A 72,089-nucleotide genomic window follows, 5' to 3' on the forward strand; every position below is an offset into this window, starting at 1 on the left:
AAGTGAATGGATAAAGAAAATGTGCATACATACAATGGAATATGATTCAGCCTTAAGGAACAAAATTCTGACATGCACACGCTGCAGCGTGGATGGACTTTGAAGACATCATGCTCAGTGAAATAAGATAGTTATAAAGGACAAAGTACGATTCCATTTACATGAGGTCCCTGGAGTAGTCAGATTCACAGAGACAGAAAGCAGAAGGCTGGTTGTCAGGGAACGGGGAAAGGGTGATGACAAGATAGTACTTAATGGATATAGCGTTTCAGCTTTAGGAAGATGAAAAAGCTCTGGAAATGGGTGGTAGTGATGGTTGCACAGCAATGTGAATGCACTTAATGCCACTGACCTGTGCGCTTTAAAAAAAGGTAAAATAGTGAGAAAAGGAGCTGCAAGGAAGAGGAGTGGGAGAGGATGAGGACAGGAGGGGAGGGTCCCTCACAGGGCAAACTGAACGGAAACACGGCACCCAGCAGCCTGGGCGTACGGTGTGAACTTCGCCCCTCCTGCAGGGGTAGAAGGGAAGGGCTGGTCCTCAGGACGCGCTGGCGACTGGGCTTCCCAGAAGAAAAGTAAGAACCAGGAAGTGCTTTCCCCGCACCGAGGGCGAAGGCCTCAGCCGCCCTTCCCAGACCGGCGGCGTCGCGATCCACAGGGCGGGGAAAGGGGGCAACTGCCGGCGCCCTGGCAAACCCAAGGGCGCAACCTCACTGCCACTCCCCCCAAGAGCCCTTTCCGGCGCCCCCTAAACCATGCGTCCTCCACCGAGGCCCCAGCGGTGTACCTGGTATTCAGTCACGACGCTGGGGGGCTCGAGGAGAACGTGCACGGGAAGGGCGGCAACATCGGCCGGGAAGCAGCCCCGAGGGGTGGGCCTGAGGGCTGCGGCCCCGCCCCCCGAGCCCACGCGGCACTCCGGTCTCCGCCCCCGGGGCCCCCCCGGTCTCGGGCGGGCAGGAGAGCCTGCGCGACCCCGCCCCTCCCCGGGTCCGCCCCACGCGCCCCCGGCTGCGGCGGCCGGTGTCCCGGCCCCCGGTCACGGTGACGCCAGCGGCCGCCCGGAGAGCCCCACCCCCTGCGCGGACGTGGCAGGCGCGCCTCGGCTCGACGCCCCCGCGGGCCGCCCGGGCGGGCAGAGGTCGAGGGGGCCCGTGGCTCCGCCCCATCGTCCGCCCCCCGCCCCCGCGCGCCGCCCTGCGCTCGGCCGCAGCGCTCCCGCACCGCCGGGGTCCGGCCGCGGCGACGCTGAGGGCAACGGGAGCGGCCGCAGTCGTAAAAATCTGTACATAACGCAGCAAAATCTGTATAGCTGGGTCTCTGTGGCGCAATCGGTTAGCGCGTTCGGCTGTTAACCGAAAGGTTGGTGGTTCGAGCCCACCCAGGGACGACTGTGCTTGTTTTCCCGAGGAAGCGCCTACACGAGTTCATTTTAAACAACAACCGAATTGCAGAATTTTAAGCGAATAGGAGTACGACGCTGCCGTGTTTCTGGGACAGAGGAAGACAATGTCGTTGTGGTATCTGGCGCCTAATGTGGGAAGATGAGAGAGTGGTGCCTCTGGGAGTTGAATTCAATTCAATTTCGTTTGGTATGTTCAGGAGAAATTTGAACATATGCAAGACCTGCTCAAGATTGTTCACCAAAAAAGTCATTGTAATGGCAAAAAAGAAAGGAAGAAAACAATGTCTACTGACAAGTGAATGAGCAAATACCACTGTTTCTCAGAAAATGTGAGACCACCGAGAAGTAAATTCAGTTATCCAGTATTGCCTTAAGCATTTACTACCAAAAGGACTTAAGGAGCCTGCCTTGCCAATGGGTTCCAGCGCTGGGCAAGTTCGCTATGGATTCAATGTGACCAAAGAAAATGACAGCAGAACGTTCTGGGGGTGAAAGGGTTACACCCAACTTTATTTCCATGGTGGCAGGTCAGTCACTAGAATCCCGTTCACTCAGAGCGAGTCTGCATGCAGCAAGCCAGTCTCTGCGTCTGGGCCTCTCTGTCCACACATCCGTCCTCTGGGCCTCTGTCCTCAGCGTTGCCACCACTCCAGCCTCTGCTCTGCTCTCCAGTAGCCTTGCAGCTGTGCCACCGTGTCGCCCAGAGCACTGGGCAGAGCTCTTTATATAGTCAAAGCAATGTATTGCCCACACGTGTACAGTGAGCTAGTCAACCAGGGCCAGGTGAGAATCCTGGCCACAGGAACTCTCATTTTATCCACAGAGCCATACAGGTGAAAATATGTAAGAGGAGTTATCTTAAAGTGTGTGGAAGCATAATCATCCTGAGACTCTTTGCTCAAGTAAGCTCTATTACACGTTTTAGATAGTCAACTTGAATCCACACAAAGGTGCTAATGCTTACTTTAGATTGCTGACAGAATTTTCCCTGGGATTAAAACTTAGGCAGAAATTGTTTGTGTGGGTTTCTTGTTGAAAGTTGCCAGTGACATATTTTCACCTCTGGTCTCACAGAAGACACAAATATTTTTAAGCAGATGATTCACATAAGACTCTATAGAGAACCACATGGTAATATGATAACATGATGATATAATTAACTTTTGCCAAGACTGCTGGCCTGTGCTTTGTCTCTGGGATGTACTTATCATGGATAGAATTTAGAGACCTAGAAGAAATAGTTAACTATCTCATGAGACTGTCTCAGGGAATGCCTTGGCAAATGCTGGCTGATGATTATTTATCAAATAACTGCTGATAATGAAATATGCTGTATTGTCTAGTTAGGAGTCTGGAAGGAGGAGATACAACCTTGCATTAATGGTGGAATTGCAGGCAGAGTTAACAGGTAGCCCACCAAAACGTTCCTTAATAGAGGGGCCTTTCTGATGCTCCTCAAAATTCCAAACTCTCCACCTACACTAAGAATAAGTTACAGTGGAAACAAGAAAATGAGGGGAATCAAGTCCTAAGATCATTTATAGTATTCATATCTAGTCTAACATTTCAAGACAAAAAAGCATAATAGTTGCTATTACAGAAGTTATTTGTGCTTACAAAGCATGTCCCTCTACTTTGAAGCTGAGCGTACTCATTACGGGTTGTAAGCTCCTTCAAGAGACCATTTTCTGTCTTAATGATCATTTTAGGTTCTAAAGAATTTCCTTCAGGATACAATTCAAATTCTTGCTCTTAGCACACAAGGGTTTTCATGATCCACAGCCTTGTCTCCTACGAGGTTCCTGTTTGCGAACTTCTAGTGGTTACATCCCCTAGACGCCTTACCCTGTGCCCCAACGTGCCCTTCCTCACCTCTGCTCTCCTTACCTGGGTAACATCTGTGGAGCAGTGACCTTCACAGGCAAGCTGCCCCTGATGCTGCCTCCCTCTGACTTAATACCTCTCCTCTATGCATTCATCACACCACTCCGAAAACAGGGATACCTGTCACCTACACTGGAAGATGAACTCCTTGAGAGTAGGCACCATGTCTTCATTCACATTGCTTGCTCATCTAGCACAGGCCTGTCATATGGCACATGCTCAGGACAGAAGCGACCCCTGCTTTCTCGGGGTATGTGGTTAACAGGGATGGACAGTCCCATAAAAATGCGTATGATGAAGTGCCAGCATAAGGGCCACAGAAAGATGTTCCCACATAACGAAGGAGGAAGTCAACCTAGAGAGGCTGGACGGTCCTCTTGGAGGATTTGAAACCACACTGAACCGTCTGGACAGGCCAGAGGCAGGGGAGCATCATTTAAGGCTGGGGAAATTTCAGGACAAGATGGGGAGGGTACAAGACGAGCATAACCGGGATGTAAGACAAGTGTCAATTAGGTTTCAATGAAAATGCTCTTAGGTTGTGGAAGGACCCAGAGGCCAAGGGATGAGGCCAGACTCTACCCTGTAAAATAAGGTGGTAAATACTAAAGGTTTCTGTTTCAGGACATAAAACAATCTATCTTAGGTTGTTGGTCTGGCAACAATGTAGAAATAAGAGATCAGAGAACAGTTAAGAGGAAATTATATTTCAAAGGAGAAGCAGTGAGGGTCCTCCAGGCTAAGGTGGATACAGAAAAAAAGGATGTAACTCAGGGGAAGATTGGACAGGACTTAGGGACTCACACAAGAGGCAGGTGTTGAGGGGCATGCCTACTTTACAGCCTGGGAGACTCAGAAAATGGTGATACTACTGCTTTACATTGTGAATTTAGAGGGGGCTTAAAGAAAGCTTGAAATTAGAAAAATTATAAATTGTCCATACCCTTAGTTTACCTTACTTGTGGCTAATTCTCCACCATGGAGTTCATCTAGAACCCAGTCCCAGAAAGAATCTTCATTTTTGTTTAACTTCATTTAAAGTTATATTTCCTTTATTTAAGATAAACTTCCCAAGATATTACTTAGGAGTCCACAGAGCCCTGTGAAAATTTGAATGTGAAGCTAAGGACCCTCTCTCCAGAGTGTACATATTCACAGATAAAATTGTTTTTACGTGCTACCATGAGTCGCTCCAGAGCAGGGTTTTGGCTCCTAGATTTTGAAGGCCAGGCTTTGTACTTAATTTGATTTGTATTCTAATTAGTGATAAAGGTCATAAAGCATGTCAAATCCAAAAGTGTTTATGTATGGAAAAATCAGTAGAATGAAGATTTTAAGGTAACACAAAGAACTAGAATAGTTTAATACTACTGACAAGTCATGAAGAGAAACTGATTTTTTATTTTATTTTCTGCTGAGCAATTAAATAGACATATAAAATAAGTGATAGAGGACTTGAAACCCGAAAAGCAGCCTTGAGGTTTTTTTTTTTAATTTTCTTTTTTTGATATCATTAATGTACAATTACTTGAACAACATTATGGTTACTAGACTCCCCCCATTATCAAGTTTCCCCCCCACATACCCCATTACAGTCACTGTCCATCAGCATAGTAAGATGCCACAGAATCATTACTTGTTTTCTCTGTATACACTGCCTTTCCCGTGTCCCCACCCCCTACATTATGTGTGCTAATCGTAATGCCCCATTTTCCCCCTTATCCCTCCCTTTCCACCCACCCTCCCCAGTCCCTTTCCCCTTGGTAACTGTTAGTCCATTCTTGGGTTCTGTGAGTCTGCTGCTGTTTTGTTCCTTCAGTTTTTTCTTTGCTCTTATACTCCACATATGAGTGAAATCATTTCATACTTGTCTTTCTCTGCCTGGCTTATTTCACTGAGCATAATACCCTCTAGCTCCATCCATATTGTTGCAAATGGTGATTTGTTTTCTTCTTATGGCTGAATAATATTCCATTGTGTATATGTACCACATCTTCCTTATCCATTCATCTACTGATGGACACTTAGGTTGCTTCCATTTCTTGGCTATTGTAAATAGTGCTGCGATAAACATAGGAGTGCATCTGTCTTTTTCAAACTGGGCTGCTGCATTCTTAGGGTAAATTCCTAGGAGTGGAATTCCCGGGTCAAATGTTATTTCTATTTTTAGTTTTTTGAGGAACTTCCATACTGCTTTCCACAATGGTTGAACTAGTTTACATTCCCACCAGCAGTGTAGGAGGGTTCCCCTTTCTCCGCAGCCTCACCAACATTTGTTATTGTTTGTCTTTTGGATGGTGGCCATCCTAACTGGTGTGAGGTGATATCTAATTGTGGTTTCAATTTGCATTTCTCTGATGATTAGCAATGTGGAGCACCTTTTCATGTGCCTGTTGGCCATCTGAATTTCTTCTTTGGAGAAGTGTCTGTTCAGCTCCTCTGCCCATTTTTTAATTGGCTTATTTGCTTTTTGTTTGTTGAGGTGTGTGAGCTCTTTATATAAATTGGATGTCAACAGCCTTGAGGTTTTAACACAATACTTTATTGCTACAATCTGGAATGACTGGATATGAAGGGTTTTAATACATTGATCCTTTCAGCATGCTGCATTTATAGCAATTTACACCATCAGCAGATATCAATTTGTATTTCTTTCCTGTGAGTTACTTTAATGACATCTAGCAAACTGTCATATTTTAGTTACCCCCTCATAGGAATTGAGCCATTTTTCACTAAAAACAAAACAACAAAACTTACCATCTGTCAAAGATGCCTTAAACTAGTTATTCCCAGACAAGTAAATCAAATACATGCTTTAAAATAAGGAGATCCTCAATTACCTTAGTAATAAACTGAGAAATAGATTAGCATAGATTATTTGTATGTGTAAACATAATGAGAGTTCACTTGTACTTAATTAGAAAATGCATTCACTTATGGGCTGGTCTGATAATTGGAATTCACTGTAATAAATAAGATATAGATGATAAGTAGTGGATGGATAAGACTCAATATAGAACTGATGTTTTAAATATCACATTTCTCTCTTACTTACTAAGCACAGGGATTCTTTACAGCTGCAAAAGTGCTGCCACCCTGCTGGGTGGGCTTGGTTTACCCTGCCTTAGGGCTTAGGAGGAGCATGGAAAGCAGGTGAGCTGTAGACCCTGGGACCTCTTGGGCATATTTAGATCATCTCTGCCTCCAAGCCCAGTGGGAAGGCTATACTAAAGAGCAAGCTAGCAAGAAGGGTGCTTTACCAAGCTATTAAGTGCCTCAAGAACTACACCAGAAAATGCATTTTCATTTTGAGATTTGATGTACTTCACAGGAGTTCCTTTTCACCTGATGACTCTTGCTTCTGAGGTTCTATTCAATCTCCTGATTATTGTAAACTTCTCCAGTACCAGATTGATCATCACTTTAGCACTTTTGCTATCTTGCAGAAGTTAGTAAGTACCTTTTCATGGACCTGCTTTATTTGGAAGCATTCTGGTGTGCCTTTTAGCCCCCATCCCCCTTGCCTTTTCTGCAGCCCCCTGAGAGACCCTGGTTGGGGAAGGGTGTGGAGTTCCTGGTGGCAAAAAGCAAGAGGGCCAGACAGTCACAGACAAACTCACTGAACGGGCCTGTTTCAGAGCCAGCCGACAGCGGGTGGCTCTTTACCTGCGGCAGGGTGCCCACGGGAAGAGGTGCTCTGGAAACTGCTCAGAATGAACTAATGCGTTCCCACTTCAGTGGATGCTTTCTCTAATCCACCAGACTGACTCCGCCATCCCTCCCCTTCCTCCCCTGCCACAACACGTACTGATCCATGTATCTTTTGGCCCCCAGACTCTTGAATTTGGATTAATCCTTCACTTGTGGTACCCAGAAAACCTCTAAGTTAACTAAACTTATTGTGGTAATCATTTCACAATATGTGTAAGTCAAACCATTATGCCATATACCTTAAATTTATAGTGATGTGTGTCAACTATCTCAATAAAATTGGAAGAAAACAACAACAAAAAACAACCTGAACTCTAACTTATTGTATCTCCCACTTTCACACACTTTGTCTTACTTGGGGAGTGTATTATTGCAATGTTAACTGTAAGAAAAATGAGCTAAAATTTAATAGACTTTCCTTCTGGCTTTATTTTCCTTCTGGGAAATTGGTATTTACCCTGCTTAACTGGCATCCTATAACTGATCACTAAATTTTTGCCACATAACCTCAACATTCTAAAGGAGTTGAACATTCATTAATAAATTTAATATGAAAGCTATGCAGATAGTGTATCTGGAATGGTTAAGAAACAGTGAGGTGATTCAATAAATGGTATTGGAGTAAATGTATTATTGGAAGAAGAAAAGAAACCTCATTGGTGCACATCAAAATACATGCCAAAACAAAGACTCATGAGTGAAAAAAAGAAGAGGAAAAAAAGAAGGAAAAGAAACCCAGTTTTATTAGGAGGTATATGTAAATTACTGATATATAATTTTGGGGTGGAAAGGACCTTTCTAAAACATAATACCAAAAGGAAAAGACAAACAAATAATATAAAACTGTCAAACCATTAAAAATGATGGTCAACTGGAAACCAAAATTGCCACAGGATGGAAAAAGTTGAATGCTTTTATACTTAAAGAGCAGATATAAACCAATTAGATTCCAGTTCACCCAGTGAGGGATCCCTCTTCATAAAGTTCCGTCTCGCCTCACCTTTCACTGCCCCAGCGGCCAGTCCCGGGAGGGATGCTCTGAGAATTCATGATCCCCCCCAACCTCTTCTCCCTGAGATCCCATCGTACACCACACTCTTGTATGTCACCCTTTGAACTCTCAGCCTCCCCAGACATCATCCCCTAGATCTAATCTTTCCCAATCTCCTGCTCCCATTCAACCCCTGATCCTCCCACAGTGCCCTCTGGAATGCATGGGGTCACTGAGAGGACCTCCCACAACCCAGCCTCCTTAAACAGTCTCTTCTCTGCCCGTGTGCTAAGTTAAATCTGAACATTCCCTGAAGAAACAGCTTTCCCTACAGGCCTATCCAGTGGGGGCTGTTTTATCTTCCTGGAACCTGTTGCTTTTGACGTGTTCCCCCATCTTCCAGTTAACCCACCAGCTATATTTGAAGCACCAAACCTTGAGGCTGAACTACATGTACTGCTCTTTTGGCCACCGCCTGCCGTTTCAGGGCTCTGCCTGACCTTCAGCATTTCAGCTCCCGGCTTACTGTGTGTTTCTTTCCAAATGGCAGGGCTCCGCGGCCACTTCGATGACTTTGCCTTCCCCAAAGTATATCCATACATCACCCTGTTCCTTTATTTCCTCACTTTTTATGTACTCACCCAAGCTTGTCCAGGCATTCTCCCTTTTCTTACCTTGTCAGCACCCGTAACCGTGCTGCCTCTGAGAGCAATTTCAAGCACACCGTGTACCCAGCTTACTTCCTCCACTAGGTCCTCTCCAGCATTCTTTGACCCCCATCTCCAATCCATGGGGATCAGCCACCACATTTTAAATGACCATTTCCTGCCCTGTGTCCTACTTCCCTTCTTATCCATCACTATCATTTTCCTTGCATAAAGACTTAATTCCCTTTATACTCTGACCCATTTGTCTGGCAATACTTATTTGGCTGAATATAACTTTCCACCGACTCTGTCTTGAACCTGAACAGCAAACATGATTGGAGAAAAATAACCATCTGAACTGGTTTCAGCTAAACTTATGACCATAAACCTCCTGTGGGCTCTCAGAACTGCCCAGCAACCCTGCTTACTGCACAGCCTTACTCAAACCAGTTCTCAGGCTAACTCCAAACACTCTTTCTCAATCGCCAGCTCCTCTTCTCACCACACTCAGCGGTTGATTTTACTGTATTTCTGAGTAAACAATCATGAGATCTTTCTCATTCTCTAATCGCCATATCTAACAAACTTACTTTGCCTTCCCTAGTATTAAAATGGATAAACTTTTCTAGCTTTTTTAGGTCACATCTTCCTCTTATAGACTGGATCCCATTCCTGGAGAAATTAACTCCAGCAACTCTCCCTTCTGTTATCTGAAATATCCATTTGTCTCTCCATGGAAGGCTCAGGTCCACATGTAAATCTATTAAGACATCTCCATTGTAGAAATATTAACAGAGACCTTGACCTCACCGTTCCTCACTGGCACCAGGTAAACGCTTCAGAAGAATGAGACGCTTGTCTGCACTTTCTCACCATCCCACTCACACTTGTTTTCACAGCTCTGCTTAACTGTCCTTGCCAAGTTACCAAGGACTTCCCTGACACCCAAGCCTGCGGTCAGTTCTGCCCTTAAATTGCTCTTCTTCTCAGCAGCATCTGACACATCAGCATCAGATTGGACAGATCACACCCTCCCTAAAAATCATTCTTCCCTTGACTGTCAGGACACCACACTCATCTGGTCGTCCGACTGCCCCTTTGGTCCCCTCGAGCTGTGTATCTCCCTAAATGACCCTATCCGATACCACAGCATTAGATGATCCACGCATCAGTAATTACTGAGTATCTCCAGCGTCTGCCTCTCATCTGAGCCCCAGGGCTGTAGATCCATCTTCCTATTGAATTACCTCCTCTTGGAAGTCCGATAGGAATCTTATACTTAACAGTGTCCAACACTGAATAAATTCTTTCCTTTAAATGTTTCCTTTCCAAGTCTGTCCTTTGCTCAGGCAACAAAACCAGAGATTCATCTCTGACCCACTTCTACCCCACATCCAACGCACCAACACATTTTGTTGACTTACCTTGAAATGCAACCGCAGTAGGACACATCACCTCCACAGCCACCTCGTCTTGGTCCTCAGGAGCCTCTAACAGACTAGAAGCTGGGCTCTGACCAACCACAGTCACTCTCCTCACTGTGACCCTTTTGAAACACACAGGATCCTTACTCCCTTGGCTGAAACCTTCCAGTGGCTTCCCATTGTTCTCAAGCATGGACAAGGTCCTTACTACAGCCAAAGCCACCCCACATCTGGCTTCTGCCAACCTTTGTAACCCACGTCCTAACTCTGCTGCCCTTGCTCACTCTGCTCAGCCACACTGGCCTGTCCTCAGTCACACCAAGCACCTCAGGACTTTTCTTCCCGGAATGCCCTTCCCTCAAGGGTCACCTGCCAACCCCTACCTTCATTAAAGTCCCTGCTCGAATGTCACCCACCTCCAAGAAACCTTCCATGCCCACTCAACCTCAAGTCCTCCCATTCACTCATCCACTTTTTCCCATAGCATTTGGTGCCCTCTGATGTTATACAAACCTCATTACTCAGATTGTGTTTGTGAATTCACCTATTTGCTAACATTTATTTGCAAATTATAAAAACCAATATAGTATTCATGGTTCTTTATGGGCAAACACAGAGCAGTGAAAAATTTGAGTCACTTGCCATATACATTCCCCTCTGACATTGTTGGCCTTGTGCTAAATGTTTATTCATCAACAATATATATTACATAAGGCATCTTTAAACAGAAACAAACAAAAGCAAGGTTATTTGTTAATCTGTGGGTCAAGAAAACATGGTGATCAGAGGCTCACACAAAACTAACTCTATTTCCCCTAGGAGAAAAGGTTCAGAATTTGCTAATTCAGGGTTCATGGAAACTTTATAGCAAAGCTGCCACAAATAGCAACAATCAACTGTATCTCCTATTACCACCTAACACTATATATTCTTCCTTGTTAAAATGCAAAATCCTGAAGAGCAAGAATTTCCTTTTTCATTTTTTTAACTGCCTTACCGCTGAGATTTATAACAGTGCTTGGCTCTTGGCCTTGATAGCAAGGTTATTATTTTCTCTCAAAATAGAACTGTTGGATGGTGTCCCACCCTGGTCACAAATAAATTTCTCAGGGAGAAAGATATTTGTTATATACCATTTGCACATCAACACAAAAACAGACTTTTTCTATTATAGATCATTTACTCATCATGTAACATTAAAGTTGTACTAACAAGGTTTCCTGCCATCCTTTGTACGGGGAGAAAAAGGAGAAGAGTTGTATGGGGGAAGTTTACATTCCACGGCACTCCATCTGTATAAGAAGCAGTAGTAACACCGTCACACATTCATATACCATATAGTCATTTACATTCATAAAGATTAGTGTTTTTCTGGAACAGACCCCAAATTTAAAAAGTAGGTATTTAATATACCCAACTGTTCAAAATGCCAGAAAATTGACACAACTTTTTAAAATCATTTTGAAATCCTCATTCTCCAAAAGTACTAATGAAGCCAACACGGAAAACAAATTCCTCAACATTTTAAATTGTGAAACAGATTGCATGCTTTAAGGGCAGAACCAAAGGTAGAACCTTCAGTAGCTCACATTTTGTTCATGACAAGGCCAGTGTATCAACACCACCTAAAATCATGGCAAGTTTTTCCAAGAGCAGTACTAAATATTAAAAAGAGTTTTCAACAACTCTCAAACAGATATTCATCAAAATGAGGTAAGTCTGTGTCATCTGCTAAAGAGTTTAATGCTGAAGTGGAAAAAAATTCATCAAAAATATCAGTCTTCACAGAACTTTCCCAGTTCAATGTTCTACTGCAGGCATTACTTGTGAGAGAGTTTGGTTGAACTTGGCATTGATTTTTCTTGGAGGGGCTGCAGTAATTGTGGTCCTGTCTCAGATGTATGTTGGGGGGAGTACTGTCTAAATCATTAGGGACTGGTGCTGGGATGGGATTGTCTCCCATTTCTAAGTATCTAAAGTCAGCCTCCCCATTTTCTGAGAGTTCTGTTGAAACACCAGTTGAAGGAGACAGTAATTCTGCTAAAATTTCTTCATGAGTTTGACCACTGTAAGAGGAAACACTAGAAACTGTGGTGCATCCGGATTTATTATCGGCAATATCAATTTGATATTGTAGTTCTTTTAACAAGACTTCTATTGAGTCACAGTCATTAGGAGACCCACACTGGGACACAGGTTCTACATTTTCACTTGCAGGCGTTCCATTTTGGGGCGAAGACATAAGAGCAGCCAGTTTCTTCTTTTTTGCCTTAAGTTTTTTAAGAAGTTTTAGACGAAGCTTATGAATCTGACCCTCAACTGAGTCTCCATGGTTTACTGAAGAAACACCATTTTCATTGCCACAGGAATTGTGGCTGAGGTGAGCTCCTTGTGAGGTGTTTTCACTGTTCTTCAAAACTTCTGAAGCAGCACTGACGTTGGCCTGTAGATGAGAAGCCACGTCCCCTGGCAGAGGGTCACTTGGCGGAGGGTCCCCAACTGAGGGAGGCTTACGTGCACACCTGTGAGCTTTCCTGGATGCCTGGCTGGCCTTTTGGTTTCTACCTTTGGTTTTAAAGCCACCAAAATTACTGGCCCCTTTAACTGAAGGCTGCAGATCAGTTACGGTGTTTCTACTATGAGCTAAAACACAGGGTGGCATAAAAGATGCACCCTTGCTTAGTAAGCCTTTAACCCAACTTCCCACAAATGGTTTCTTCTGAGTCTCTTTCAGAGATGGATTCTGTAATGACTTAGCTGCTACGGTTTGAGAACATGCTGCAGTTTCTTTCTTCTTCAAATTAGATACCTGAGGTGTAACATGATGTTCTGGTTTTAATTTCTCTGTTTTTGGTGAAATAAATTCTTTTAGTGGAGTGTCCTTCTCTGAGGAAACTGTACCTTCAATTTCTATTGCTTTTACTTCCTGTATAGGATCAAGAGCACGGACATTATTCACGGGTTCAGTCATTTCAGTATCTTCTGTGTTCAGCTGTACAGACTGCATGTCTGCATTCACAATTTGAGATGGAAAACTTAATTCCACACACGGGTCTTGGGTAAGCTTTTCCTTACACGAAGCTGATACTAGAGAAGCCATTAGTGGTTCTTGGGATTGTGAAGTATTTGTTCTGACAACTCCTCCATTTTCTGCCACAGGTTTATTTACTAATGGGAAACCTTCAGATTTAACCTGCGTTTCTTCAAATGTCAAAGGTAAAATACTGTCAACCAAACCTTTTGGGCTTGGAAGTAAATGATGTTCAAGAGCTACAACTCCATCCCATGAAAGAGTGGGAGCAACGGACGTATTTGGGGGCTGAGTTCCTGAGGACGCTTCAGCTGAGGCAGCGTCAGCCACAGGAAACGCCGCCGGGGACACTTGCTCCTCATCTCCGGAAGCGGGCTGGGCATCAGTCTTTTTAAGTGGAAGGCAGGCAGCTGCTTTATCTGCCATTTGGGACACTTTTCTTTCCCAAATAACAATATGTATCTCTGAAGCAGGCACTTTAAATTGCTCACGTCTTTCAGCACACGGGCCTTTTAAGTCATCACACTCCAGCCAGCTTCCTGGGGGAAGGGGAAAGAAAATGAGAGAGGGTAAGACATTCAAACCACCATCCAAGGCTAACTTTCTTCTGGCCTTTTTCACTGCTATATCATATGGAACGGCCACCACAGGAGAACTCTCAAAATTATGGCCTCCTTATGTCTACATTTTCTATGCCAAATGCCAACTTCCTGATTTGGATAACAAAAGTTCTGGACAAACTCCAGAAATCTGAAACACAGAGGAAGTTTTCACCGTTTCCTAAATACCCACAAAAACCAAGAGAGAAGTTTATTTAACTTTTGGGGCCACCAGAAATTAAGTTTTCTATATAATTTTTGAATTTTCAAGTACCAACATCTGTTTAAATTATTTCTCTTTTTGGTTTTAAAAAAAGCTTCACTATTTACGTGTCTGCTCTCATTTTATTTCTGAACCTCTGTTATTTGTTGAGCAGAAATGAGATGATGGAATGACAAGGGAAGAGGTAAACCCTCATCAACACACACAAAAAAACCTCCCAACAAAACCATTCACTAAGTTTCTATGGGTACACCCTTATAAACTACCTTAACTCACCACTTTTTATTCTATTAAAACTTTGGTAATCCTTTATTTGCCTGTATGTCAGCGGTTCTCCACCACACATGCACCTTAGAATCACCTGATTAATATTTGGGCCCATTCCCCACAGACAATGATTCACTGGTCTAGGGGAGAGCCAGGATATTTTTCATAACCTAACAATATGATTTTTATATGCTATCAGGGTTGGAAACTATCTACTCTTTTACCTGAAATGGACTTTTTCATTCCTGGTAATGCAATAAAAAGTAAAACATGTTGGCTTTTTAGATTTCGTTCATGTTGTTGAGAACTACTTCCCCCACAAATTCTGAAGTATGGTAACACTCTAAGGTAATAATTATACTTATTATGTGAATTTCAGTTTACAAGGTGCTTTGAAAAGCAATACATTATTGTGTCATCCATCCAAACCATCCCCCAGGAGGAAAATATCTAGTATGAAAAAGTGTCCAAACAATATAAAATAGAAAAATAGAAAAAGATCAAAGTGACCCCTTCCCAAAAGCCTGATATAAGACTTTAAGGGGACTGAGTTATCTGTGTAAGACAAAGCGAACGTTGTGAGAGAAAAAAAAAACTCTATAGTAAATCACATTGGATAAAGGGAGGTGAAAAATTAGCAAACTTCATGAGTTGTACCATTTAACCATATTTCCTTGAAAAGCTTAATTATTTAAATAATGGTTTTACCTTGACAGTAGCTGCTAGCAAACTATGCATTTCAGATATTCTACTTCACAGTGTGAGAAGACTCACAGTCTGTAATGGCGAATTGTCTTAGAAATAGATGTTTAATTTCTATTACTGACAACTGCAAACAAAGCAAAATTTGTTTCATTTTTGTTCTTTCTCAATTAAAAGTCTTCAATCTGATGCATTTTCTTTTAAAAGTACAAGGTTATGTATCTAAAAAAATCAAAATTTCCAGCATTCATTTTTCTATACTGAGCATGTTACTCATGTAATAAAAATAAAAAACAAAAGCAAAGCAATTAAGTGGATAAAGCAAACTGTAAACCAACAGTAGTATATGATCTCATTCTTTGTCTAAAAGAAGAAACAAGCACATGCATGTGTATGTCCATTAATATGCTGATATAAGCAAAAAAAAAAGTTAGGAGTGACTGGGAACCATCTAGTGACAGGGTAGAGGACACAGGCAGAAGGATGAAAGGCAACAAACAGCAAGAAGAGGGAAAAAGAGCCAAGGCAAAATTTGTCTTTAAAAACAAAAACTAGAGTTTGGTCCCCACACCTATTATCATGAAAAAAAAAAAAAGTTTAAACACTTACCATCAGCATCTAAAATCCACGTTATAAAATGATTATTTGCTTGGTACTGAATTACAGAAGTTATGTGATAAAGACAGCCTCCAAAATGAAATGAATATTGCTCCAAGTCCTTATGCGGCAAGCCTTCTACAAAGTGCAACATGAATATGGCAGATACTCTGTGGGAGAGAAAGCAAAAGAAGTTGGACAAATTTAATGCCATGTGCCTGGCTATACAAAAGATGATCTGAACAGAGTAAGTCACACAACACTTTCAAGGCTAACTGCACTAATTTTTCTAGAGAACCTCCAGATGTATGCCTTAATTAGAAATGGAGAACTCCCTCTAAAAAGTATGTAACGGTAAACTCTTCCCAGAATGGCAGCACTGACAGTTGGAAGCCATCATGCAATAAGGCTCTCACACACACCATTAAACAAAAATTGCTCTGTAAGTCACAATGCTGCTTTGGCTTAAAGGGGATCTCTTGGTAACTACTTTGTAGAGTCAAAGGAAAAAGTCCAGACCTTTGAGAATTGTCTTTGGCATTAAGTGGGCAAATTAACTATTTTTGTTAGATGGGATAGGTAATTAGTGAAACAAAGTAACAAGCCTAAGATAGTCGAATAAACACTAAAAAAAAAAAACCCAACACACTAATAATTTGGCCTATTTCTCTGTTATCTCAGGAAGTAGAGAGGTCCGTCAAATTAGAATTTTTAGTAGGGAAAGCTTCATTTGTAACTAGAGAAAAAAACACAACATATACTGGTTGATTTACTAGGAACTTCAAGACATGCAGGATTTCAAAAATAATTTTATCATTACAGTAACATGAAAACAGAACCCAAAGATGGGCTCAAATAACTAAATTTAACAAAGCTTTCAAGATTTAAGAAAAATGTTGAATAACTCTTTTCCCAATATTTAAACAGCTATCAAAACTTACCAAAATTTATTCAGCTGAAATGAACTTGAATTAATCAAAATGCCGATTATCTGGACTGACAAGGGATAATTTGTAAATTATCTCTTGTCAATCATTCTGTTAGAGAATAATCAAGTCTTCAAGATTTAAGTAGTTATAAATAAAAAGTCCTGCAAACTGTCAATTAAACTCCCATTTTTATCATACCTATTTCATTGATCTAAAATACACCACTCTGAAAAAATACTAAAAAGCTATACCACGCCATCAGTTTTTAGACATATTCCATTTCAAATATGCTAAAATGTGAAATGTCTGTCTTTGAGTCAATGATCAACAGTAAAACTAGAGACACATTCTCACAGCTGGATATGCAGGCTTTAGGCACCTGCCGACTCTTAAATACTAGTATTTAGTTCTCCTGGCCTCATATACTTTTCAAAATATCTTCTGAGGCTAGTTTCTGAACCATTCCCGCAATCTTACTAAGGTTCTTGCCTTTTTTATGTGAATTTATACATGGAAAATGTTAAGCAGGCAGCATTTCTTTCATAACAGAATATTTAAAAAATGGTACAACTTATAAATGACGGCATCTTGGAGTCAATAAAATAAAGCACATGCCTCCTCATTTTCTAGTTTATTTTCCTCTGCAGGTTCCCTAGAGATCACAGTGTTCTCCTGCCCAATATCCAGGCTTGTCTTACTTCCAACCTCTCAGAAGAGGGCAGAACTTGAGCCCTAGCTTGGCAACAGATGCCATGATCAGCCTGCTTCTTCCACAGCGCCCAGAGCGGCAGAGACGACGGTCGGTCAGAGTGGAGGACAGCAAGTTAGCTGCTGACTTAACCAGACCAAAACTGGCTGGGATGGCCTAAAGACCTGGAACTAACAGTCACAAGAGACATCAAGCAAAGAGCCATTTGCCATGCACTTCCCTAATAGGAGACCGAATTCCTCCTATTTTAAGAACCTACCCTCAAGAAAAGAAGAGACAAAGCAAAGGAAAGGGACTGTGCTGAGTGCCCTGCTACCCAAAGACACCAGAACACTGAGTCTCTGTTCCTCAAAGAGCCGCAGCAGTCTTTGTGCTAATGGCCCAGAATACGAGTTTTTGATTTTCATCCCAACTAATTTAATGTAATATAATTCATATTGTGGAAAATGCAACTTTAATAATGCATATAATGTACTTCTGAACAGTAATAATAAGCGTAATAGGATTTAGACAGAAAAAAACCTGCAAATATAATTTTTAAATCTCATTATATTTCTGATCTATTATACTGTTGAATCATTTCAGATTCTATGACAAAAGATGAAAAACATGAGTAAAGTCAGGTGTAATTCATTTTTTAAGAACTGGTTCATATTAACGGTAAAAAACAGAACTTTAAAATATTCAACTGTTCAACAGAGGTTTACAAACTATGTTCATGTTCTTTGGAGGACTCTGTTCTTTCAAGGACTTCATAAATAATAAAGTACCTTCTGCTAAATGATGAAGATTTAAATTAAGAAACGTAATTTTAACTATTTATCAGTAATTCCATCCAAAATTTTGCAGGTCATGTAGTTTATACTGCTTTAAAAAAGTCTCAAAATCATAGTATTACACACTTTAATAAGCTCTGTAAGCACAAAACAGAAATGTCTTCTTTTCCTACCACTCCTTTATTCTTTAAAAATACTTGTTAAAAAAAAAAATCACTGTTAAAACTGAAGTTTAAAGAAATAAGCTTTTCAAATGACAATCCAGGACAGTGTATGACCAGACGCCTAAAGGAGATCCTAGCAGTAATGAGAGATTTGTTTCAAGAGTTGATAAAGTAAAACTAACTCAGATTCTAAGTGGGCACTCCACTTCATCAATGAGCTCTTTTGCTTATGAGAACACATGAGAGATGTGGATGAACTGAGATAACCTGTTCGGGTAACTTAAAACACTGTTAATTTTTAGAATGTTGTTAGATTGAATCATATCATAATAGACCTAATCACTTTCAAGTTATCCCTCAAAACTATATTAAATTTGTTTCTAAATTCCATTAGAAACCAACAAATGAAGTAGTACAAATTTCAAAGTAAAAACCATGAAGGACTTTATAAAGACCATGTCATTTAAAATTTAAGTGAATTTTACACAGAGTTCAATTTACTTTACAATATAGTAAATGTCCAAATTATAAATTCTGCTTAGAAGCAGAATTTGGCCATAAGAACCCTAAACACATTTCCCACTGAAACACTGTTACTCCCAATGTATGTATTTCCAGATCAGAGCATGAATCTTTAATGTAAATAAGACAACATATTTGTGTAATTAAGTTATATGTGTGTAATTAAGTTATATGTTGCAATGTGACCAGTTAACAGATTAGACAAAAAAGTAGTATGAGTTTATCTTCAATACTAGGGCTTGAGAAACAGCAGGCATAAACTGTTAGACGAAATTATACACAACAAGAAGCCTCAAGCAATCAAGGTCCAGTGCAGGACGGCGTACACCCACACCCTACTGCCCTTCCACCTCATCAAGGAAAGGGTTTAAAAAAAACAAAGACCCCCTCAACACTTAAGACCTCAAAGCTTGGCCCCAGTCAAGCTCCAGCAAGACTACGCACTTCTGGCTAAAGATCGCCTCTTCTTTCCCACTCTGACCTCCCACTCAAAATGATAGTGAAGGGCAAAAAAAGGTAACAGACCAAAAGAACAAAGAAAGAGAAAGGAGACACAAGAGAACAAAACAATGACTATTTAGAAGACAAAGAGAAAATAGGTAAGTGGTAACTTAAGAGTAGATGAAATAATGGCATGAGTGCTAGAGTGGCCATACTGATGAGAAGGGCTCATATGCCCCACAGAACCCCCAAAAGACTCAGTATTTACAGGCAACAGATGTTGAAGAATGTGGGGGAAAGGCCCTGAGCTAAAAACTGGAATAGTGACAGGAAGTACATATAAAAAGCACTCCCCTGCACCAGGCCCAGGGATGTCAGTATATACTGAACACTGGAGCAGAAGGGTTTAAGGCAGCAGAAAAGAGGTTTCCAGAAAAAAAAAGATAGAAGGATTAAAATATTGTGAAGCATTTTAGCATTTAGAAAACTTATTAATAGGTGTCTGAAGAATTTGGAAAAAATGAAAACTAAGCAATTAACAATTCCTGGAAAAAATAAAGAGTTACAAAAAAATGAAATACAACCATGTACACTGCTTGGCTGAAAGGGGAATATATGCATATTCACATGCAATGAGCACTGATTTTACCAAAAATGTAGTCATGTTGGAATGACAGGGAGAAGTTAAACAGAGATGAGGCCCAGGTTGTGGTGTAAGAGCCCTCCCTAGTCCTCAACTACTATGAAAAGAAGAAGACTATATTAAAGGTGGAATATGCACCTTGCTTTGAAATGTCAAAGTAAATACTACCTTAGAGGTTTAAAATAAATGCCTGCAGATGGAGTAGGAGGGGCACTGTTCTATTTTCCTTTTACGTCTGGGCACTATTAGATTAATAGTATTGAGGATTCATTACTTGGATGAAAACAGACCTTCAGGGAATATTCTGAGGTGTTTCTTGCCACACTAAGGGCATCAGAAAAGGTTAATCTCACTGGTTCTTTCTTATACCAAATTATACCTCAAAACATTTCCCTAATATATAGAGTTTTGAGATAAGGGTGACTGAAAATGGTTAAAAAGGATGCATATGTGTGTCAGCGTATTGACAAGAGAGAGACCAACTGCCTAAAATGGAACTGAACCTGTGAGTTTATTAAGATATGGGGCTTCTGGTAACAATAGCTCTGACTTCTGTTTGAACTATTCCTCCCACTGAGGACAAATAGAAAAGCTGGCAAAATATAACAAAGCACATTTGCTCAAGGGCAGCAGAAAGCTTACAAGAGGATGAAGAATTAGCAGGCCGAGGACTGGGAGAAGAGGGAAATTTAGACAGATAAGGTTGTGGCTCATCTTTGAGTCATCTTAGTGCCTGAAATTAGATGAAGAAAATCCCAGCATTCTCGTGACTCCACGCACTTGGCCAAGGAGAGAAAAACTGAAGTTTAATATCCTTTGAGAGAAAAGGTAAAAGAAGGAAAGACACTTGGAGCTCAGGTCAGACAATCACCCTAAGTCAGCCCTTCAGGGGTATTTCAAATTGGGACAGCTCACTTAATGGCCATTTCCTGAGACAGGCATTTTGGCAATTCATAAATACGTTAACTCAGACTTCTGAAGAGTAGGTTGTAGTCATCACTTTCAATTCCACACATTAAAAAAAATGTAAATCCATCTTCATTTTGTTCTGAAAATAGTAAGGAAATTTTAACTTACTCTTCCAATACCATTTTTCTTATCTGTGACTTATTGTGGCAATTGTTACATGGACCAAAATGGGCAGCATTAAGTGGGTGCCACTCAGGGGTGACATTTGTGAAGGTGACTAGATTCTTCATACATCTATAAAAAAGAAGACATAAATTCATTTAAGTAAAATTCATTTATGTTAATTTAAATCAATGTCTAAAATAACAGGTACTTTCCTTCATTTGTTTATTCACACTGTCCTATCCCATCAAACCATATGATAAATTAATATATCAATGTTCCATCCTAACGCTAATAAAGTGTTTTGTGAGTACTGCACATAAATTACCTACAGTTTTTCAGCTAGGAGATGAAGAAAATGTTGAAGACAGGGTTTCTCAAGAGCAATAACCATTGACTTTTTGCACCGGGTAGTTCTCTTTGGCGGCACTGTCCTGAGCACTGTCCAATGTTCAGCATCATCCCTGGCCTCTACACAATAGACGCTGGGAACAGCCCCCAGTGGTAGTAGCTACCAGTACCCGAAGACATGTCCCATGGGACGCAACGTCGCCCCAATTAAGAGCCACTGTTCGAAGGTTTTCAAAATCAGACCTCACCCTTCATTCAAAATATTCACAACTTAGCTATTCATTACTAAAACCAAAAGTATGAAAAGGGGTGTTTCCAAATAGATAATCAGGAATACATACAACATAATTTTCTTCATCCTTAAAAAATCAAAATGTGAGTTGTGAAAGATTTTTCACAGGCTATACAAGTTCTAAATTTGCACTTTACTTGGAATACCTGACAGCAATAGGTATCTATAAAGATGATCTCCACAGATATACACTGGATCTCATCTGCATTTGTTTTAATAGAAATATGTTCAGAAGCATAATTATTTATTACCTGTGAGATACTACCTTCTTTTCTAAACAGCAACAAATATTGATAAATCAGAAGTGAGATAAGCAGAGGCTGTTTCTTTAAAAATGGAGTTCTCAGGGAAGTTAACATTATTAAAAGCAATGCAACATACAGCTATCAAACGCATTGACAGTATTTCTGCTAAATTCTTGGTTCTCAAGGATAGTTATTAAATAAAGGCTCCTATTTTGTAGTTCATAAAGGGGAGTTTGAGTAACTAAGTGTTAACGTTCCATATGACACCTAACATTTTTAAGCACTTATGATGCACAAGGAAGGGTGCACTAAGCACTTGTTTTCCAAACTAAATCAAGTAAAAGCTCTTAAACTGGCACTAAAATTAACAGCACAAAACCAAACAAGTTTGCCAAATATTCTCCCACCAGATTAAGTGGAAGTAAGTTTTAAGCTATCATATATTAAAATGTATTAAATGAAATTCCACTAGCCTTTAGCCCTTCTTCTAAAACTACTTTTATTTTTAGAACAAAGGAATTTAAAAAACAACAGCAAAACCAAATAGCTGGGGCTTCTTCCCCTTGAGCTCTCAAGTTTTTTATATGTACTGGCCAAATGCACTTGTCCTGCTTCCAAAGCAACTTAAAGCAGCCAACAGATCAAAAATAATTACTAAGTCACTGGCTGTCTATTTCATGTTTATAGGTTATCTCCCTAATTTGTCCAGGATAAAGATTACTTCAGTTGAGTTCCTGGCACACAGAATATATTCAATGAAAAGCTGTGAAACAACTGAGATGTGAATTTTGGAAAAGCCATAATAAAGCGGATTTTAATCTTCATCCTTGTTTATATCATTTAAAATCCAGGTGGTGATACGAAAGTCTTACAGGCCAAAACAGAAGCCTGAACTTTGCCAGTTACTAGTGGGTCACCTTGGGCATCTATCCTCTTTCAAGCTTCAATTTCCATATTTGTCAAGTGAGGGGAAAGCCAGATAAGCTCTATAAATCAGTGGTAGAAAACCTGCAAACCGGTATTTGTTCTTATACTCACTTATACAAAATAATTTAAGTCCTAGGTGTAAATAAAATGCTAAGTCTGACTCTGTGCTGGTACCTGTAAGCTAACTGGCAAAAAAAACAAATGTCTTCTGGCATCGTCGCCTGACGTCCCTAGAGCGTGCTCTCAGACTCGACTCTCCTTGACTAATCCCTAAATACCTAAAAATAATCTCAGTTTAGATAACGCATATCTAAATATTTTTCCTCTCACATTTTTATTTAATGATTTTGAGAGACTCCAAATTTTTCTAATTTACTGGTGAGTGAGTTTAAGAAAAGAGGAAAGGATTTATCTTTATCAAAATAATTTAAATAAATGACTAACAGAAACTGGTCTGGCAATCTTTTTAAATGCCTGCCAGCAACTTTCTCATACATGGACAGAACAAGGGTATCACATCTGATGAAAATTTTTTCTCCCTGATTCCTCTTCTAAAATTGAATTTCTCTCTTTATTACAGGGTACATGTATAGAAGCAAAAAAAAACAAAATGTTCCTCCCAAGGCCCAGCCTCAGGGCCATGCACATCCGTCGCGACCCCTCCACTCCTCACTTGGAGGTCTCAGGGAAGCATGGCTGAGACAGCCCACGTGTAGAGGACTCCAGTGGTGGCGAGGCTTTCATGGGACTGAGGGAAGGCACAGAAAAGCCGAGGTTCTCTCTGAAACCTGCTTGTCAGACTCTGGGAGCCTTAAGTCAGTTTCCATGATGTTAAAAACACAAACAACCCCTAATCTCCAATACAGAAGTAAGCAAATCCACATATAATTTAAAGGAATTCTGACGTTTTCTTACTGAGCAGGGACTCCAGAGAGGCAGTGGAGGGGAATGTGCTCCTTGTCCCATTTGTCCCCACTTCCCACTGAAGAACTTAAGAAAACTACTAGTAATCTATAAAACTCTGAGTATTACTTTTCCAGTTTAAAGAAGCATGCAAATTGCAGTTTCTGGGCTCAAATTTTTTTCTTTTAACCTTATTGGTGGAGAGCCTTCAAGACATGGTGGGAAATTTTATCCAGGATAGAAGGAACAGAGAGAACAGTGCTACAAGTGAAAGCATGTTTTACTCAAATTTTATTACTCAGAACCATTTTCAGTAGAATGGTTTTAAAAAATAAAAAAACTAACCTGTTTTGATACTTGTGTCCACACTGTGAACATTCAAAGTTCCAAGAAAAAGAATACATGAAGAGCTTTTCAATGTGGGGTTCCATTTTTAAGAGCAGGGGAAATGCAAACACAGGGCTTTCTGTATCGCCTTTAAAAAGAAAAGGAAAAATCATTGCTCATAAATAACTGCGAAAAGTAAACCCAAAGCACAAACTGTTGTCTTTTCTTACAATGTTCACAGAATGAATTTATGTGAATAAATATATGACAGAGTAAGCTATACACACGTCGGCATGGGGAAGTTTCTAAAGCATTTTTCTAAAAATGTTCATCATAAAGATTAATTATCACCTTAGTCTCTGGTAGATACTTAAGAAACTTAAGACAAAGGAAACTAAAGACCCATACTTATCTTCTGAGATCATTTTAGCTTTTCTCAGGAAAAACAAATCCTCAGAACTACCACAGCCATAGAATATTATAAAAACAAAATGAAGCTATGCAAATGGTTTGCTAAAGATAGTAAAAATAACATAACTGGTGAAAAACTGCAAAATAATCTCAGAGTTGGATAAAACTATTAAAAAAACATTTCTATTCCAACTCTTTTGGTCTACATGTGGAGAAGCAGACATAACACATGAAGTTAAAGAACCGACCTCAAATGTGCTGACTCCTCCTTATCTACTACTCTTCATAATCTTTTGGTCTCATCTTTTAACAAAATTAAACTTCAATAACTTTTAAGACTAGAGATCTGAATTTTGTTGTCATTAAAAAACAAAACAACTGTGAATGTCATCTTCCAGTTTTGAGATCAGCAAGCAAGTTAATTGAATAAGAAGATTTATATTCTCCTATTGGTTTCTCTCTTTCCTATCCTCAGGGAGCTTAGGTGCTGCCTTAATTGATTTGGCCCTAGAAAGAATGAGTCCTTCCACCCCCTTCTCCCCTGGGACAGTCTCACTTCAGTGGTCCGGTTCTCCTCCTGGCCTGAAGTTGTCCGGAACACCACCAGGAGGAGTCACCTTGGCGGGACCAGAAGGCAGAACAGTAGATGTTACTGCCTAAGCATACACTGTAAGGATGTGTAGTCACAAAGGCTATTGTAACAGTCATCTTTGTGGTAGGTCTCACTGCCATTTATAAAATCAAACCAAAATATTTTTATAAATGGAAATACAGATCACCTAAAAATGAACATATGGAACACCATACACATAAAACTGTAGTATAGCACGAGTGTGTAATCAGTTATCAGTCTTCAGAAGCTTACTCTATTGTAACTAAGCATTAATAAAAACTAAATAATTTACAATTCATAACAACATGGAATCTTCGGGTCTGAAAGTTCTCAATGAATCAAAATACCATGAAAGAGCTCAAAACACACTGTTATATATAGCTCCTAAATTGATCTAAATTTTTTCCTTTGATTACAAATTTAAAGCACCCACTAGAGAACATACAATACCATGCCTAATTCCAATTTTTATGACCTCCTGCCTAAATTAGTTACGTGGTTTCTTTGCCTCTAGTATCTTAACTCCAACCCTCCACCCCAATTCCTACCCAACTACCTAGTTTGCATATGTCATTAACGTACCTTAATTTGCTATTTACAAACCTTTCAGTGACTCTTTGCTGTGTAGAGATTCAAGTCTTCTTTTCTGTTAGTTGTTCATTGTCTTCTGGCCATTTTTCTATCAGGTTGTCTTTTTAAAAAATTTGTGTAAAAGAGTTCTTTACAAGACATCCTGGATATTATTTCTCTGACCAGAGGCCTTAAACTTTAATCACATTTACCAATTTTTTCTCTTACGCATCTTATTTAAGAAATTCTTCCCCACTGAGTGACAAAGTATTCACCTATATTTTCTTCCAAAGTTTAACAGCTCTGCTTTTCACATGTAGGTCTCCTAATATACTGATGTTTCTTTCTGATTACGGTGTTAAGGAGGGATCCAAGAACCAACTGTCCCAGGACCATTTGCTGGACAGCCTTTTCTTCCCCACTTATCTGCATCACCATCTCTCATATGGTATCAAGTAAGCAAAGGGCAGGGGTGGGGGATCGGGGGTACCTGATCTGGGCTCTTTTCTGTTCGGCTGGTCTATCCTTACACTGGTATACAACACTCAAAGACCAAATCACTCTTTGGATTTACATAAATAAGTAGAAACCATAACAGTAGCTTTTTCTTTAAAAAGAATTAATATAGACATTAGAGGGAAAGAAAACACCAAACTGGAGATAGTAGTTACCTTTGTGAGGAGGTAAGGAAGAACTGGGAAAGAGAACAAAGGGAGCTTCAGTTGTATTTATAGTATTTCTTAGATGCAGGGAGGGAGAGCAGAGAGAAGGACAGTTAACAATGTGTTTTTTAAAATAATCAAAATGATAAAGTGGCTGATCTTAAAAATTTAACCAACAATTAGGGTTGGTAGAGATTTACTTCTCTCTCTTTAGTAGTTTATAATACAAATTAATACTCAGAATGAGGTCACATACGTTGTAAAGTTCTCAAGTGATCTCTGAAGCAAAGACCAGGTTTCTTTAGTAAGATATTAAGCTCTAATACAGCACATCAGTGAGTGAATAGTACAAATACGAACAAGAGAGGGATTCTGTTGTACTTCAAGAGCTGCAAGCTTGCCCAATTGCTGATTGCACAAAATAATCATTTAAAAATCCCTTCTCTGTTACACAGAAAATTAGGCCCAAGGCAGCAGTGGAACAAGATGAAACCTTGTTCAAAATATAATTATCAGGAAAAAGAAGGGGGATGATTCAGACTGGGGAAGAAACCACTCTTTGATTCAACCGGGAACTGGAGTAGGGGCCCTGAACAAAACATCTCTGGTTGCTCTAGGAGGGAAATGATACCTGCAAATGCAGTGTGGGAGCCCCTGGGTCCACGTGCTCTTACAGAAGAGGCTCCTCTCCTCTGAAATGCATATTCACCCAACAAATCAGTGGCTGGGGTAAGGAAAGAGGCTGACGACAGAGGAGGCTGAGGGAAATTTTTGCAATGATAGAACTGTTCTGTATATTAACTGTGATAATAGTTACACAACTGTATATATTTTTTAAGTGTGTTGTTTTATTACCTGTAAATTATACTATGATATAAAGTATGAGATCACACCTGGTGATAAATTAGAATAGGCCCTTTAGACCTAGCGGCAATACCAAAAATATGACATATGGAGAATCAGTTCATTATTACAAGAACAAAGGAAACTTATATAGGTAAGAGTTCATGAAAACAAAAAATAGTTGAACTAGAGGACTGTGCACCAAAGAAACAGGAGGTAACACCAGCAAAAAATACACTGCTTCCAGATACAATAGATATCTGGGTTTCATGAAATAAATGCTACTCACTGAGAGAAAAGCTGATGGCACTGATATTTTACATCATTTAATATAAGTAGTATACCAATAGGGATATCACGTTATGCTACTATAACACAATTAAGCCCCAAGCTAATACAAGGAGAAAGAGAAATGAAACAAAAAGACATCCCCCTCCAAAAAAAAAAAATCACCACTGGCTCCTTTTAGCAGTACTAAAAAAATTAAGAAAGACTGGGAGACTCCAGGGCCCTGCTCTGCTCTGCTCCCTGAGGGCAACAGAGGACAAAGCAGGTTTCATTCTTGTGTCCATTTTAAAGATAGGAAAACTTTATCCAAAGGTCATCAGTGTATTTCTCCCTGTATTCCATTGGTGAAAATTGTACCATATGTTCATTCTTAAACCAACTACTGGCAGAGGAAGTAGAATTACTATGGTTGATTTAGATCACAGATTCTCAACATTGTCCACTCTAAGAATCACTTGGGGGCTTTTAAAAATCACTGATATCTCAACTCCATCCCTTAGATTTTTATTCAGTGGGACAGGCCCCTAGCACTAGTATTTACTTTTAAATTCCCTAGGTGCCTTTTTAACAAAGTTAAGGTTGAAAATGCTGGATTAATCTACTTGGGGAAAGTACTAGAAAAGCAACCAATGGTGCATCCCCTGGGTATTCACCTAGTTCCAAGAACTGCATCCACTCTCAAGGGGTGGAACACCAGCCAGCATACTTATATGGAACAGCTTGGCCTACCAATAATTTAACCAGTGCTGGATTCCTAAATGGAACTACCCAGATTCTCTAGCCCAAGAATCTGACAATCCAAAGTACATTCCTTATGATGTATTTATGGTAGATGAGTAATGGACTTAAATTACACAAATTACTTACCTAATGTGCATCTAAGCTGAGGCTGAAGCTTAGTAAAAATTTCGTCTCTTACTTCATTCAGACAGGTCTCTATCTTTGCAAATATTTCTGGAGTAAATTTTATACCATTTCCATCTAAAAACAAAATATCGAACATTATCAACTTGTCAATCTCCATCTTGCCGCAGAAAATTAAGACATTACCAAGAATGAAAGTTTATCAGTCAATAAATTCTGAAGAGACAAAATGGGAAACAAGAAATTTCCTTAATTTCTATGGCATACCGTATATTCTGCAACCAATATCTATGGTATACCATATGTTCCCTGACTGGTCAACAATGGGGAAACAACGTACAGGTTAACATGAAAGTTTGCACAACCAAAGGCATGTTGAATAAAGGTAAGGATTCTTACCCACCAGAGAGCAAGACCTAAGAAGCCCTAATAATTAAAAGTGTAATGCTGGTGCAGGGATAGAGGGATGAAAAGAACAAAATTGAGAGTTAATGAATAGCTGCACGTGTTACATGACATAGGCAGCATGGCAAACCAATTTTGAGAAATAAAGTGGAGGTGAAAAACTGGCTATGCAATGGGCTTACCTCACACTGTACACAAAAATTAACTCTAGCTGAATTAAGAATTTCAATGCCAAAAGCAAAACTTTATGACTTTTCAGTGAAAATATAGGTGAATGACTTTCTGATCTTAGGGAAAGATGTCTTTTAAAAGCCACAAACATTACTAGCTAAAAAAGGGATGACTTAACAATTTCTGTACATTAAAAGCTATCTTTAAAAAAGCAAAAGCACAAGATGCAAACTGGATGGTTTAGCAACAAATATCCCACATAAAGATAGCAACAGACTATATAAAAACTCATACAAATCAATCAGAACTTGATCACAGAAGAGATATAAGACACAAACAGGCATTTCTCAGGAGGAGGAACATACAGTCAATCTACATATGAAGAGCTGTTCAACATCTTTAAAATCCGGTAAAGGGCAGTCAAGATCATGGACCATTTACATTACTCAAAGAGCAAAAATCTCCAAATGTGAATATTACCCAGGGAAAAGATCTGTATCAGGAAGAGCTCTTGCACATCACTAATGGGAGTATTGATCAGTACAACCACTTTGGAAAAGAGTTCGCCATTGTCTTATGAATCGGAACTCACAGCCTATAATTTGGCACTTCCATTCCTATAGTATAGCCAAGGGAAACTTTACTGGTACCCCAGGAAGACTTACCCAAGAACAGTCACAAGAAGGGTATTTACAATGGCAAAAAACCCAATGACACATGAACGAATAAATCTATTAATATATTTACAAAATGGAAATAATATATAGCAATGAAAATCAATGAACCACAAATACAAGTAGTTTCACAAATAAATCTTTATAAAAAGGAAAAGAGGTCTCAGAAGACATACTGTACAATATCCTTTTTATAAAATTCAAAACGAACTAGACTAGGCAGTATCTTGTTTAGCCATACATATGTAGTAAAAATCATAAAAAAAGAGGGAATGATGAAGCACTACAGGAAAATGATTACCTCTGTGGGGAGGTGGAAGATGGGATGGGAAGGAACACACATAGGTAAATGTAAATTACTGGGAACATTTTAATTCTTCTTGGGTTGGGAGGTGGGTTCATGGGTAACCTACTTTATAGACAATGAAAAATATATTCCTCATTGTGAAGAGAGATTTGGGGGGAGTTGTGGGATTATGGGTGATTTATAGTTACTTCTTTATTCCAGCAATTAAAAAACTTGAAATTCTACTTTAATGGGCTCAATGAGGATGCCCATCACTGACAGCTAGCGATACAACCAGAGCTTCTTTATTCTTAGTTTTTTTAAAAAGACTGCCTTCTGGGCAGTTCTGCAACTGGCGTTATCTCAAGCTTCACAGCACTGTCCCAGAGCTCCATGCTCCCACCTCTCTACACGGAACAGGGGCTACTAATGGAATCTCTTCTACATGCTATGAGACCAAACTCATCATTAACCTCTTTAAAAATTTAAGAGAAATAAAATATTACCCACCTTTAACTCCATCCAACTGATTGGTATGCAGAAGCTTATTGGCTTGATTATAATTCGTAAACAAGCACCAGAACACAGATTCCTCCTTAGAGCACAGGTTAGTCATGGGGTATTTTAACCCTTCCAAGTGCACCAATGCTGACAGGATACAGTCTAACCAACAGAGAGCGTGAGAGTTTTTCCACTGGACACATAAAGATTGACGCAATGATGTACATTTGCTCTCCAATGGCAATTCCAGTTCAGATGTGCATCCTTCATTTTGAGGAGAAATCCTTCCACTTCCAGAAACATCAACTGTAGTAGGATCTTCTTTAGCAGCCACGCCAGCAGTATCGGCTTCCAAAATCCCATTCTGCTCCAAGGAGTCAGCCATCCTAACTGGATCCTGCTCACTACTGTGTGGTCTACCAGGTAAGTCTGATGAGATTTCATCATTGGCTTCATTATGTCTGCTGTTCGAACCTTGTTCACCATCAGTAACAAACTGATTTTTAGTCTTTTTACAATTTGCTAAAAAAGGTGAATCTTTATCACTGGTTTCCAAGATCTTTCTTTTTTTAGGCTTATTTGGAGTGTGACAATCTTCCAACTCAGGAGAAATCAAGTTATTAAGTGATTTAAAGCCCAAAGGATAGATGCACTAGAAAGAAAAAAATGGAATAATAAAAACTACAAAAATTCAAATAAGCTGAAGTTTTACTGTACAGTTTTTATGTCATGAAAAATGTGCACAAAATTTTAGCAATACAATATTATCACTAAATTTGAAGGAACTAGGAATAACAGCTATTTAATAAAAAATTTGGCCTCCAAAAGAATAATTTTTCCTAGTTAATTTGAACATGAAGGATTTAATCTTAGCTACACTAAGCTAAGCTAACAAGGTAACATACAAATTAAATGGATTATAAAAAAGCTCTTAGCCTGACTTCAAAAAAAAAAAGAAAAATCATAAAATGATACAGAGAACTAATTTTTAAATCTAGCCCAACCATCTAAGAGCATTTAAAAATCAAATACTGAAAAAAACCTAATGCTGTGTCTTTCACTGATTTTCAGAGCATCTTTAAATATATTCTGGGTTTTACTTCTATGAAAAAGGAGTAAAGGAAACATACCACTTTTACCTTGTATTTGAATAATTCCCTGTAGGGTATGACCAAAGACAAATTATAAAAATGATTTTATTTATACTCATTTTACAAATGAAGAAAACCAAGAAAGTAAGTTTTCTTTGATAATACAAATGATTTAAAAGCCTTTTTATTATAAATTTCTTCTTTAAAAAAAGACTAAATAATTAAATGTTCCAATAAAGACTAAATAATGGAATATCCAAAGAGAGAAAAAAGTTAAAACTCCCTACTGTTTGAAAATACTTAAGAGTTTCAATTTGTTAATTTTGAGCCAGTTTAATTCGTGTTTTTCAAAATCAAGAAACATATTTTAATATAACTATCTGATTAAAAAGGGTTTCCTATGTGCTTCTTTACAATTTAGCACCTAAAAGTAGAATATTCAGGGACTCCAAATTTCAAAATAGAATTTTAGAGAAATTAATAATTTGATTCACAAATCTTATAGACCAGGGATTAGCAAACTTTACCTGGGAAAAGCCAGATATTTTAGGCTTTGTAAGCCAGTGTCTCTGTCATAACTACCCAATTCTGCCATTGTAGTATAAAAGTGGCCATAAACAATACATATATGATCAAGCATGGCTATGCTTCAACAAAATTTTATTTATGGACCCTGAAATTTGAAACCCGTAATTTTCCCAGTACATAAAAATGTAAAAATCACTCTTAGTCTGTGGGTCACATCAAGTTTGCTGACTCCCAGTGTAAACCAATTTACTTCATAAAATACACTGGGCTCTTCAAGATATGGAAGCAACCTAAGTGTCCATCAATAGATGAATGGATAAAGAAGATGTGGTACATATACACAATGGAATATTATTCAGCCATAAGAAGAAAAGAAATCCTCCTATTTGCAACAACGTGGATGGACCTAGCAAAACAGAAGGAACAAAATGGCAGTAGACTCATAGACACTGAGAAGTAACTAGTGGTTACCAAGGACTGGGGTGGATGAAGGGCACAATGATTCCCAATTACAATATAAGTTGGACACAGGGATGGTAGTACAGCATGGAGAATATAGTCAATGATTCTATAACATCTTTCTACGTTGATAGATAATAACCGCACTAGAGGGGGTGAGGGTATAATGACATGGGTAACTGTTGAACCACTGTGCTGTATATCTGAAACCAACATAAGACTGTGTATCAATGAACACTTCAATAAAAAGAAAATATACACTGGGTTCTTATTGACTAGAATATTTTCTAAAATTTACATCAATGACTAATTACTCTGAAGTTCTATTTTTACATTTGCAAAGTATATACTTAAAATTCTTGGTTACACATTTTTTTACCACTTAAGGAGGAATGCTTCAAACACTAAAAATGTAAATAGTACATCTAACCTTAATAGCCATGACCTATGTCCTGAGGACACTGACTTTTCTATTATGGTAGTCCTTAAAGAATTCTACTGAAATATTACATATTTTTCAGAAGAGGAAAAACTAATTTTTTTTCTAGAATCTGTAAGATTTTCGCTTTCCAGTGTTCACAATCCTACAACTTTAATCTGAGCTAGTTAATTAGTGAACTGTATAGTCCGCTGTACAGATGAGCTGTCAAATCTCCTAAAATCAACCCTCCCCTTGGGCAATGAAGCCCACTGTCTGCACCAGGGAATATCCGTCCAGAATTCTGTGATGCTTTCTCCTATTTTTCTCTCTCCAATGGATACCACCAGCATACCAACACACTGTTATTTTTCCCAACTTGAAAACAAACAAGAAAAACTACGCTCTCTGCATGCCACCTCACATCTGTATTTCTCAGTTCTTCTCCCACTTACTCCAATCAGGCATTCATCACTACTACTTAACCAAATTCTCTCAAGGGCTTCAATGACCCCTGACACTCTAGTCAATTCTTAAGTTGAGTCCTCACCCTCCTTGAGTCCTCAATGGCAATGACAGTAAATCATTCCCTTCTTTCATTAAATACTTTTTTCACCTGAGTTCCAGGACAATATACTCTCCTTCCTGGATTTACTCATACCTCCCTGTCCACTTCTCTCTTTTGCTGGTTCCATTCCTCACCTGGATTTCTTAATACTGGAGAATTCTGGGCTCAGTTCTTGAACCTCCCCATCCAAACTCAGGTAAACTCACCCAGTCTCATGGTTCAATTACCTACATGTGATGACTCCCAAATGCGTATCTCCAATCTCAATTCTCCACCCAATACAAAGATCCAATTGTTTACTCCAAATATCCATAGATACAAATGTCTCAAGCTTGACTGGTTCTGGCCTCCTGATCTTTCCCCCATATCTTCCTCATTTCAGTAACTGGCAACTCCATTCTTCCAACTATTCAAGCCAAAAATCTGGGAATCACCTGGATTCCTCCATTTCCTAACATGTACTCCAATCTTTCAGCAAATCCTTCTGGCTGTAGTTTCAAAATACACATAGAACCCAACCATGCCCCATCACCTTGGCCACTACTTGCTCCTCTAGTAGCCCTCCAATTAGCGTGCCTGCTTCAGGTCTTGCCCATCACATGTATTTTCAACACAGCAGCCACAGTGACTCTTTTAACATGCAAGTCAGATTATGTCACTCCTCTGCCACTATCCCTACTATGGTTCTTAATTTCAGTCAGAGCAGAGCCAGACACCTTACAATGGCCTACTTGGTCATTATCCAGGTAGGGTAAGACCCTCCTTGGTCCAGTCCCCTCCCCACTATTTTCTGACCCATAGTCTGTTACCCTGCTTCACTTCCTCAGGGTCAGCTCTGCTAGTTTCCCTGCAGTAGCACAAACATGGACAGGAAGCCGCCACTCTCAGGGCCTTGTATCTGCTACCCTCCCTGTCTGGATGGCTCATGCTTCCAATATTCACACGGTTTGTTCCCCTTCATCTCTTCCGGTCTGTGCTCAAATGTCACTTTCTCAATAAAGAGTTCCTTTCACCACTCCATTTAAAATTGCAAGTTACCCATTCCCTGTGGACTTTTTTTCCTCCACAGCACTTTGCATCACCTCACACAAAAACATATACTTTATTTTCTTTCCCACTTTAGAACATAAAGTCCTTGAGAGCAATAAATATTTGCTTCATTCACTGTAACCTGGCCTGGAATGGGGGCCAAGACAGTGATGCTCAAAAGAAAATTTTTTATAATAAATGCCAAAATAAATTTATTTCCATTTGTAAGAATGCCTGGTATTGCCATCCAGTTGTACACAGCAACAGTGTGTGATTTCGTCCAGTATTTTACAAACTTGGCTGATCATTAGACTCATCCTCAAAGAGTACAAAACTACAAAATTCTGGGTCAACTCATACTAACTCAGCATCTGGGGATAAGACCCAGAAATTCTTAGAAAGCCCCTCAAATAATTCTGATGAACTGCTAGTTTTACCTGGAATAAGACATGGACTGTATGCCAATCACTGCTCTGCCACTCTATGACGACCTTGTGTTCCGAAACCCTCTGCCCGTTTTCGTATTCATAAAACGGGAATACCTATCTTGCAAAGTTTTGAGAATTATGTGTATAAAACACTTTCACAAAGTGTCAAGTACAATAAAATATAGTGTTATAGTGTTTAACGAGCTCCTATATAAAAATTGTACCCGTCAGTACAAATTATTATAATTAATTCTAAGATATTTAGAGCCTCAAGTACATAACAAGAGATAAATAACTTTTCCAGTAAGTCCCAAAGTTAATAAACCAAAGACATGAGAGAGTAACTGCTATACACAGCTAATTGGGACCCCCATAAGGTTAAACAAACAAAAAAAAATCAATCTGGCAATGTATTTTCTCCTTTCACAAATCTAATGACAAGAAAAGCAAACATCTTCATGCAGTATAACTCAGGAAGCTAGGTGAAAAAATAACAAGGTATTTAAAACTGTATACCAGACAGATCTAAAAATGCTAATGTATTAAATGTACACTCTAAAAAATACAAAATGAGTACAAATTTAAACACCGGAGTAAAAAGTAGAAGGCTAAAATCTCAATACCATCTAAGATTAATACTTTACCTGCAGATCCTCACACAAAAAGATAGATTCTTGAAAACTAATTCGGTAAGTCTTTAAGGCTTTTAACTTTCCCTTCTCTCTACAAGCAGGACAATACCCATCGGATGGAACTTTGGCAGAATCATAACTCTAAAAGAGAAATAAAATAAATTAAAATACAGACATTCCTAGATTGTATAAAATTACAAAAAGTAACAAGAAAAAAATTACAATTTTCACCTGGAAGTATCCTGGCAAGATATTTTAAACGTGGCAAATAAAAGAAATGCATATAGCCTTTAAATACAGCTATTAATCCCAAAAGAATATATTGTAATTTTAAATATCAAACTTTAAATGTTAAGAATAGCATCAGTCTTATTACAAGAGAAAAAGTAATGCGAACTTCCAAGCAAAATGTATGGTCCATATTTTCAGAGTATAGTAGTAACCGGTAAGGTCTACGTTTTATTTCTACTTTCACATATCAATAAAACACAGAGAGGTAAATATATTAAAATAATCTTTCGCCATTGCTGTAAGATTTCCGTGGAAGATACAATTTTTTATAAGTTAACTGGTCAAATTAAACCAAGTTTAAGTCTCAAAAATAGGAGGAAAAAAAAAAAAAACTAACTTTGCACTGAGGCAAAATATAAGTTCACTAACTTTTCCCAAATACCCCACCATGTGGAGTGAAGATATCCCTATATCAGTCCCTGGTCCAATCACTGGCAAACCATTTCCAATCTTCGGGGAATCCATCATTCCGAGTCATTGGCTAATTTATTGTCACTTGAAACATGTCAATATCACTAAGGATTTGTCAATGAACCCTGAAAAAAAAAAAGTCAATAGACAATTAAATAAAAATCCTACTTACTTGAAAATGAGCTCTTTTACAAGATGTACACATGTTAAGTATATTTGGAGAATTATACGTCCTAAGATAAACAAATTCTAAAATTGCAGTCTTGAAGTGAAAACAAAATACCTAAATATACTTATAAATCTAGCAAAGTTGTGGGGAGAGGGTAGACTCGCAATAGGACCAGTTTTTACAGTGGACTCATTTGTAAACAAATTCATCAAAATGTGTAATAGAGGTAGCTTTTATTTAAAGCAAACTGTATTGACCAGAAGTTGAAAACATAAATTTTTTGAAGTCTATGCACAATTTGAAACAAATATGTCAGCATTACACTAAGAAAGTACTTTAAAAACCCTAAATGCATTGTGCTGTTACTTGACAGGGACAAAAGAACCTCATATCATCCTACTGCTTTCAGTCACCAACTGAGAATAATGCTATTTTTTAAAAGCTACCAACAAATACTGTTTTACTTTACAGGGAATTATCTATACCACCACAAAAATACACCATCGCAGTACAAATTACACATGTAACAGGCTTGTTTTGAGTGCAGTCCCATTAAGTAGAATCACATTCAGTAAAAGTCAAAATTGTAAGACTGGAGCTCAGGGTAAGGAAGAAAGGATTGTTAAGAGTAGTTTAGATATGGATTTAAAATACAAGGAATCAGACACAGGAGACCTTTAAGAGTGAATCACCACTTAGCAGGCCTGCTGTAAAATCATTTCAAGCAAGTCTTGCCCAAGTCTAAGAATCCACTGTTCAATGACAACAAACTCCTGGGAAACTGCTAATCACAGACTCACTTTAAAAACTACTTATGCTATCCTGTTCCAGCTATATAAACGTTACACACCTTTCAAGTCCCAGAATAATTTCAAAAATAAAAATGCTTTTTAGAAAAATCAGCACCAGTGTATCTCAATTTTCTATTTCTGAGGAAATATACATTAAGTCAGGGTTTTCAACTACAGCACTATAGACATTTTGGGCCATTGAACTCTTTGTTGTGAGGGTTGTATTGTGTGTCGCAGGATGTTTACCAGCATCACTGACCTCTATCCACTAGATTCCACTGGCACTCACGCCTCAGTCTGACAAGCAAAAATGTCTCCAGACATTGCCAAATGTCCCCTGAGAGGCAAAATCACCCACTGAGAACCACTCAAGAAGTAAAAACAAGTTTGGTGCTTTTTCTTTTTAAGCTCCTCACAGACACCATCAATTTATTTTTGGTTGGTTCTATTCATAATCTACTTACAAAAGGGACTATATAGGAAAGAGTCAAGTGCTACGGCTCTCGAGTGGCTAAAAGCATGCATGGGCCTTACACATGCAGCTCTTGATTCAGAAATCTGTAGAACTGGTTTGTTCTAAGAGTTATTATAATCGATGATAAGTGTGAAATGCTTAGCACCTGACATAGTAAACTGTAGCTACTACTTATTTGGTGCTAATTTCATACTTCCCCCCATGTAGAAAATATGCAGTACATTTAGTACCAATCTGCAGTAGTCTCAAAAGAAAAACTGGTAGGCTATGTATCTTGAATAAACTGTTTTTGATGAAAATTTCCATCTGCCTGCAGGAAACCTAGAAAACGTTCCAGCTGGTTCTCTCTCTCAATTATGAAACATGAGGTGCCTTCAAATCTGTTCTCCTGTTCCCGCCACCCAACACTTCAATGGGAAAAACAGGTTGGGTAAAAAAAATGGTAGGTTGGTGGTTGGATTCTGAATATGCAGAACCCCCTGAAAAGAAAATTCACTTAAAAAATACCAGAGGTGGGCTATTCAGGTCTTCTAAATACAATTTACTTTGTCCTATATACAAAACCTTGCAGTGAGTCTTATAATTTGTCCCTAGATGACCACCTTCATCGTTCCTCCTTTAAATATAACCATCTCCTCTTTCCTATATTTTCCAAAATCTAGGTAGGTACCTGACCTAGAGGTACTTCAAATTTGAGTGATTCTGTACTCTTCCACTTCTCTCTTTTTCACGTGGTGAAAATCACCAAATTCTGTGAATGGCTCTTAAATCCCCACACCTCCTTCCATCCAACCCCCACAGCCATATCACTGCCAAAGTGAGGCTTTTCTAGAACAAGTTTGAGTCTGTAACTGTTCAGTTTTAAATCACCTATTAACTCCAGCCTTCTTATAGGAGAGTCCAGACAACACAGTATACCTAAAGGTAAGCATTATAACCTAAAGCTCACTGCACTGTGAGACCAACCTGGCTTTCCGGTCTTACCCTCCTCTACTCCACGTCGCCCCCAGTCTCTTTTTTTCTGCCGCCCCCTTTTTCATTACTTTTATGAGCCCTTGATGCTCTTGAAGCCGGAATGCGTATTACTAGTACAGTTTGGACCCAGTTACAGTGCAATGAATGTGTAAAGGTGGCTCTGGGAATAGCAAAAGATACGTAATCAAGCTTCACTCATAGTCCTATGTGCAAAACGGGAAAACCCAGGCACCAGTTGGTCAAGGAGGAGCCTTCGGCTTAAGCTTGCCGCTCCAAGAACAAGTGAGCTCCGCACGTTAACTGTCAAAGGTGAGGAGCCACAACAGAGTTGAAGCAGAGAAACCGGGTGGGATTTCGGCGCCCAGACCTGTCTGGTACAAAACCCAGCCATCCTGAATCTGAGACGGATAGGACCGAGGGGTCAGTTTCAAAACCCAACCTTGGAAACCCGAGTAGGCGGCGCAGGGCTCCGTTATCCCTCCCCATCTCCACACTCCTCGAGAGACGAAGGAAAAAAAAAATCTCTGGTTTCTCTTCAGCATTTACCTCTCTGAGCCAAAACCAATATGTAACTATCTTTGTACCTTCAACCCCTTCCCACCTGAACCTAGTCCCAAGCCCCTCCCCTCTCCCAGCCTAGCCCACCCTTTCAGCGTGCAGACTACCCCCCAAGGTAAGTCGCCTTTCCCCACCCCTGTCCCGCTCCCCTATCTCGGGAGCTGTAAGAAACGACTTCTCCCTTACCTGCCATGGGCACTCCGCTTCTTTGCACCAGGTCGATCTGAACTCCTGTTCCAGCTTGAGCTCCACACTACCCAGCAGAACGTTCAACCCACGTTCCGTTGTGCCTGCTCCTCCCCCACCGGCCTCTGCTCTAGGAAAGCCGCTTCCGGTTTGAGTCCGCGGCAAAAGAGGTCCCCTTCCTGCTCCGCACGAGGCCTGAAACGTCGTAAGCGCTGCGGGGAAGGCGAAAAAGGACCACTTCCGGCCAGCCTCCGCAGAGGCGTGGCTTTCCGCTTGGCCGCCGCAGTCACAGTTTCAGCTGCGGTAACGACTAGGGGCGGGGCCGGAGACTGCCAAGCCCGCCGTTTGTGAGTGGCTGGGTTTGGGGACGCGACGTTTCTGGAAGCTGCTGGAAAAGCGCTCGAGCGGCGGAGGTGACGTCGACGGCCAGTGGGGTGGAGCGTGATCAAAACTAGTGCGCGGTGGGCAGCGGAGGGATTACGCTGAGGAAAGAGATGGCCGCGCGTCTGGTGGCACCCCGGCCGCGAGAGTCGGGTCGGAAGTCGACGTGCACCCGGGTGGGAGGGTGCAATGAAGGCTCTCGGCCGGTGCGTCCCTGCAGCGCCTCGGAAGCACAGCTGGGAGCCGCGCGAGGCCCCCATAGTCCGCCCTCCCAAAGCCTCGGTGAGAGCCGAGCGGCCCCAGAGCGCGTGTTCACAAAGAGTCACCACACACGGAGCTGCCCCTCCCTGTCTCCCTAAACCCAATCTTCGAGGCCAGGGGCTTTCTACCAGGATTCTGGGGTTTCTCCTCTTTTCCTCCCTCCCAGATCTTCTAACGGTAAGGGGAGTAGCCGAAGCACAGAGATTTTGTTACCCATGACCCATCCTTGCTAGTCAGCAGATCCGTACCTGCTGCGCTGATTCCCACCGCCCTGCCTCGTTTTAACTCCAGAGAAAGGGGGAGTTCTCGTTCAGTTACAAGTTTAAGGATCTGCTTTCGCAGGGAAGTCAGGTGGTTTAAGGAACATCGTGACCGCGCGTGCTATTTCTGAGTCTGCATTCGAATCTTGAGGACAGCGTATTCCAGAAATCCTTTCGGTTGATTGGTTCTATGTCCTAGAATAACAATATTGTACTGTGACCATTTCTTTACAGAGTAGCCACCTTTGGCATTTTGGACTGTGGGGTTTTGTAGTGGTCTGTAACTGATTTATCTTGGAATCATGCTGATAATTTTGATGGGGTGGTATGGAGAACACACAAGCCCTGTGTACCAAGGAATTCTTAAGTAAGAAGGAGTTTTTAGTTTTCGGTATCTCGGAATGCAAATGGCCATGAAATCTAACAGGGAGTTAGTTGTTTTTTTCCTCAGGACTGAAAAATAGGTTGATTAGTTTTTATTTACCTTTTTTATTGTTGTACTAGATCATTAAGATGCTGGTATTATGTTCTAAGATCTAGCCGATTAGGTTTTCTTTCCTTTTTTAATGAATTACGGTGAAAATGTGAGAACGTGGTATATCCTCCTGAGATAGTACCCAAAACTCAAGAGGGTGTTTGTTGTTTACCATTACTATTTTCATTTTTGTAATGGAATACACTACTTTTTTTTGTAATGAACACTTGCAGAATGTTAACTTCATAAATTGAACCAACTAATGGATTCCGTTAAAATGTAGCTGAAATTTTAAGACGAAAAAATCAACATCACCAAACTGAATCATACCAAACATTGCCTGCAAAATTAATCTATAGTCTTTTAGTGCAAATTTGTTTTTCTTTGCCAGGAAAAAATATGTAACAGTAACAAACAAAATGGAGGTGGGGCTTGGGTTGTGGCAAGAAAAGAGGATTTTAGTGTGTGCTGTTTTGACTCCAGAGCTTTTCTCCTTGCAAAGTAGAAAAAAGTCATATAAGAATTTTTAAGCTAAAAAGAGGGATATAATATAGAACAATCAGGAGCATTTGTCTCTCTTCCTTTATATTAGAGTAATGGAGAAGTTGAGAAAATTGTGTACATTTCTGCTTATTCCTTAGTAATGTATTTGGAATGCTTTCTGTGTACACTGGTGCCTAAAAGAGCTCACCTTCCAGGCAATCTAATAGGTTTAAAGCTTGCCTCTATCCCATAGTCAGCAGTGTGGAACAGTTTTATTTACCTCTTTACCTTCAAAAACTAACGTGATTTCATCAAAGGGAGCTTTTATTAAATTAATAACTAATAAGTACCTGCAGTAATAATACAGTGTTACACAATTCGTTTTTTTTTTTTTCCATTTTCTTTTCTCATATTGTCAGCATTTGCCCCCTCTGCTAGACTGGATTCGTTTTATCACAAAGCAAATCTTAGGCCCAAACCTGGGATTTAAAGTTGCCTGCTATGATTGCTTGTCTGATCTTGTCAAAAAGATGGGAGCTGAAGTGACTAACCATATAGCTGCACTTTTGTGGGTACTGTCTGTAATCTCTTACCTGATTCCACCATTCAGAAGGCTTTGCAAACCAAAACCTTCTTTAAACTTGGAGACAAAATTCATTTGGTAGCAAAATATGACCTGAACTGAAAAGTTACATATAGTCTCTATTTATCCCATGTTTTGCTGAAGAAGTTTTAAAATACTTCGTTATGGGATGCTGCCCTTGGTGATTGATAATGTGTCAGTGGTTTGTGTACCTTGTAACATTTTTAATTCCAAGAAATTCTTATTCCTAAAACATCTAGCCCCTTTTAGTTAAGGAACGGGAACCTGTATTAATATTTTTGGCACTACACTGTGCTAAGCGTTTGTATATTTAAAAAGTTAAGATGTTTTAGTTCTTACCCTCAGTGAATTTTGAAAGTACAAGGATAGAAATAGAGGATAGAAAATTGAGATAAAAGGATGGAAAAAGTTCATTTTTCATACAGTAATATGTGCAGTGATAGAGATTGCACAGCCTATTTGTAAATGCAGCCATTATAGTGACCACACAAGAAATTAGTAGTTTGAGAGTTTGAGGTTATTTTGTACTTTAGCATCCAAAAATTATATGAATCTTATGTAAGCCCATTATGTAGCCTAAACTTACTTGGCTCTGTTTTGCCCACACAAAAGAAAAGACAGTATGATAAAGAAGAGCCCTAAATTTTGTGTATTCTTTTGGAATAAGTAATACACATCATTCGAAATTCAGAAGGCAAAAAGGATGTGTAGTGAGAAGTCTTCACTATGCTCCTGTCCCTCAGCCCACCAGTTACTTACCAAGCAACAACCAATGCTAATGGTTTCTTGTATATTTTTACAAAAAAATTTTATGCATATCCAAGCAAATAAGTACTATATGTGCTTTATTTTTCGTCCCCTTTTTAACCTAAATCATGCATTATGCATAATTAATGTACCCAATTTTTTTCATTTATTTTACAAGTTCTATATTGTTATGTGAAGTGTTTCCTCATGATTCTTTATGGCTGCATAATACTCCATTATACAGTGTACCATTTCATCAGTCCTTTCCTTTTGGACATTTAGGTTTTTTTCTGATCTTTATTAAAGGCATTGTGCAATGAATAGCTATACATTTCCCATTTTCCACATATGTGAATGTATCTGTGCCCTGGACCCAGCTCTATTGGGATAGTAGCATAGTTGATAAAATTGATATTTGGTAATTAATAAAATAAATAATCAGTAAATCAAGTCTCAACAGTATTTCTAGGGCTCCATCAACTTTGACTTAATGAGTTCCTATGCCCGCAGTATATAGTGGCATAGTAGAGTCAGTACACCTGTTTGGCTTTAAAGTAAACAGGAGATAAATCACATCTATTTTTTCATTTGAGCCCTAGAGGAAGCAAGTAGATTATGTGTGGGGATATGGTCCCAAGCAAAAAAATAAATCTATTCATCTTTAAACACTAAAATCATACAGCGGAGCAGGATTATCAATGAGAGGCACGTAAGAACTGAGTCTGATTGATGTAACAACAGATTGGTGCTTTCCAGCTAATGCTTACTCCAGGGCATGCTCATTGAAAGCTGTTCAAATTGGTATTTTAAATTTTTTGCCAAGCACACGTAGTTGAATTTTTGTAAAATGCAACCTCTTTGTATTCCCACTTAACCAATAAGAAAACTAAGCCTAAAAGAGGGAAACTGTTTACCTAAATTTGCATAACAAAGTGGCAGATCTGGGACCTACATCCTCTAATTTCTACTCTAGAGCTTTTTCCAATATACCACATGGCTCTCAATAATTTAACAGGTAGCTGCAGCAGTAGATCTGAGAATGCCCAGTGGTTTAAGGATTTAAACCACTTTAGGTACATTTACTCTGCCTAGGCTCTAGAGTAACCTAGAGTTCAGAAAGCAGCGTGCATTTTTCTGATGACAAAATAACATTCTGTAAGTAATTGTTGAAGTAATCACACAACATGTTGATTAGCAATCAGGAGGCTCTAAATCAAAAAATTAAAGCTGATAGAGAGAAACACTCTTTCCCAATTGGGACAGAGTTGTCACTTCGAGATGAATTTATCAGTTATAAGGACTGGAAGAAAATTAGGATTATTTGGAAGTGGATAGTCTTAACATTCTTCGGAGTTCATGCCATGATTTTTTTTAGCCAGGAAGATCTAAACCACCAGAAAAGGAGAAGTGATAGAAACAATAGCAAAGTAATTGAAAAACAGAAGATTGGGGAATGTGCTGTAGTGACTATGTTTCTCTGAAGCTGGCATTGCAGCCTATGATCCCACACACACACCTTTAGAACCTTAGCTCTGCTGCTGTTCCCTTTCTCTTTGCAGAATTGATTTATCCTTCAGCCTCAGCTTGAATTTCGCCTTTTGAGCTGTGCACCCTATCTGAGCAGCCCTCCACCCTCCACCCCCACTCATTCTTTGTTACCACCTGCTGTTCGTTTTCCTCAAACATATGTATGTGTTACTGCCTGTCTCCCTAGTAGGTTGTGAGCTCTGTGAGGGCGAAGACTACATCTGTTTTGTTCACTATATATACATTGCCTGGTATATAGTACATATTTTGTTGAAGAATGATCTTGGTGATTCCCAATTCCCAGTTTATGTGGCCGACCAAACCTGCTCATGAAATAGAACATTTTTAGCAGTATATTTCCCCATGTCCGTCCTATTTGTTAGTTCAGGGTTGGTTTGGAAGATGAATCTGTAATTTATATGCTCATATTATGCAGAACATATTAACTTATTTGTCAGCAAGCTTTTATTGAAGGTACGAGGCACTATGCTAAATGCTGGGTGAATCCAAAGGTGCATAGTGCATAGTCCTTAACCCCAAAAAGAAGTAGAAAATTTTATAAACAAATAGCTTTCATATAAAAATGAAATAAATGCTAAATAGAGTTGTACAAGCAATGTTCTGTAGCAGCAGTAAATGAAAAATGATTAATTTTAATTAAAAGAAGGGCCTCATGGAGTTGAATTTTTACTTTGGTTTTGAAGATAGAAAAATAAAACTGAAGTCACTATACATGGAGAATAAAGATGAATGAATGTTTAGCTTCACTCATTAAAAAGTCCTTAAATTGTAATATTGACCACAAAGAAATTTTACAAAACATTGTCACAAAACAATCTTTAAAAATTTCAGTTATAAATAAAATTATTCTGGCCTTAAAATTACACATCTAAAACTGAGGCTAACCATAAAATTAATTACACTGTTTTGTCTGTGTTGCTGCTGTCCAACTAGTTGCTAAGTCATTGGTTCAGTCTAATAATTGGGTTCTAACTGACTGCTAATTACTAATTTTAACTGATTACTAATTTTTAGTAAAATAAATAAGACACAACTTCAATGATTAAAAAAAAATTTTAAGTGATTTTTAAGCCACTGGTGGTCTTTAATATATAAACTGTCTGTAATATATATATAGCGATGTGGTTAAAATTTAGACTATTTTTGGTGGTCTAATTCGATTTCTTTTTAAGTTTGCTTTTGCTTTTCTACTTTTGTGTTTTCCTAAGCAACATAGACCTCCTCCCCATCTTTTTCAAAAAAAAAAAGCAGCATAGGGTTTAGCTTCACAGACCTGATTTCCACTTGGCTACATACCATGGCTTTGCCACTATCCAGTTTTGTTACTTCCAGCAAAACATTCAACCTCCCTGAGGCTCAATTTCATCTATAAAATGAAAATATCTACTAATCCCACTCTATCATTTAGCTAGTTTTGTTACCTTAGTCAAATTATTTAACCTTTCTGAACCTCAATTTTGCCATATATGAAATGAAGTTATTTTAAATGAGGTGATAATTAAGGACAATGTCTGGCAGTTAATAAGCCCTCAGCAAATGTTGGTTTCCCCTCATTATCTTCATCTCATCTAAACCCTGCATGTCCTTTTAAAGTTTGCCTGAAGTTCTCTTTGCTATAATCTTTCCTTTGCTGGCTTATAGCAATCTCCTTTTTTCCAAAGTCGTTGAACTCATAGTGTATATATCTTGGGTTCTTAAATTGGTTGAATCAGCATTATTTTAGGAACTTACTAAAAAATACAATTGCTTTGGTCCCATTTCCTGAATCTGTGGATTTGGCATGGGGTCTTGGCATCTGTGTTTTCTCTTTTCTCCTTCAGAATTTTTGATGCTCATCAATGACCATAGTTTCTTACCTATTTGTTAATAATTATGTGCTGCTTATGTATTTGTTGGGTAGCTCTTGGATTATTATGTAACCCTTTGGGTGTTGTATTTTATACCCCAAATATACTGTAAAATCCCCAACAGCATGCACAATTTTCAGTAGCCAAGATATGGAAGTAAACCTACATGTCCATCAGTAGATGAATGGATAAAAAAGATGTGGAAGTAAACACAATGGAGTGTTATTCAGCCATAAAAAGAAATCCTGCCATTTGTAACACCATGGATGGATGTAGAGGGTATTATGCTTGGTGAAATAAGCTAGATGGAGAAAGACAAATACCATATGATTTCACTTACTTGTGGAGTATAAAAACAAAGCAAAACTGAACAAAACAGCAGTAGACTTACAGACACTGAGAGGTGACTAGTGGTTACCAAAGAGGAGTGTGAGGGGAATAAAAGGGCATGAGAATTCACAATCACCATATAAGTTGGTCACAGGGATGGGGATGGTAGTACAGCATGGAGAATAGTCAGTGATTTTGTAACATCTTTTTACATTGATAGATAGTGACTGCACTACAGGTGGTAAGGATTTAATACCATGGGTAACTGCTGAGCCACTGTGTTGTACATTTGAAACCAACATAAGATTGTATATCAACGATACTTCAGTTAAAAAAAACCCTCCCCATGAGCACAAAATACCCATGACAGTACTTTGTACTTAGTTTATACAGTGATAAGCAATACCCTCTTTTTCCCCCTGCTGAGGTTTGGGTCCAGTTTAAAAATAAGATTCAGGAGTCAGATAGATGAAAATTCAAATATAAGTTTAATTACTAAAAAAGTTATTTGGAAAATGTGGCTGAGGTTTGCAACAACACTGAACTTTGTAGTGCTACACTCAGAATTAGGTAGATTTAAACTTCAGGTTATTCTATTTATAAGAATAGAGCCTGTGCTACTATATTTACTGTGTGACAGAGAGCAGACTACAACCAACGGCCCTCTTCAGTGAGACAAATCCCAAACGGAAAGGAGAGCAAGTGGCTGAGCCTCAGAATTTTTTTTCTCAAACTTGTTACTCCCCCTATGCTAGGGAGGAGTTAGTGAAAGGTCAGCCATGAATATTACTCTAAGGAAACTTCCTGTGGAATGTGAGAGTTTTTTATCCTCAGTGGTACTTAGTGGTACTTTTTACCCTCAGTAGGTATTTGTTACTGGCTTTTTTTATAATGCATTGCACTGCATCAGGGTGCTATGATTTTTAATACCTAAATGAGAAGTTACAAAGTTACCACTTCAACAAATTAAATTAGATTATATTGTATTTTTACTATGTAAGGAATTATCCCTAAACAGCTTAAAACACAACATTTATTACTTCACAGCTTTTGATGGTCAAGAATCTTGTAGTGGTTTAGCTGGGTGGTTCCAATTCATCTCATGTGGTTGCAGCCGTCTGAAAACTGCCCGAGTGTCCTCACAGCACGGCAGCTGGCTTTCCCCCCAGAGTAAGTGATCTAAGAGAGAGAGGCAGGGACCGCAATGGCTTCTGTAACCAGCCTTAAAACCTAACATCACTCTATTGCGCAGACCCACACAGTGGGTGACTTCCAGGAGGCAGGGCTCATTGGAGGCCATTGGAGGCTGGCTACCACGATTATGTAACATGTTAGTTTGATTTTGTTGCCTCACATTGCTTCATATTAGAGCAAGTAATTCAATAATGTTGATTATTCCATTGAAATTGTGCAAATGTTAATGTAGTTCTGTGAAATAATTGTATTTTTGTGTATGTTATTGTATAATTTCCGAGCTGGAGAGTAAGTTGAAAGAATGATTTTCTACTACTGGCCCCACCTTCCTGTGTAACTGTCAAAATCAGAACTTGGCATAGTATGATCAGGAACTTCTCTTGGTTTTCATGATGTTCTAGATAGTCTGAAAGTTCAGGTATCTACAGGCAGACTTTTAAGGTGATAACCACAATTTTGATTTTAGTATGAATTAATAGTTTACTTCTGGTATCATGGGAGGTTCTTCATAAAATCTGATGCCCAGCTTCTGATTTATTCCAGTGATGAGTTTTTCTGCAGTGATAAATCAGGCTGAAGTGGACTTGGTGACTAGTGAAGGTCGTTTACCTCATTGTAATAGTCCGTAGGTCCACAGGAGTTGTAAACGGTCACTCTGAGTATCGCTAGTTTGATTAAAATTCTAATGCCAAAGCACTAAAGAAGTCCAAGTAAGTAAATAAAATGGTTAAAATCATTAACCATTTTATTTTACTCATTTATTTTATCCTATGAGATGAACTCATTTATTTCACTATTTTCACTCATTTCATTATTTTATTTCATTTGAACTCATAAATGAACTCATTACATCATAATTTATATTTGATATACTGTGCTAAATAATTTCAGGTTTTGTAAGATACCAAAAAATTAGCAATGTAAGTTGGAGGGAACTTGAAATGTTCATTGAAATAAAGAGTATAAAATTTATTTGTATAGAAAGCACTGTTAACAAAGCACATTCATTCTATTTTTAATGCTTTCCAATACTATGGGAAAGACAATCTGAAGATTATGGCAGAAAATTTCTAAAGATAAATCAGCAATGCCTGAATGTTCTTTCGAATTCTAGTTGTAAACATTGTTAGGTAAGTTTGCATCTTAAGTGGCTTAAAGAACACTCATTAAGTTGTTTAAGGAATTTATACATGAATGACAAGTTACAGAAGCTCAAATACTAGCATAATCAACTTTTTCATCTGTATTTAAGCTGTTTACCACTTAGAAAAGCACCCAGAGCATACAGGCACCAGGCCCAGTGAGCTCTCTTGGTGGTACAGTTTCCGGTTGCATAGATGTATTTGACACCAGCCTTCCCTCTCAACTATTAGGAGGCACTATTTTGCTAATCAGGAAATAAATTTCAGAGAATCCATTTTACTTTCCAAATGTACTTTGTCATGATTAATCAATAAAATGATGTTTGGTTCACGTACTGATTAGCTTTAAGATGAGATCTCCCTTGAATTCTTATAATAGATGAAAAGTAGGTAATATGTTTTTTTCTGAATATGGAGTGTATAAAACCTGGAAGTTGCTCAGTTGAGTCTTCAGAGATAAGAGGTCACAATTAAATGAAAAAAAAAAATCTTGGAATAAATTGAGAATTTTCCAAACATGAAAGGGCAGAGAAATATAGGAAGGTTGGGAAATGTTAATTATAGAATATTGTATCAGAAATAATACATATATTTACTACCCTCAAAAATTCCCCTTCTAGTTCAGGAGAGCAGGTTAAATGGAATGACAAAGAATATTTCAAATTCATTCTATAAGACAGGTCTTTTTAAAAAGTCATTTAGAAAGAGCAAAGAAACATGATAGTGTATGGACTTGAGTAAATCCTGGTTTGAAAAAAGCTGCTGTAAAACACACAGTGGGGGAATTTGAATATGCCTAGTTATCAAATATATTTGGGGATATAGTTTTTATTTTCCTAAGTGTGTTAATGGTTGTTATGGTTATGTACGAGAAAGAACTTTTATTAAGGAGGTGTATCTGAAGTATCTTTAGAGATGAAATTACTTTCGGTTTTCAGAAGTATGTGTGTGTATATATACATATATATATGTGTATATACATATGTGAAAAACAAATATGATGGTGTTACATGTTGAATTTCTTAGTAGATATAAGGAGGGAGGTTGTCATACTACAAACTTTTTTGTATATTTGAATATATGAAATAAGTTGGAAGAAAAAAATGCCCCTGCCAGATATTAGTGTGTTTCATTACTCAGCTTTTCAAAGACCTCAAGAAAGTGTAACATTGTTTAGAGCTACTGTCTACCTTCCCCCTGTTTTCTGACAGTAGGCCAGTCTGGCTTTCTTTCCTACCTTACCACCAAAATGGCTCATTTCCACATAAGCACTGGCATCCATGTTGCCAGGTATAGTTGTCATTTCTTAAAACTCATTTTCCTTTTGACCTCTCAGCAGCATTTGACACAGTTGGTCATTCTTTCCTACTCTCAGTTCTCATACCTCAGACCTCCTCATACTTCAAACCTCATACTTCACCTGCGTATTTTTCTCTGGTTTCTCCTCCCCTTTAAACGTTAGAATGCCTCAGAGCTCAGATCTCTTCTCAGTTAGCATTCACTCCCTGAAACATCTCACCCTGTTCTATAGCTTTAAAGACAGTGTAGAGGCTAAGACTCACGAGTTTCTATCTGCAGCCTCAACCTTTCCCATGAACTTCAGAGGCATATATCCATCTGCCTACCTGATCTGTTCACTTGATGCCAAGTAGACATTCTCAAATTTAATATGTCAAAAACTGAACACTTGAGGCCCATCAGTTGCTTCCACTCACCCCCAGATGAAACAAAATACCCGTCCCCTACTCACTGTTCCCACATCCTTGCCCATCTCAATACAAGGCACTTCATTCCTCTAATTGCTCAGGTGAGAAACTTTCCTCTCATCTTTCATCCCACTTTTTCCCTCATACTATACATTTAATCCTTCAGCAAATGTCATCTCTACTTTTAAAAGATATCCAGAATCTGAGCACCTCTCAACCTCTGACCACTACCATCTTAATCCAAGCCACCATTCTATCACAGTATTACACAGTTTTTCAACTTTGGTACTGCTGACATTCTGGGCCAGTAATTGTTTTAGGGGGAGTGGGCTGTCCTGGGCATTGTAGGGTATTTAGCGTTATCTAGCCTCTTTGCACTAGATGCAAGTAGTCATAACTGTGGGGACCCTCTCCCACAGTTAGGACAACCAAAAATGTCACCAGACGTTGTGAAAATGTCCTCTGGGAGTCTAAATTGTCTCCAGTTGAGGACCACCATATTATAGCAATAACCCCCTGTTCTCCCAGCTTCCTTCCTCACCCTCCTACAGTTTATTCTCCCTCTAGTAACCAGTGTATCATGTAAAAACATAAATCAGGTTATGTCATCCTTTGCTCAGAACATTCCAATGGCTTCCCATCTCATTAGGATCAAATCTGTGAGTGCCTGAAAATTCCTTCCCTACACACATGCTCATACAACACCCCCACACCCCCAGTTGAAGAGCAGCTTTTTCTCTATAAGGAAACTGAAAAGGCCTCCCCTTCTACTAAGGTGGAAGCAGCCACTTACCCTGCTGTATTTTACTGCATCATTTGTCATTACCTCACGTTGTATTTGTTGAATGAATGGTAAAATAAAAACTGCAGTTATTATAATGTATACAAGATGTACAGTTTTAATATGTACAATTGTAATAATGTTCAAAGAGAAGTGATAAATTTCAGGAAAGACTAGCACCCAGCCTAGCCCTGGAGATTTTTGAAAGGTTTCCCAGAAGAAATTATGCCTAAATAGGACTTAGTCTGATAGTATGAAAGGAGAAAAAGACATTAGAAAAAGGAGGAAGAGAAAGGGTGGAGCGGAGCAAAGGATTAGTTGTTCAGTTTTGAACTGACTCCGGGGTACCTCTATGAGGAGATTATTCCATTTTATCTTAAGAGATGAGTCCTGATCTCAGGAAAGCTTTCTGGACTATAGATACAGATTTGGGAATAATCAATAGATAGGAAGAAATGAGAAAATGTTTACATGTCAGAATTAGGAGGAAAGCCTTGAAATTTAGTCTGATGTACGAAGCAATTCCATAATCAAATGCCACAGAGAGAAATGTTAGGGATGGGGGCGGGGGGCAAATGAGCGACTGCTGATGTGTTTCCCTAAGAAGATGGGAACAAAGCAGATAGGGTCATTTGGTCATCTACTTCAGAACTCCTCCCCTTATTTTAGTCTGGCTTTAGCTAAATAATTGTTCTTCCCCAGGGTTTATTGAAGTATTGATTTCATCAGACAAAATATAGCCTGCTGGCTATGATTAGTCATGTATGTCAAAGGTTATTTGAACTTTTACGAATTAAGAAAGTCAGTTTTTCAAACTTGGAGAAGATCTTTGGGGGGTAAAACTTTAAAGTATGGATTATGAAGTGTTCTTTTATCTCATTTTTGTACCTTTAATTTGGGATTGTAAACTAACATGTTTTTAGTCAAACCGTTAAAGTCATCTGTTGTACAATGAACCACTGCAAAGCTTCATGGTTTTAAAAATTGCTTTATTACTTCTCGTGATTTTGTAGGTGACTGAGAAGTTCTAATGCTGGTCTCATCTGGGTCCACTCGTGCAGCTGCAGTCAGTTGGCAGCTGGCCTCCCGCTGAGGGTCTGCGACGGCCACACTGACATGTCAGAGGCCAAGGTGCTGTGTGCCAGCTGGGCCTCTTTCTCTCTGTGTGCCAGTGGGGTCGCCTCATTCATAGGCTCCCTGGGCCTTGTAGCATGAAAGAAAAAGTGTCAGAGGAGGGCAAAAGGGAAAGACCAGCAGGCTTCGAAGGCTTACTCTCGCAAGTGGCACAGTGCCAGTCCTGCCCCTTTCCACCACACTGTTACGTGTACAGGTTAGCTATTTAAACTTCACAGGGCTCTAAAAGTAGGTACCATCGTTATCTTAATTTTTAAAATAAGGAAACTAAAGCTCAGCACTTGTAGTTTAACCACAGGCAACCAGCAACACATAAGCCACAGCACGAGGCATAGATTTTAATCTCTCCTTACCTGGCAGCAAACTGTTATGTAATTTATCTGATCCTGTTTCCTCATCTGTAAAATGAGCTTAATAATATAGAGAATTATTTTTAGGATTGAATGATTTGCTTTCTAAAGTACCTAGCAGAAGTTAGTTCAAGATGGCAGCGTGGCAAGAGCCTGCACTCACCTCCCCCGCAGACACACCGAATCTGCAGCTGCATGTGGAGCATATCCCTCGGAGAAAGACCTCGGCACTAGCTGGACAGCTCATCTACAGCAAAGGATAAGAGGGCCACATCAATATGGGTAGGAGAGGCAAAGACATGGATCTTGTAAGGAACCCCCCCTCTCTACTCCCGGCACTGTGACCCACAATCGGGAGCTCCCTCCTGAGGAAGGGGCTGGTGCCCCCCATCAGGCACCCCGGTCCTTGGGACCTGCACCATAGAGATGAGCTTCAAAGTGTTTCACATTGAAAACCAACAGGGCTTGTGGCCAGGAGACCCAAAGGCTGTAGCGAACTGAGATTCTGCTCTTAAAAAACTCAAGTGCAGGCTCACTCACCCCAGGACCCAGCACAAAAGCTGCAGTTTAAAAAGCACCTAAACTACATATAAAGGAGATTCATTTGCTAATCTTAATTGTCTGCTGGAGGAGCAGGGGCCTTTTGGGACTCTCCAGGGGTGGAGGTACTGGTTACACCATTTTTGCACTCCCCCTCTATTGTGTTGACACCTGTGGGCCTGGGCATTTACAGCACTCAGCGCCCCACTAGGCCAGTGGGCGTGTCTAAGCCCTGCGCTTGCCCTCTTCCTTGATAAAACTGGCAGGCCTGCCCTGGGCCTGTGCTCTCCTGCTGCCTCACTAAAACTAAAGCTAGTGGACATGTGCCATCCCCGAACTCTGCTGCTACCTCATTAAAGCCAGCCAGCACGCCCTGGTCCTGTGCTCCTCCAGTGTTTCTCTAAAGCTGGCAGGCGTGCCCCAGCCCTGCGCTCTCCTGTTGCCTTGCTAAAGCTGGCAGGTATGTGCATTCCATCCAGAGGACAACCCTTGGTCACCTGGCCCTCGTGGCCAGTGGGGCTTGCATTTCTGGGCCCCCTGTGACTGGAAAAATGGAAGAGACTGTTCTTGGCAGGCTACCACTTCCAGGAACAGCATAAACAGCAGACTGAGAAACACACACACACACACACCCCAAACTGTGAAAAAGGCCTGTTTACTTGTCCTGGAGCTTCAGCCTGCAGGGCCGTTTTCAGGTTTGGCAAACATCTAGGGCTATAGAGGTCCTCTCAGGAAATTAAGCCAGAGGATGCCATCTTTGTACTGTCCCTTGGCCTTGTTGCAGCTTGCTGGTACCCCCCATAAAGGAACTTATACACTCATCTAGAACCCTAATTTTTGCAACCATCACCCAGGGAATGCCAGAGGCCAGCAGGGTTCATGATTGTGGTCCCATGGCACTGTATATTTTTGCATACTTTAAAAGCTGCTGCCTGAGGATCTGGCTTCGAATCAGCCTGACACTAGATGCTGACTGAGATCCCTCCCTTTGGAACACTGACAGGTCTAATAAATCAGGCTGCATAGACAATCACAAAGTTTTGAGAGATGACTAAGAGCCAGGGCAGGGTTGAACATTACGGTTCATCTACAAAAAGCCACTCCTTCAAGAGTGGAAGAGATAGCCTGACACACAGAAAAAACTCAGAGGGTCAAGCAAAGTGAGACAGATGAGTATGTTCCAAACTAAAGAAGATAATGAAATGGAGATAAATAATTTACCTGATAAAGAGTTCAAAATAATGTTCATAAAGATGCTCACTGAACTTGGGAGAAGAATGGATGAACACAGAATGTCAACAAAGAGATAAAAAATAAAGTACCAAACATGTCATAGAGCTGAGGAATACCCTAACTGAGCTGAAAAATATATTGGAAGGATCTAACAGCAGACTAGTTGAAGCAGAAGAAAGGATCAGTGATTTGGATGACAGGGCAGTGGAACTAACCCAAACAGAGCAGCAAAAAGAAAAAAGAATTTTAAAAAGAGGAGATAGGTTAAGGGACCTATCAGACAGTATTAAGCAGAGTAACGTTCATATAATAGGAGTCCCAAAAGGAAAAGGGGCAGAGGAAAGGGCATAAAATTTACTTGAAGTAATAGCTGAAAACTTGCTGAATGTGAAGAAGAAAACAGACATCCAGCTCCAGGAAGCCCAGAGAATTCTAAATAAAGTGAACCTAGACTGATCCACTGCGAGACACCTGATTAAAGTGTCATAGAGAGAGAATCTTAAAAGCATCAGGAGAAAAACATGTTACATATAAGGGAACTCCTAAGACTGTTAGCAGAATTTTCAATAGAAACTTTGCTACCCAGAAGGGAGTGGCATGATATATTAAAAGTGCTGAAAGGAAAAGACACTTACAACCAAGAATACTTTACCCTGCAAAGTTATTCAGAATGCAAGAAAAGGTAAAGAGTTTTCTAGACAAGCAAAAAGTAAAGGAGTTCACCACCACTAAACTGGCCTTACAAAATACATAAATGGAATCTTTAAGCTTAATAAAAAAGGATAGTAGTAACAAAAAAAAAGGAAGTAAAAATCTCACTGGTAAAGATAAATGCATAGTAAAGGTAGTGGTCTATTCACTTATAAAGATAGTATAAGGACTAAAAGACAAAAGTTGTAAAAAATCCACAATAATTAGGTAAGAGATATGCAAAATAAGATGTAAATCATGACATCAAAAACAAAATGGGGGAAGAAAAATGCAGTTTTAGAAAGCATTCAAACTTGCTATAAACTTAAAATTAGTATATATATGTACTGATAGGGTGCTACATGTAAGTCTCATGGTAACCACAAGGCAGAAACCTATAGTGCACAAAGATAATGAGATGAGCAGAACATTAAAGAAAATTATCCAATCACAAGGGAAGAGAGCAAAAGGAACAGGAACTACTACACAGCCAGAAAATAATGATCAAAGTGGCAGTAATTATATACCTACAAATAATCATTTTAAATGTAAATGACTAAGTTCCCCAATCAAAAGACATAGAGTGGCTAAGTGGATTGAAAAAATAAGACCAGTCTATACAAGAGATTCACTTGAGATTTGAGAATACACACAGACTTAAGGTGAAAGGATGGAAAAGGTGTTTCATGCAAGTGGAAATCAAAAGAAAGCTGGGGTCACTATATCAGACAAAACAGACTTAAACAAAAACTGTAGTAACAAAGATGGGCATTACATAATGATAAAAGTGTCAATACAACAAGAAAATAAAACATATGTAAATATTTTTACACCTAAATATATAAAACAAATATTAACAGACCTAAAGAGAGGAACTGATAGCAATAGAATAATGGGGTACTTATTACCCCATACACATTGATGGATAGCTCATCCAGACAGAAAGTCAATAAACAAACACTGGTGTTAAACAACATATTGGATCAGATGGACTTAATAGATATATACAGAACATTCCACCCAAAAGCAGCAGAATACATAGTCTTCTCAAGTGCACATGGAACATTCTCCAGGGTAGATCACATGTTCAATCACAAAACAAGTCTTGATAAATTCAGGAGACTGAAGTCATATCAAGCGTCCTTTCCAACCACAATAGTATGTAACTAGAAATCAATTATAAGAAGAAAGCTAAAAAAATCAGACATGTGTTAAACAATGTGCTACTGAACAACCAATGGGTCAACAGAAATTTAAAAATGCCTTGAGACATGAAAATGGAATACAACATAACCAAATATAACATAACCAAAAGTTATGGAGTACAGCAAAAACAGTTCTCAAAGGGAAGTTAATAGTGATACATGCCTGTCTCAGGAAACAAGAAAAATCTCAATAAATCTAACTTTAACACCAAAGAAACTAGAAAAAGTAAAGCCCAGAGTTAGAAGTAAGGAAATAATCAAGATCAAATTGGAGATAGAGGCTCAAAAGACAATAGAAAAGATCAATGCAGTTAAGAGCTGGAAAAGATAAAACTGACAAACTTTCAGCTAGACTTACTAAGTAAAAGCATTCAAATAAAACCAGAAATAAGTTACAGGCAATACCAAAGAAATTCAACCGTTAAAAAGGAAATCTTGCCATTTGCAATAGCATGGATGGGCCTTGAAGGTTTTCATGCTAAGTGGAATAAGTCAGAGAAAGATAAATACTACATGATTTCATTCAAGTGCAATAAAACAAAACAAAACTCATACATAATAGGAAACAGATTAGTGGTAGCCAAAGGGGAAAGGGATTGAGGGTAGATGAAATAGATGAAGGGGGTCAAGAGGTACAAACTGCCAGTTATAAAATAAGTCGTGGGGATGTAATGTACTGTGACTCTAGTCAGTAATATTGTATTCCATATTAGAAGGTTGCTTTAATTTCTTAAAAGTTCTCATAACAAGAAAGTTAATTTTATAACTTTATATGGTGACAGATGGTAATGGTTTATTGTGATTAGTTCTCAGCATATACAAATACCTAATCATGTTGTACACCTGAAATTAATAAGTTATGTCAGTTATACCTCAATTAAAAAAATTCTCAGGCAGAGGGTATGATACAGAGCAGGTACTCAAAAATGTTAATTTCACCCCTTTCCTCTTACTCAGATTTCTTTATTAGATGAGGAATTGTTTTTATACAAGCTATATGTCTCATTATCTTTAAAAAGAATTTAAATGACCTATACTAGAATTATTAAATTTCAATAGCAGAGCACTAATTAAATTCCATTTTAGTGGAATCATTTTCAGACTGCGGTCTTAGCTGTTCTACCCCAAGGTGTTAGTAGCTGATGATCACTTAGTATATGACTCATTCAGAGATTATTTACATTTTCAGAGGCAGTAAAATGCCAATGAAAGAATAGAAGAATTTTAGGTCTGTGATGAGCGGTGAGGACGCTGTGGTAGGAAAGGGATCTTCCAGTGAGTCTCCCTGTGGTCTGCCTACCACCGTGGGCCAGCCCTGGCCAGTTACCAAGTCAATCACCACACTTTGTATATGATTTAGAGATTGGGGTTTCTGTAGAAAGAAAGAAGTACCTTTTAATAAATTGAGATCATCATGCAATGTTGCTTCATTTGCATGTGTGACATTTAGAGTGCAGTGACATCTTAAGTGCTGAGAATTAGTGTTTGGGCCTGTAATGAGCTGAATGGTGTCCATCCCCTTCCCCCAAATTCATAATCTGAAGCTCTAACTCCTAGTACGTTAGAATGTGACTGTATTTGGAGTTAAAGAGGTGATTAAGTTGAAGTGAAATCTTTAGGTTGGGACTGGGGTTTTCATAAGAATAGGAGATTAGGAACAGACATGTGCATGTAAAGAAGGAACAAACACCACAAGAAGACCCAGTGAGAAAGTGACGATCTGCAAACCAAGGAGAAGGACCTCAGATGAAACCAAACCTGCTGACATATTAGTCTTGGACTTAGAGCCTTCAGAAATCACTTTCTTTTGTGTAAACTACTCAGGTTGTGGTATTTTGTTGTGGCAGCCCATGCAAACTGATATAGGGCCCATTTTCTACCCTTTCTCAGTGTGTTAAGTACTTGTTATTTCTTCAAAACCAAAAATTTTTGTTATAGAAAAACAAATCAGGAATGGATTCTAGGACCTTTTTCTTACAGAATAATCAAACTAACTTATGTGATTTGGTATTTAAAATGGGTGAGATGAGAAGTGTTCCTTATCCTTTATTTTACCACCATTGCCATAACCCTTTTATGTTCCTTTTCTCTCTCCTTTTCACCCAACCCTGCCCCACCCTAGCCCATACCAACTCATGCACACCAGGTAGCTGGCTCTTCTATCTACAGGCCTTGTATTTTCAGCTGTATTCTTTTAACAAGCTTTCATTATTTTCCTAAGAAACAAGAAAATCTTCCGTGTTGTTTTTCTATCTTCACTTTGTGAAAAACACATAAGTAGCCAGTTGAAGGAGGACCTTGAGAGGGCTTAACATTTAAGGGGCACCTGTTTTATGCTAGGAAGTGTGTTACTTTACGTAAACCATCAACATTAGTGAGAAGACAGCAGCGATCAATTTAGAAAAAGAGAATGAAAAACAACAGTAATAGCCTTGTGGTATCACTTTGGAACTTGAGTCTCGGGCCATTGCCCTACTCCCTATATACTCAGCCCTGCTGTTATCAGATCCTCAATACCTGGTGGTTATGAAAAGTACCTTAACTAAACCTCTAGACATATATCATTCTGTGAGGTGTGAAAGCAGCATATCCTTGGGGTATCCTTATAGAATGGCCCTGGGAATAGCATGGGGTTACTAGTGCTTCTGAGAGTGTATCATTGACAGTTATAAGTAAGGTATATGTGCATACCCCATTCTCAATGGAAAATAACTGAAGGAAAAATGGGAAAAATCACTAACCTCTGGACTATTACAATAGTTGTAATAGTTGTAACAGTCAAGGAGGACTAACTAACTCTAAGGACATTGGAAGCATGCCTTGTCTGGTGTAAAATATAGTACACCTTGTGAAAATAATTTGAAATTGTTTCTTTGGGCTTGGAATTCTCAAGAAAAGGAGCCCAAGGGGAAAAGAACCTTGTTAGCCTTACATATTAGAAGTCAGCAAACTATGGCCTGGGGGTCAGATATGGACTGAGGCCTGTTTTTGTACATCCCTTGGGCTCAGAATGATTTTCACCTTTTTTTAAAGTTGTTAAAAATAAAAATATGTGACAGAGACCTTACATGGCCCAAAAGCCTAAAATATTTACTGTGTGACTGCAGAAAAAGTTTGCCATGGCTTGCATAGAGTTACAGAGCATCTGTTTTGTGTTTTCTACTGAAAGACTGGTGATACATGGTGACCAGTTGAATATAAGAAATCTTACTAAACATTTGTAGTATTTTGTAGAATCACTCAACTTTACACCATATAGAATGTTAAGAGATCATCTCTTCTGTATTAATTTCCTAGGGCTTCTGTAACAAAGTACCACAAACTGGGTGGTTAAATTAAACAAATATATTGTCTCACAGTTTGGAGGCTAGAAGTTCAGAATCAGTGCGTCAGTGTGGTTGGTTCCTTGTGAGGGCTGTGAGGAGGAGCCTGTTCCACTAGCCTCTGGTGGTTTGCTGGGGGAACTGGTGTTCCTTAGCTTGTTGATATATCACCCTAATCTCTGTCATCACGTTCACATGGCATTTTCCCTGTGTGCATTCCTGTCACTGTCCAAATTTCCTCTTTTTATGTGTATATGCCCATACTGGAGGAGGGCCACCCTAATGACCTCATCTTAGCTTTTATCATCTGCTGAGACCCTCCTTCCAAATAAGGTGACATTGCAGGTAGTGGGGATTAGGTCGTCAATGTCTTTTTGAAGGATACAACCCAGCCCCTAAATTTTCTAAGGCTTTGTTCTATAAGTAAGAACACAGAGGTTGAGAAAGTGTAAAGAAGTCCTACTATGATCTAGGAGGTCCTACAGCCATCCAGGAGCACAACTTGTATTAAAATGTAGGTCCTCTCTCATGGTCCAGTGCTTGTACACCTACATGCTTTACACAGTAATACACAGTTGATTACAAAGTAATGAGGTTTAAATCAAGTATAGTATTTGTACATCTTGTATTATTTCAGTCATTCTTTATATACCTTCTGCTAATCACCGAAGAATAAAAAAAATATTGGTGGGTCAGAACTAATCCATCATTTCCATTATGGAAATAAGCACATGTACTAGTTTTAGGTTAAAACCATCTTTGTATTTTAGTTCAGAAAGAATTTACTGAAGGTCTGGCTTACTAGCGAGTACAGCATAAGCTGAGTAGTGTTTGTCAGAAAGTTGTAGAGACCATGCACTGGTCGGGATCTGTGTGTTGTCTATGTCAGTAGCTTTGTGGGCAGGCAGCTCATCCAGAGGTTCGGTCACAACTCTGTTACAGGTTCTAGACTCAAGTCTCACTCACTTTTGACTTCTTACAATCGCTTTCTGAAGCTTTATTTCCCATTTTTTGTAAGGAATGAGGCTTTTAATTCTAGGATTCTAAGATTCTAATTCTGAATGTGATAAGACCATCTTGCATTTGGGAGTATCTGTTGGTTAGGGATAATACATTTAATACTCAATGACTGGATTTTAAAAAGTCAGGAAATATCTTGGCATTGGAGTGACTGTAGACGGTTTTTATTTAGCTTCTTAAGCTCAGCTCCCCAGAAAGCCAGTAGTATCTTTCTGTGGAAACAAAGGATTTTTTTTCCCAATGACTGCTAAATTTATTCAACAAACATTATTAAATTCTTATTATCTGCCAGACACTGGAGTGGATCCTGGGAATACAAAGAATATAACACAAATTTTGTATGCCATGCTGTAAATTAAAAGGTAATCAGAGAGGCTAACATACCAGAGAGCACAGGTGCCTCTGCATGGGGATAGTTTGTAAGGGCCCTGGTGTGGGAGCACCTAGATGCTCCTTTCTGCCCAAAGGAAATCCCTCTTGCTCCTCTGAGAGTCCCACCCATCTGCAAGAGAAGCTTATCTTGCTGCTGCTTGGCATTTTTACCTATTCTGATGCATGAAAAATAACTACATCATATTGAATAGTTCAGTGCAGGCAATCCCTTTAAGAGACTGGAGGATAAGATAGATTATTTCTTTTAATGCTTAAATTCTTGAATTTTTGCAGCCCTCTTGTACTATATGAAATGCCCAGGAATTCACTTAAAAAAAAAGAATAGCACTACATTTTTAATTACTTATCTATTTATTTATGCATCGTTCCCAACAGCACAACAGGTGAATGCTTAATAATTACTTTAAAGTGAAAAATGTTTCTTTGGTCTTGGAGACACACCAGCTCTGCATCTTCTGATGCTATGATCATAGCTGTGGCTTTGCCCCGACTCCTCCCATGTGACAGTGTCCTAGGCAATTATTTCATCTGAAGGCTGATGCATTCTCAGCCATTCAACCTTTTGGCTCTGGTTTCTGTAGGGAAATGTCATTTTACTTGAGCTGCCTAAAATACTGTAATTTAAACTTGGAAATAAAATACTAATATGCTGAAGCTGGGATAACTTTTAATAAGAGTACCAGTGTGATAATTTTTTTTTCAAACAACATAAGGGAAAATGGCTATGGTTGTACAATTGTAAAAGATGGTTTTTTTAATCTTTAAAATTGTATTATCTGAGAAGATTGATAGTTTCATGTAATTCTCAATATAAGAATAGAGAAACTATAATACCTATTCTAAATTCTGTGATATTTTGTTAATACAATAACTAAAAACTAGGCCAAAGGAAAGGAGCTATGATTTTATATTGTCAGAAGTATGACTTTAAAAGGCACCTAGAGAACAGACAGGAATCCAAGAAGATCCATGAACCTAATATAAATTTGGGAAAGAGTTTTTTTTTAAGTGGCTGTATATATGTCCTTGCCTTTATGTTGGCTAAATACCAAAGAGAAATATTTTATTGATTACAAATATGCATTTTAATCAAAATAGTTCTCTGATATGGCATTCAAATAAGGTAATTTTGACAGTTTTCCTTCTCTTGAAAGAAAAAGAACACTTTTCCCTCCTCTGCCTGTCCCAGCATTAACACGCCATTTACTACAGCATATAAATATCATTGATCTTTCAAACTACCTTAATTGTTTGGCTGCCCACAGTAGGACATTATTGTGAAGCATGAGGTAAGCTCTGAATCTGGTTATAAATGGAATCTAGGTTATTTAGGGGTTATTTCTCATTTATGTGATTAATGCTGACTAATAATTAACTAAGTTGTCTTAAATTTTTTAAATTCCTGTTGCTTTGCACAGAACTTTGCAGAATGCAGTGTTTTGAATTCCTTACCACAACATAGTATATAAAATTGCCAGATGATTCTTTTTTAAAGTCAAAACTGGTTGCGTGTTGGAAATTTTATATGGTTCAACCTTAAAACGGGTTTCTCTGTTACATGGCTCTGCCTCCTTCTCTAACCTCCTAGCCTGCCTCAGTTCACCTTGAACTTCATCTTCTAACAACACTAAACATTTCATCTTTTCCATGCTCACATCTAACTTTCACAATTTAGGGTAGCACTGACCAGTCTCATAGTCACTACCTGCTTGTAGCTTTTTGAGTTCAAATTTATGAAAATTAAAAATTCAGTCCTGTTGCACTAACCACATTATCAAGTACTCGATAGCCACATGCGCGTTATAGCTGCCTTACTGGCCAGCACAGATAGCAGATACTCATTTCATCACAGCAGGTTCTGCTGGGACACTGCTTCCTTAGAGCCCTCTGCTCTACATTCTTTGCCCACCACAGCTTTTTCTCCTGTCTTACCTATTTAAAGCCTATATCCTTGAAGATACACATCGTGTCATTTAGTGAAGAAACATTTCCATCCAGTCCTGTTCATTCCCAGTTCCTGGGTTAGCTTCCTCCTTTATTTTAGTGTTTTGCCTTTATTGTTGGCATGCTACTGTGTGAAGATTTAGGTTTAATATATGTCTTCCCTTTCAGACCGTGCACTTTTCAAATTTACACTTTTAAGTGTTTTTTGAATCCATCTACTTTATAGTGGAAATAGTATAGTCTTTGGAACCCAACATTTCCTTCTTAGTTCTGGCCCCTCCACTTACTATCTTTGTGACCTTAGTTTACAAAGTGTTCAGCCTTAGTTTTCATGTGTATAAAATAGAAATGGTAAGTGAGACATTCATCTTCATGATTCGAAGTTATTATGGAATGAATATGTCCCTCCAGACTTCCAGCCTCCAGAAATGTGAGAAGTAAATATTTTTGTTGTTTATAAGCTACCAGTTTGATATTCTGATATAGTAGCATGACCTAAGAGGTTTATATATATAAATATATATACACACACAGATAATATATATAAAATTAGAAAAGAACAGTCTTATTTTTTAAGATAAAAATTCAGCATATAAGGGAAAAGAACATAATTTTTTGAAAGCAGTATGGTCTGTTTCTTTCTGATTTATTTTGAAATAATTTTTATTAGATTATTTTTAAGCAGTTATACATCCAGCCCCCTCAGTTCTTTGAGTTTCATGAAGGGAATCTCTAATGAAAATTTGGGGCTAGACAGATGCCCATTTCCATCTGAAGAGGATTCCAGTATGCATTCTTACCAAACTTGTGCTTCATAGCTGATATGACCAACTCCATCTCCAGCTATGCATTTGACATTTCCTCTTGGGTATCTACTGCTGCCATCTTAATCCAAGCCCTCACAACTGTGTAACCTTCTGGCTGACTTCCCAGACTCCAGGTTCACTGCTGTAATCTATCCTGTATGCCAAACTTACAAATCTTTGTTACTCCCTTACCTGATTTTTAAAATCTTTTATTTCCTGTTATCATTGAACCTCTTTGCCTCAACTTTGAGACCTTTAGAATCCTAGCTCTACCTTAATTGTCAAACCTCTTAGCCATGTAGCTTCCTGTTACTTTTCTACTAAAGAGGCAGATCTTTTTCCCATCCCATTAATATGCTGTGCTCAGTCCTACCTCCTAGTTTTTAATTATGTTTGTGCCCCTGGTCAGGAATTCTTCCCCTTGCTGGCACGTGATCTGCTTATCCTCCAAGATCCAACCTGTATCTCATCTTAATAAAGCTTTCGTGATTATTTTCGTTTTCAGAATCTAACTTTTCTGGACCTTATACTTTACAAATAATATATTGATTTTACTTAATGTGTGTAATTTTACATTATCTTCCCACATTGCCAAATAATATTTTTAATATTACATTGTCTTATTGTTTTCTATTATCTAATTTGTGTTAAGGTTGTTTTTGTAAGAATAGATATTATTCTCCATATTTCCTTTTTACTTGCCAGTGCTGAGCACTTGATAATCTTTAATAAATATGTATTTGTTAAATATTTGGGGGTAAGTAGGAATGGAAGAGAAGTGTGACAGTATATGACACAGTAATTTTTATACAGGATTTTTGTTTTTCCCCTAAATATTGTTCATTTGTCCTTTCTTTCTCTCTTTTACATAGTTTGGAAAAAACCCTCCCATTCTCATATTCACTTCTTTTCAGTATATCAGTCACCACTTATTGAACCTCTAGAAAGAATGTTGTACTGGCTCTTAATAGCTCCCTCATTTCCAGTTTATTTTTCTGAAATCTCTCTGTTAGTATTTTTCCAGACTCTTATTTTCAAGATAAAAGGAAGTCCCACCGTATTGTTGTTGATAATGACGGAGTGATGTAAGAATTGATCTAATATAAGAATGAGTAGTGAATTTCTTGGACTATTCTGTAAGTATATGACTATCGTGAACTATTAGTATTTAGCATTGTAATGAATAGGAGATAGAAAAGATATACCTGCACCCCAAGAAACATTCTGGTAGATTTAAATCTAAGTTGTTGAATAAATTATTCACTGAAGATAGCGTGAATTTTGTTTAAAGACAACCCCCTCCCAGTCTCATTCATATACATATGAATGTACGAACAGGTATATATATTATATATGAGAAATAAATGTATGCATGAAAAATTTAGAAAACTAAATATTTTAAAATTAAATTTGTAATTTGGTTGGCAACTTTTGTAGTTAACTGAGCCATATCATAACATGATGGCTACGATTTATATAGTAAATACAGAGTTACCATGCAAATGCAAAAGCAAAATTTTTCATGTCCTCACTTAATCCTCACAAAACTGAGATTATTATCCCTATATATGGATGAAGAAATGGGATTTAGAAAAGTTAACTTTTCCTGAAGTCTGTCAGCCAGTGTGTAATAGAACAGATGTAAAAACCAAGTCTCTTGACTTTGAGACTCATGGTTTCAATCACCGTGGCTAACCCCCACTGCCTGTGTAGTCCTAGAGATATGTGTTGCACTTTGGAAATGCAAAGAAAGGACACTTTCTTTGTCCATCCTAGTTGGAAGGGTAAGTTAAAATGGGGCAGAGGACACCTGGGAGTGCCAAGCAGTGAGGACAGCATTAGCGAAGGCATGAGGTGTGAAACAATATGGTATGTATTATAGAAATATGGAAATTTGGTATTAACTTAAATTCATTTAGTATTACCATTATCAATTAAGAAATAACAAGAGCTGTGGCTAGTGCCTTGTAGATAAAGGGCATAGGCTTTAGTCTAAGACTAAATTTTAATATTAGAGCTGGGTGACCTTCAGCAATTTCTTGTCCGTCTGCCCATTAGTTTCCTTATCTGTAAAATGGAGAAAAGTGTAAGTACTCTGTGGTGCTTAGGCTTACATGATGGGCACATGGAAAACACCACAATGGGACAGGAAGGTGGATATTGTGGCTAATTATTTAGAAATAGATTCAGTTCTGGGTGGCAGGAAACCCTAAATTATAATGGCTTAACAAGTTAGAAGTTTATTTCTTTGACTGTAGAAGATTGCATAGTGATCCAGGACTGGATATCAGGGAACTAATCCACTGGCTTGTTCTGCCATCTTTGGCCTCAAACGCATGGTTGAAGATGGTGGCATTTGCATTCCAGGTATCAGAATAAAGAAAGATGTGAGGAAAAAAAAAAGGAAAAACCGTGGAATATGCTATGTCTCTTTAGGGTAGATAGCCTGATGATATCACATGACGTTCCCATTTACAGGTTGTTGGCTGGAACTTGGTCACTCAGCTACGCTCAGCTGCAGGGGAAGCTGAGAAACGCAGTATTATTCTCAGCAGCTAATGCTTTGATTGGCTGTATTGGAGCTAAAACTTTTATTATAGTGTAAGATGGGAAAAATCCCTCACTACTTACCTGTCCTGATGTGATACCATATTAGATAACAAATATGCAAATTGTTTAAGCAGCTGCATCCCTTCCTTCTGGAAGAGTAATTCTTCATCACTTCTTCCCATTTTGATGTTTTTTTCGAAAACACCTAAATGATACAAAATTTTCATTCTAGTTAAAAATAATGTATTTTTCAAACTATTTTTAAAGGTTTGGATTGCGAAATGAAACAAGGTTAAGTTGTGCCAAGTCCAGTGAGGCCATTGTTGTATCCACATTCCCATGTGTCTTACTGCTCAAGCGCCCAGCTCCTAGCATGCTGAAATGTACTACCTTAAGCTTCTGTAGTTATAAACCTCCCCAGATCTTCTGTTCATGTCTTGTTTTGCTCCATCTCCTTGCTCTTGGCTCCAGCTTTGATGCCCATTTGTTGTGACAGTGATTCTGTTGAAAATCATAACACACTCCCTTCAGCAAGTCCTGCAACAGTCCTCGTCCCGTTTCCCCCACCTTTCCTGAAGGTCCTGGGGCCTCCTGAGGGACGCAGTCGTTGCCAGGGAGAACCATTGGTGGAAGCATAGTCAACAGATTACATATATAACTGAGCACTGGCTCGTATGTTGAAATGGACTAAAAACTTTTTTCTGCCGAAAATTCTGACTTTTCATGCAGGTGTCTCCCTCCTTGTTGAGTTAAGATGGCCTTCTTTCAAAGCAAGAGTCCTGATTAGGAACCTCAATTTCCATTATAGATTATTATCCTTAATCTCCTGCTTGTCTGGCTTCTAATATTTGTGGTTCTGCTCTTAATCAGCAACATAGAATACTCGTATTGTCCAAGGATCAGCAAATTTTCCATAAAAGGTCTATTATGGACTGAATGTTTGTATCTCCCCAAATCCATATGTTAAAACCCTATCCTGCAATTTGATGGTAGTAGGAGACAGGGCTTTGGAAGTAATTAGAATAGATAATAATAGGGTAAAACTCTTATGAATGCGATTAGTGTCCTTGTAAGAGTCCAACAAGTGCTTGCTTTCTCTCTCCATTCTCTCTCCCAGGTGAGGATACAGCAAGAAGTAAGCAGTGTGCAGCCTGGAAGAGGGCTCCCACCAGGGTCCAGCTGTGCCGGCACCCTGATCTTAGACCTCCATCCTCCAGAACTGTGGGAAATACATTTTTGTGCTTCATAAACCACCCAGTTTATGGTGTTTTGTTACGGCTGCTCATGCTGACTAGTACAGGGTCAGGTGATAAATATTTTAGTCTTTGTCAGCCATACAGCCTCTGCCACAACTACCCAACTCTGCTGTTGGGTTTTTTAATGGATCATAACCTACAGTTTGAAAGCAGCCTTTGACTATACAAAAATGAGTGGGAATGGCTATGTGTGTTCTAATCAAATTTTATTTGCAAAAACTAGCAGCAGGCAGGATTTGCCCCACAAGCCACTGTGTGTAAAACCTAGGCCTTTGGCAGACGAACAGACTGTTCAGCCATCAGCATAAGCTGGGCTGTGCTATGTATGGAATATGATTAGAAGGAGCCATCATATATCCACACTTCTAAGCAATCTAAATTATAAGATTCAATTCTTAGATTTGATTCCCTCTTTTATTTTTTTTAAGTGTTTTTTTATTAGGCAGGTAGACATGCTCCTGTAAGTCTGTAACATCTACAATAGAAATGCCAAAGAAGAAGAATGTCCTTACATAGCCTGTGGTTTCCAGGAAAAGCATATCTCAGTTATGATGAGCAATGGTGATTAGCTCCATGGGAAAATACAGGGAATAAAGACAACCTGTTGTTGTTTATATCAAGACAACATCACAGGCAAAACATGATAGAAATTCTCAAAAAGACCCAACTTTACTCTCTTTCTTGTCTCTTCAGGTGTTACTCTAGTCTAATTGTATTCAACTGACAGTTGTTAAGTGTCTCTTATGGGAAAGATGTGGTGCTAGGCAATGTCAAATATTGATTATTAACTGTGCCATTTTGTTAAATATTATGATACAAAAAAGAATAAGAAATGGTCTCCGATCTTGAGTTGTCTAAAGGAAAACAAAGACACAAGTAGATCGCTTCAATATTATAATGGTTAAGTGTTATGATAAAGACTTGCTTAAAGTATGAAAAGGGTAAAGAGAGAAAAGGTTCATAATCCAGACTGAGAGGTTCATGAAGGCTTCCTGGGAAGGAAACATCCAAGTGGATAGTTGGCAATGCTGATAGTTGGCAGTCCAGGTTTCATAAAGATGCTCTTGCTCTGTATTTATATTTTTGGTGGATTTTAACACATCAGTTAAGATAGAGCTACACAGAATGATAGTTGGCAATACTGATGGGAGGCGAGGCATCAGCACATGGGTGGTTGAAGCCACAGGTTGGGTCAGATCACCTAGAGAAAATGTGTAGAGTGATAAGAGACATGACCCAGCCAACAATCGAAGAATATTTACTGTCCAAGAGGAAGAATAACAAAGGGAGACTTAGAAGACCTTTATTCCTGAATATAAAGGAAGAGAATGTCAAGCAATCGGGAATTACTAACAGTTAGATTCTGCAGGCTCTTTTGTGAGTCAGGTTTGTATTCTTAGGTGAGGAAAAGGAACCAGTCGTAGAATCATAGTACTTCATTGCCTAATGAGACCAGAGAGATGATTTTACAGGCCCACATTCTACAAACAAGGAAGCTGAAGGCTTGAAAGCCTAGTGGTTTGTCTCTTTCATGGTAGAGGCAGAACTAGAATTTAGGTCTCCTCTTGACTTCAATCCAGTGCTTTTTGCAATATATCAAATTGAATCCATCATTGCAGAGTTTGAAAATTAGGTGTAAGTTGCAAAAAATTACGCTAAAGAAGTGGAGAAAGAAGCACCAGAATTGTCTTACATGCACTTGGAGAAAGGAAGAAGTAGTATATAAAACGTTTTAAGCTTTAAGAAGAGAGATGAATAGGGTTGGCCTTGAATAGTGGTAAGAAAATGGACTAGTAGAGAGGGCTTAGAGACAGGGATTCTGTCTTTACTATATTTCAAGTGGAAAGGGCACATTGTCATGGTCTGCTGTTATGTTCTGGGCACACATTTTAAAATGTGACTCTTCTATGTTTTTCTATTCTTTGACTAACCCCATATTAGGCATATAGCAATACTTGCTGTATTATGAAAATTAGTTTTTGGTCAGCATCTTTCTATATATAGGCTTAAAACCGACAGACTTCGTTACTTCTGGAAAGGAGTGGCTCACTCTCTTACAGGATTTTAGAGTTGCCTTCAGCCACGTAAGATTTCTGGAGTGAAATTTCCTGTCAGTAACAAGCAGTTTATCTTGTAATTCAATCAGTGAAGCATATATTGAGCATCTACTATAAATAAAGCAGTATATTAAGCACTCCGGGTTGCATTCATGAATACAGTCCCTCTGTGAGACATGGAGAGCCTGTTGCTGGTAGAAACAATGTTATGTGAACCTTTAGACTCAGGTATTTTCATGATGTCAGTGTACTCAAGAGTCCACTATGTCCTCTTCAGTGCTTATCATTGAAAATATGTGATCTGACTTTGGTTTATGTTTATCACTTTCAAATTTTAAAAAACAAAAACTAAAGCAGGTTAGCTGCCTGCTTGCCTCATATATTGCCTTCTTGTTTTTTACCAACTAAGCAAGCATGAATTTGACTTAATAACACAGTAAAGAGACGATTTTTTCCCATTTTGTAATTCTATAGTCTGAAATCATATCAGCTAACATTTAAAATCATAAATACATGCACACCATAAAGATGTCTTGCTCTGTATTTATATTTTTGGTGGATTTTAACACATCATTTAAGATAGAGCTACATAGAATGATAACTGATTCACCAACAGACACGACGTTGGTGCTAGGCTACTAATGGCATATTTATGTGGTATATGCCTGCTACAAGGAGTACATTATATGGAAAATAAACCAAGCTGGGTATGTACTAGCATTATATAAAGGAACTAAATAGCATGCAGTTAGCATCAGTAAAAGTATTTTCATATATGGTAGAGTAGTGTTAAGTTTCTGCATCAGGGAGAGCGCTCAGCAAAATTATGAAATAGGCAAAGCTTAGCTTCAGAGGATAGCAGAATATTGGCACAATCTGTAACGTGTTATTCCAAATATGAAATGTTACACTGAAGACATTTCATGAAAAGTTTGACACATAATGTTGTACTAGTCAAGACTTTAGCTAGAATGGGGAACTTATTTTCATCTTATTATTCCCATCCTAGCGTAATTCATGGAAATTAGTAGGTTCTCAATGAATGTTTATTAAATGAATGCATTCAATTCATTAAGTAAGACATTATGAAAAAATTTTGACTGGGGATTATATTGATAGTTCCATTATCATAAGAGGATTCATTTAGCAACCGTTTATTGCACATCATCTATCTCATTGTGTTGGCACTAGAAATACAAAAAGGAGTAAAACAGGCCTTCAAGCAGTGGGAGTGGGGAAGAGCAGATGGAAGACGGAAAAGAAGATTTCTGAACAGCTATGATAAAGATGATTGGTGCTCTAAGACAAAAAACTATAGAAAGATGATTGGTGCTCTAAGACAAAAAACTAACAATCATAGAAGTATCTACAAACAAAATATACTTATGCTATTGTCAAAATACAAAGTAAGCCCAGAAGAGAAATTCATTCCAGTCAGAGGTAGGAGTATTTGGCAGTTTCATAGGGGAATAAACTTTCGAGTTGAACTTTGAAGAATATCCCACGGGCCTCTTGGGCATCTCAAATCCACTATGTCCATTGGTATATTCATGTTTTCCCCTTCCACCCACCTGTCCCAGACCTGAATGCCTCATAGTCTTGAACATGATCACTGATGTTACCATTAATCCCTGGTTCTTTCCTTTTGGGAAATGCTAGAATCATTTCACTCCCTCTCTTTCCCCTCCCATGTAATTTGGTCACTGTAGTTAAATGAAGTTCGGAGTAGTTGACAGTTTTTTACAGTTGGTACACTTTGTGCATAATCTAAAGCTTATCAAAAATATTTGATTATATCATCTGTAATTACCTCTTTAAATTTTGTTCAATTTATTATATGTTAAAATAGCTTATTTCAAAACAATTCACATGTTTTTTTCCATACTGAGAAAATACCATTCAGATATCTAATGTATGGAAAATCACAAAAGAGCTGACTATTCTAGATAAGCTATCTTGATATATAGTCTTGACCGTGTTTTTATTTTAAATACTATTCTAAGAATATATTTCTTTTAATTTGTCCTTATCTCTATAGAGTGAAAAAAATTAGCACTACTGTAGAATTTCGAGACAGTAATACATTTCTGCTGCCATTTGGAGGAGCTTGCATCACAGAGTAATGAGGAGTTGAGTCTGGCTTGCAAAGATACCTTCATTTAGTCAAATTCCCATAATAATTGTGTTTTCTAGATTTCTGTAGTACTAAATACAATGGAAGGTACAATTTTAATTAATCATTCAATTAATCTCTGATGATGTTCTGATTCTGATGGTGCCCTTACACCACTGCATCAGTAGATACTCTGAAAACTGAAAGTGAAACTGTCAGCCCTTGGCATTAAGAAACTACTTAGTTTTGTTGATAGATATCTAGGTAAGTATGAGATTAAAACAGAGTTGTAGGAGGCCTCTGTGCTTTTCTAATGAAACCATTTAAGTTTGTTAAAATCCATGAAGTACAATCATCTTTCTTAATCCAAAATTTAAAATAATATCTCTAAGTACTTGTTCCCTAGAGTGATCTTAGGAGTTAGGGAAAGTGTAAGTGTATGAAGAGTTCATTCACTTTCTTCCCTAAACCCTATTCGAGTTAACTAACAATTAGCAAAGTTCATTGATATGAGACTTACCCTTCTGATACCTAAGTCTGGTGAAAAACTAAAAAAATGTTTTGAGAAGTAAAAGGCAGATATGAGAGTTAAAGGAAATTTCAGTTAATTATCAGTCTTATTAAATCTTGTGAAGCCT

At 38.6% G+C, this 72,089-nt stretch overlaps 1 protein-coding gene, 1 long non-coding RNA gene and 1 other non-coding gene across 8 annotated transcripts in view; 1 reads left to right on the forward strand and 2 right to left on the reverse strand.

Annotated features, from left to right (window-relative positions):
• Nucleotides 1–976, reverse strand: part of LOC118928266 (uncharacterized) — a 4,025-nt gene extending 3,049 nt beyond the window's left edge. The window contains exon 1 of the long non-coding RNA XR_005031165.2: nt 788–976. This is a non-coding gene — a long non-coding RNA (uncharacterized LOC118928266). The remainder of the gene's footprint in view (nt 1–787) is intronic.
• Nucleotides 977–1,316: 340 nt separating this feature from the next.
• Nucleotides 1,317–1,390, forward strand: TRNAN-GUU (transfer RNA asparagine (anticodon GUU)). Its single transcript has one exon. It is a non-coding gene; the product is annotated as a tRNA-Asn (tRNA).
• Nucleotides 1,391–10,588: 9,198 nt separating this feature from the next.
• Nucleotides 10,589–39,365, reverse strand: USPL1 (ubiquitin specific peptidase like 1). Of its 6 annotated transcripts, none has more exons than XM_036917313.2 (9): nt 39,079–39,212; nt 35,901–36,049; nt 35,235–35,363; nt 30,079–30,721; nt 28,036–28,149; nt 23,800–23,929; nt 20,743–20,868; nt 15,494–15,651; nt 10,589–13,632 (listed from the first exon to the last, which is right to left on the reverse strand). In XM_036917313.2, the coding sequence occupies exons 2-9, from the start codon at nt 35,979–35,981 to the stop codon at nt 11,741–11,743; spliced, it is 3,273 nt and encodes a 1,090-aa protein (XP_036773208.2). In that variant the 5' UTR covers nt 35,982–36,049; nt 39,079–39,212; the 3' UTR covers nt 10,589–11,740. The 6 variants fall into 6 exon arrangements, with proteins under 6 accessions (XP_036773208.2, XP_036773207.2, XP_036773209.2 ...); XM_036917312.2 differs by having other exon boundaries at nt 35,883–36,049; XM_036917314.2 differs by lacking the exon at nt 35,901–36,049 and having other exon boundaries at nt 39,079–39,365.
• Nucleotides 39,366–72,089: the final 32,724 nt, after the last annotated feature.

The sequence above is a fragment of the Manis pentadactyla genome, chromosome 2 (genome assembly GCF_030020395.1).
Source record: "Manis pentadactyla isolate mManPen7 chromosome 2, mManPen7.hap1, whole genome shotgun sequence".
NCBI classification, from domain to species: Eukaryota; Metazoa; Chordata; class Mammalia; order Pholidota; family Manidae; genus Manis; species Manis pentadactyla.

Coding starts and splice junctions, on each gene's coding strand:
- USPL1 (XM_036917312.2), bottom strand. CDS start 35,981: ATGATGGATTCCCCGAAGATTGGAAATGGTTTGCCAGTGATTGGACCA. Junction 30,722..35,234: donor TTTTGTGTGAGGATCTGCAG/GTAAAGTATTAA, acceptor TTTTCTTTCTAG/TGCATCTATCCTTTGGGCTT. Junction 13,633..15,493: donor GTGGATTTTAGATGCTGATG/GTAAGTGTTTAA, acceptor CCCTTCCCCCAG/GAAGCTGGCTGGAGTGTGAT.